Raw genomic sequence first — 72,089 nt, 5'->3', positions numbered from 1 at the left:
ATGGTGAACGTGTTGGCCAGCTTGTTGGTGGCAATGTGGATTTGCAGGGGCGCTTCAGTGGAGTCTGCCGATACCGACTCGGGTTCTGTGAGTCGCACATAACGCAGCTTCTCAAGGGCATCACTTGCATTTGATACCAGCTCACGCACAAACACCTCTTTTTCTGAGTACAGCGACCTGGCCACAATGTCCAGCAACATGCGCGTCTCTGCCCGGAACTCACGCATTTCACTTGGCCCACTTCCACGTTCATCATTCTGGAAAGGAAAACCACAGAAAGCAAAATTTATCGCTTCCACCATATTGTTTCCATTACAAAACTTGTATTTCTGTTACGCAACTTCAGTCACTGCACCAGAACAACGTGTTTTCATCGCTACGATGTACATTCAACCGCTGAGATTTGTGGACTAGAGGATCTGGGAAAATGTTGAATTTTAACGCAGTCTGTGATCCTAGCCAGTAAAACCTTGTAAGAATAAGTCATTCACGTACACTTGAAATCTCAACACCAGGTGTAGTAAGTATGCTGATACTCACATGGTTCGTACAGGGTTCCAAGAAAAAAATTCAAGGACTTTTCAAGGACCTTTAAAAAATTTTTAATATTTAATACGGTAGTTCACACGTTACATTTTATTGGACAGAACAAAGGAAAGTGATTTTACTTAGTGCACGTACAGTTTTATTCGACTAGATGAAATTCTAAAGCTTGTGGGGATCAAGGTGCCTTTCCGCGCCTCGTCCCCCAGCTGGCGCGTGGCACTTAGCTCGATCTCCGGGAACCGCCACCATAACGGCAACATGGCCGACATGGCGAGCGCGCTGGACCTACTTTTCCGCACAAACCGTGCTTCTCCCTCCCGAAATTGGACTTGCCCCAGGAGAACACGTCACCGGGACACGCCCTGATTGGCCTCCCGCGCGGCGGCCACCGGGCACCCTCTCCACCCAAGCTCTCGTCCGCTGAGCACTTCTTCGCCGCGGCAGATGCTCACAGGCCCGCAACGAGGTGGTTACATGAGACCTTTGTTCTCGCGACTCCTCGTTCTCGCGCGGAGGACCGCTACCCGGTTAGCCCTAGCGCAGCGGGCGCGCGTACTCGATCGGTCTTGCATGGAGCCTTGGCTCATAAGCGCCGTGACAGTCGCACTGTGCTGTATCTTGGATGAATAAACCCATGTTTGTTGGCGATCTGACTCCGGAGCCTTTTCTGTGCCGTGTTGGAGAGTCGACGAACCCTGCCGTAGCGCCTTTGTGAGTTGCAGAGTGGAGGAGCATCGTGCCCTTTCCTAACCGTCGCACGAAGGGTAAGCCTTGTGCAAACCCATCTCCACATAACTGGCGCCAAATGTGGGGCACGAACCCATGACCAACGCGGTTTCAGCATGGCACCAGAGCAGGCCCCTTCATGACCCTCGTTCCTGCTTGACCCCCTGGCTGCGAACTTATCGTCCTTTGGAGCGAACGACACCGACAGCACAAGTTAGGTTCGCCTTCGCGACCCTCTGCTTTCGGCCACCAGGAGCGATTCCTTCCTTGGAGTGCCCTAGGTGATGTTGACAGCTCGAATGTGTACGGCAGTCCTATATAGCCACGCCAGTTACGGGTTTTCTCAACTGTTTGAGACGCGCGGGGAGCAGCCCCTCTGGCGTGCTGTCTCCAATCGCTGGCCTTTGTTCCGAGCGCAGTTGTGCCCAACGTGTCGCATCGGAGCCACCCTGCTTAGATGCTGGCACGAATACGCTCGCCGGCCTCCCTTTGTCCCGAGCGTCGTTCACTGCGCCATGTGCTGCATCGGAGCCACCCTGCTTAGATGCTGGCACGAATACGCTCGCCGGCCTCCCTTCGTCCCGAGCGTCGTTCGTCACGTCGGAGCCACACCGCTCTGCCGGTGCATTCGCGGTCCTTTCCCTGCCCCGAGCACAGGCTGGTGTCACACCGAAGCCACCCTGCTTATGTGCTGGCACAAACTCGCCCGCTGGCCTTTGTCCCGAGCGCAGTTTAGTTAGTGCCCAAAGTGCCGCATCGGAGCCACCCCGCTTAGATGCTCGCACGCTTGCTGGCCTACCTTTGTCCCGAGCGCCTTTCTCAGACGAATACACCACGGTGCGGCCTTCCCACTCCGCTGTAGGCGCGAGCTCGCTCACTGCCCTTCCTTTTTCCCGAGCGCAGTTCGGTGTCCCGTGCACCACAGTGGAGCCTCCCTGCCTCGCTGTTTGTGCAAAACCGCTCGCTGGCCTCTCCTTGTCCCGAGCGCAGCTGGGAAGCAAAGTCGAGCGCGAGCCGCCCCGCTCAGTCGACAAAGTCGCCGCATTTTCCGACTACCGCTTGCCTCATGCGCATTCGAGCGACATTTTCGACGTGCGTGAGCCATCCCGCTCCGCCGTCGATCCGTCTGCCGGTCATGTGCCTCATGCGCCTGTCGAAGCGGCAACCCAGTTCTTCTCTTTGCTGTTTACGGGCCCCATTGGGTCGGTCACGCATTGAGCGGACCACCTGACCGTTGGTCCTTTTTGCTCTCCGGAAGTTTGCGTTATCGTACGTGCCGTTTGCTGTGGAGACTTACAATCCGGCTTAAGCGCTTGTGCGAGCCATCGGGCCGCCTCGCGCGCTGGGCGTTGACATGGCAGCGGTACCTTGTTATGCGCTACCGGAAAGGGAGTTCAAACGTGGTGGCGGACGCTTGTCGTGAGCCCCCGTTTCGCCGTTTGATCCTTTGGTCCGCCACTCCCGTGAGCATTTGCACCAAGCAGAAGCCAGAGCCTCAGTCTCCAATGGCTCAAAAGGCGCAAACCTCACGCACTCAGTAGAGACCGGAGCCTGTGTCTCCAATGGCTCGAAAGGCGCAACCCCCCAACGGCGAAGCGATCCCCGGATTGCCAGCCTCGGGAGAGGACGTATATACCCGGTGTGTATATATCCAGTGTGCGGAACTTTGGTGACCAAGGCAAACCCTTGGCTTCGTACCAAGTGAAGACAACGACATTTCTCTTGGTCTTTAGGAGGAGGCAATGTGGGGATCGAGGTGCCTTCCCGCGACTCGTCCCCCAGCTTGTGCATGGCACTTAGCTCGATCTCCGGGAACCGCCTCCATAATGGCAACATAGCGGACATGGCGAGCGCACCGGACCTACTTTCCCGCGCAAACCGTGCTTCTCCCTCCCGAGATTGGACTTGGCTCGCGAGAACACGTCACCGGGACGCGCCCTGATTGGCTTCCCGCGCAGCGGCCACCGGGTACCCTCTCCACCCGAGCTCTCGTCCGCTGAGCGCTTCCTCGCCGCGGCAGATGCTCACAGGCCCGCAACGAGGTGGTTACACGAGACCTTTGTTCTCGCAACTCCTCGATCTCGCGCTTGGCGGACCGCTACCCGGTTAGCCCTAGCGCAGCGGGTGCGTGTACTCGATCGGTCTTGCGGTGAGCCTTGGCCCATAAGCGCCGTGACAGTCGCACTGTGCTGTATCTTGGGTGAATAAACCCGTGTTTGTTGGCGATCTGACTCCGGAGCCTTCTCTGTGCCGTGTCGGAGAGTCGACGAACCCTGCCATAGCGCCTTTGTGAGCCGCGGAGTGGAGGAGCGTCGTGCCCTTTCCTGACCATCGCTCATAGGGTAAGCCTTGTGCAAACCACAAGCTCCAGGGCAGGTCTTTCAGTTTCTTTTCTATTTGCGTCTTAATGCTGCCGAGTTCTCTCAGCCTTCGCTTTTGCGGTCTTTCTCAAGCTGTTTGATTTCACCACGTGCGTGATGTCACCAGTTCTCTCAGCCTTTTCTGCATATCCATCTGCAGAGGCCTTTAAATAGGCAACAACTACCTCAATCTTCTTTTTCTTTCTCTGCTACCCTTCAACTTCCATGATTGTGCGCCTTTTTGCCTGCTTTGAGTTTTCCTGGTACAGTTTCTTTTCCGATTCCAAGTGTGCACCGTAGTGATTCCTCGCTGCAGACACAGCTATTCTGGGTTCTTTTGTTATGGGAACATTCATAATTCCACCTGCCCGGTCCACTGCATCACATATGATACACTGTGAAATGTACGACAAACCTTTCAAATTCTCTACGGAGATCTGGTGGTTCTCCTTCCTCGTACAACGAAATTACTAAGCACTTTTACTTGGCTCAGAGGATCTACCCCCTCCCTCATTGTAAACGCAATAGACCTCAGATTTTAACACTAAGGCTTCTACAGACGGGGCATACCCAAACTCCCTACTTCTTCACAAAATGTACCCCAAAATTCAGACAACAAATGCATGTGCACTATGTAATGACTTTGCGAGCTTACCTCACATGCTCTGGCGGTGTCCCACGTTACGCGGCAGTGAAAGCAACACTTTTAAACGTTGGGATGTGGTTCTACACAGCCCCAACCTCGAAGAACAGTTATGGGCTATCCAACGGGCCCGCGACGCAGCGGAGAGGCTCGGCCTCTCTGTCCCGACGTGGGAGCGGCCCGCTGCGCTCTCGCGCGCGCCCTAAAGGACCCTGATAAAGTTTTTCATCCATCCATCCATCCATCCATCCATCCATCCATCCATCCATCCATCTGGCGGTTGACGCTGAACCCCCGTTCGACAGTTGCTTGCCCATGGCTCAACATAAGCAACAGCCTGACTGCTTTCCACAGCTCTTTGTAGGAGGGACTGACACTCAGGAAGTCATGAAAAAAACTTATCCAGCCTGCTAAGGCTCGTCTCAAACAGGCGAAGCTCGTGCTTTACCTCTTGCAGTAGCTCAGTGTATTCTGCCATTACACATTCTCGTTGGCAGTCACTCAGTCTTCCTGCCACGGTCAAGACGTCCAACACCTTCCTTAGGCCCACAAGGCACTGATCCGGCTTCGAGCACATGAGCCGGGGGTCTAGAGATGCCAGGCTTCTAACCATTGATGACTTATGGGGAGGGGACTTCGTTCCAGTATTTTCTTGGTCACAGCTGCCAAAAATAGTTTACACTCCGTTCCGAATTAAAATGTATCCTTTGCACTTGCCCTTGAATCTTTCAGTGTTTGTTCACATTTGGGGCCGATATCCACCTCGCCGAGATAGAGACCAACCGGGATGCACCCATAACGTACAATGAAATCACAAAACACTTCTACCTTGGACCTAGGTAGAACTTGGACCTTTCCGCCCCCACACCCCAAACTTAACAGACCGCAGGCGCTAACCCTACGCTTATTACAAACAGACACATACCCAAACCCCGCAAAACTCCACGTTCTCTATCCTGACGCGCACCCCAGCAACATGTGCCCCTCGTGCGGATACACGGCGACACTCGCACACATGCTCTGGGAGTGTAGAAACGCTAATCCCGACTCTACCTCGGACAAGTGGGAGAAGTCCCTCAGAAGCACGCTTCTCGCCGACCAGCAATGGGCCGTCTAGCAGGCCCACGAAGCGGCCGCCAGGTATTCCCTGTCGGTCCCTACGTGGGAGACGCCCGCTACGCCCTAAGCGCGTCCTGCAGGACCCAAATAAAGTTTGCCCAGTCCAGTCCAATCCACTTTTTCAAGCGAAGTGTGGTTATCAGGGTTATCAATGTCTACCCTCAGCAAACCACCAATCCCTGTAAATGAAGACAACACTGAAGCCTTCATGAATTTCACAAGGAGCTTCCGCACAACACTCTCAAGGTCTCTAGCAAGAAAGATCATTAGCTTGTCGGACTGGTAGTCTTTCAAGAATGGCTGAAGAATGGAAGCAACACTGAGAGCGAAGTTCAGTTTTGCCAGCGTCAAGGAATCACGACAAAAGCTGTACACATTTTCAAACGATTAACACTTTGGTAAGCTCACCTGCTTACTCCTTGCAGACTCCACATATTTCTTTATGTCATTCCAAAGAAGCAAAGCTCTTTCAATGACAATTGTGTTTTCCACCCATCGATGAGACACAAACTGTAGTGGAAATGTTTCCTGGTTAGTCACAGTTGAAAAATCTTCCCTTCGTGGTGGTAAGTCTCGGAAGAGTGCACTCAAGCTTGACAGCAATGCCCCACTTGCTGGCTCCTACCCCTTGTAGGCATTGGGGATGGTATGAAGGCCACAAGTCAACACATTGGACCTGATGGTTTTCCTGCAAGTGCACTTGCATATTTCTAAAGAACTTGAGGTTAACGTTCGGCCCATCCATCGAGATCGAGAACCTTGCCGAATGGCAAAGGCTCCAAAGCCCTTAGAAGTATTTTCTGAATGTCCCCTGCCGTGGAATGCCCAATAAAAGCGGATGTGTAATACTGGTGGCGATGTTGTGTGACGAGTCCCAATTGTGCACATGCACGTCCATTTGCTTCTCTTTCAGGAAGTTATTCGCTGACTCGTGATGGTGATGAATGGTGTTTAATGGCGCAAGGGCCAGGTATGGCCAAAGAGCGCCAGGCCAGTGTTAATAGGTTGACAATGGAGCAATGAATTGCGAAAGATAGATGTGTCGTGGCTGTAAAAGGGCCTAAAAACAATCGCTGTAAAATGCGTAAAATATATATGTAATAAAATTATGGCAATGGCTAATGAGGTGCACTATGAGACGAAAGAACAATTTGCAAGATAATCATGATAAATGAAAATTTATCACTGATAAGTCTTTTCAAACAGCACTACTGCCTTGACAGGCCCTTTGAAATGCAAGGGCCTGGAGACTCGTGCTATACAAAACTACTATCGCAGCGGCATCCTCTGGAGAGAGGATGCGCTATGAAACTATTGGGCAAATAACATGCAATATAACATCGCTAAGAAAGCCCAGGACAGCTTTGGTGTTAAAGAGGGGTTTGTCACCCAGAAACATAGCGGGATGGAGAGGGAGACAGTACCGGTACGCTAGAGGAAAGTGCCTTTTTCTCTCTGTTTCGGCTTCTCTGCACTCCACGAGGGCGTGAAGCACGGTAAGCCTCTCTCCACATCTACCACAGGTTGGTGGGTCATTTCCAGTTAAAAGAAAATTGTGGGTGCCGTATGTATGTCCTATTCTCAAACGAGAGAATAGGACATTAGTTCTTCGTATTTTCGTAACGGGATGCCAGGGACCTATCTGTGGCTTAACTAAGTGGAGCTTATTGTTGGTTTCGGCATCCCACAAGCGCTGCCAATGGCTTCGAAGTTTCTTTCTCAAGTAGGGCTTGAGGTCTGCGGCAGGGATAGAAGCGGTAGGGTTAAGGGCTCGCGATGTAGTTGATGAGGCCATTTGATCAGCCAGAACATTGCCCTCGATGCCTCTATGGCCAGGCACCCAGCACAAAATAATATGCTGGTTAGACATGTATGCTTTGCACAGAGCAGAATACAGTTCAATGAGTACAGGGTTTTTGTGTCTATGTAGAGTCATGATAGCTTTCACAACGCTTAGGGAGTCTGTAAATATTATTGATCGTTTGAGTTTTGACTTGCCTATATTCTTCACGGCTGATAAAAGTGCATAGGCTTCAGCCGTAAAAATGCTTGTTTCCGGGTGCAGTACATCGGACTCGGAGAACGATGGGCCGACTACTGCATAAGAAACTCCTGCATGTGACTTGGAAGCGTCAGTGTAAAACTGAGTGCAGGACGAGTACTTGAACTGGATTTCTAGAAAATGCATCTGGATATGTACCTCTGGAGCGTCTTTTGTGACCTCTACAAACGAAGTATCACACTCTATGAGTTGCCACTGCCACGGTGGCACTGGATTTGCTGGGGCCATCAAATTATTTTCAAGTAGTGGGATATCCATTTCTGCGCTAATTTTTCTTATACGTAGTGAGAAGGGTTCTCTTACTGTCGGCCGGTTATTAAAGAGTGTGGCACTGGTCATATCATTTATGATTGAGAAGGACGGATGTTCCGAGTTCGAATTTACTTTCAGGAAATAGGTAAGGCTTAAGTATGAACGTTGCATGTCAAGCGACCACACGTCCGCTTCTACGTACAAGCTTGACACAGGACTTGTCCTGAAGGCACCAGTGGCTAGGCGGATGCCTAGATGGTGTACAGGATCCAGCATCTTTAGGGCGCTTGGCGTAGCGGAATGGTACACTATGGCGCCGTAATCTAGTCGTGTGAGTATGAGGCTCTTATACAGATTTAAAAGGCACTTTGTGTCACTACCCCAAACGGTGCGTGACAACACTTTTAGAATATTCATTGTTTTCATGCACTTGTTCCTTATATACTGTATGTGTGCCACAAATGTAAGTTTCGTATCTAGAATCACACCTAAAAATTTGTGTTCTGTTTTTACGGCCACACGTTGTCCCTGCAACTCAATGTCAGGATCGGGGTGCAGACCCCTCTTCCTGGAGAACAGGACGCAGGTGGTCTTTTGTGGGTTAAGGCTAAATCCATTCTCGTCTGCCCACTTAGACACTTTGTTCAGACCAAGTTGAATCTGCCGCTCACAGACTGCAAGATTGCACGAGGCGAAACCTAACTGTACATCATCCACGTATGCAGAGTAAAACATGTTTCTTGGGATATACAGACGCAAAGAACTCATTTTTACGATAAAGAGAGTGCAACTCAGCACCCCGCCCTGTGGCACTCCAGTTTCCTGCACAAATGGTCTTGATACAGCATTTCCCACACGAACACGGAATGTGCGATTAGATAAATAACTTTCTATGACATTTAACATGTTACCACGTATACCAACGTGTGAGAGGTCTCTTAGTATTCCAAACCGCCACGTGGTGTCGTAGGCTTTTTCCATATCAAGGAATACAGACAGAAAGAACTGCTTATGGACAAAAGCTTCACGAATTTGCGTTTCAATACGTATCAAGTGGTCGGCGGTGGATCGACCCTCTCGAAACCCGCATTGGTACGGGTCAAGCAGTTTGTTTGATTCGAGGAAATGTATTAGTCGGCGGTTTATCAATTTTTCGAACAGTTTGCAGAGACAGCTTGTTAGTGCTATAGGCCGGTAACTCGAAACAGACGATGGGTCCTTGCCCTGCTTCAGTATAGGGACGACAATGGCCTCTTTCCAGGCGGCGGGGATCTTGCCGGAGGACCATATAGCATTGTAAAGGCAGAGGAGAGTTTTCTTTGTTTCATGGGGAAGGTGTTTTAGCATTTGATAAACTATGCGATCAGTGCCTGGGGCAGACTTGTTGCAACAACTAAGCGACGCATAGAGCTCAGCGATGCAGAATGGCTGGTTGTATGCCTCGTCTCCGGTGCATTTTCTTTCTATTTTCTGTTTTTCTATGGTAGCCTTGTGTCTTTTAAATGTTGGCGAATAATGGGATGAGCTTGCCACATGTTCAAAATGTGCTCCCAGGCAGTTAGCTTGGTCTTCCAGACTGTCGCCTTGTGTGTTTACCAACGGGAGTGAATAAGTTTGTAGCCCTTTTATCTTATTAACTTTCTTCCAGACTCTGCCCTCGTCTGTATACGAGTTGATGCCTGATAAAAACTTCTCCCAACTCTCTCTCCTGGCCTGTCAACGTGTTCTTCTCCCCTGCGATTTTATCTTCTTAAAATTGACAAGATTCTCCGCAGTTGGGGAGTCGCGTAGCAACCCCCACGCTTTGTTCTGTTTCCTACGAGCGTTCCGACATTCCTCGTTCCACCATGGGAGACGGCGTTTGCATGTCTCACCACTTATTTCAGGTATACATTCAGAAGCGGCATCAATGATAAAACATGTAAAATACTCGACAGCAGCATCAATTCCCAGCGAAGATATTTCAGACCACGAGATACTACTTGTAAGACTTTGGAATTTCTCCCAATCTGCCATATCCAACTTCCAGCGGGGTGCCTGTGGTGGAGGTTCGTTTTGTAGTGGTGATCTCAGCAGTATCGGGAAGTGGTCACTCCCGTAAGGATTTTTTATAACTTCCCATTTAAGTTCAGCAAATATAGACGGGGAAGCTACACTGAGATCAATGGAAGAAAACGTTTTGTTTGCGAGATTGTAGTAGGTGGGTTCCTTCTTATTCAGGAGACACGCACCAGAGGAGAAAAGAAATTGTTCGATTAGGCGTCCTCGCGCATCGATACGCGTGTCGCCCCACAAGCTGCTGTGTGCATTGAAATCGCCAAGAACTAGGTAAGGTTCTGGTAATTCATCTATTAGTGACTGAAATTCATGTTTGTGTAAAGGATAATGTGGGGGTATGTAGAGCGAGCAAATAGTAACGAGTTTACCCAGAAGTACAGCACGAACGGCTACCGCCTCAAGTGCCGTATTAAGTGGAAGTTGCTGACAGGCTACACTTCTGTCGAGTATGATGGCCACACCACCAGATGATGCGGCAGAATCCTCGCGATCTTTTCGGAAAACAATATTCTGACGTAGGAAGTTGGTGTTTCTGGAGTTTAGATGTGTTTCTTGAACACACAGCACCTTTGGATTAAATTTACTGAGAAGTTCTTGGATATCGTCTAGGTTGTGGATTAATCCCCTAACATTCCACTGCATTATTTTATTCATGTTGGAGGAAAATAAAAGGTGCTGTGTGTTTCAAGGGGTGTGTACAGCCTATTTTACAGAGCCTTTTACAGGCGCTGTAACTGGTGTCTTGTCTTTTTTGGAGCGTTCTTGGGAGAGTCGCCGCTCCCTAGGCACTCCATGTGCCGTCTGAGAAGTTGTGTCCATTGCCTCTTGCGAGGCGTTGGACACTCGCTCTAACGAGCGATGTGTGCGTCGGTTTGGCTTCGCCTCGGAAGACGAAGCCTTTGTGGTGCGGAGGTTGACGGTACCAGTGCGGAGGTTGACGGTACCTCCTTAGCCTCCGTGCTATCCTGGCTGCTGCCAGAGCTAGCAGGGGCCACTGGTGTGGCCAAGTTCGGTGATGGCAAGGCAGCCTTGGCTGCTCCCACCATAGGGGCGGCTGCCACAGCCGGCGGCTCGCTGCGCGCGGGCCGGGCAGGTGGCGGAAGCCGGGGTGCGACGTTGCCCCCTGACGCGTCGCCTCGGCATATGTTGTGCTGTGGAATGGCAAGCACCTTTTACGTGCTTCCTTGAAGGAGATGTTCTCACGAACTTTGAGAGTGATAATTTCTTTTTCTTTTTTCCAATTCGGACAAGACCGGGAGTAAGCTGGATGCTCACCATCACAGTTTACACAGTGAGGTGCCGCTTCACAGTTGTCTGAGGAATGACCTTGCGTTCCACATTTCGCACATGTTAGTCTACCACGGCAGCTCTGCGAGCCGTGGCCAAATCTTTGACATTGGAAGCATCTTCTGGGATTGGGGATGTATGGCCTGACAGCTAACTTTGTGTATCCGGTTTCTATGGTTTCTGGCAGATCGCAAGTGGCAAAAGTCAGGATCAGGTGTTTAGTGGGAATTTCCTTATTTTCTCTTCTGATAATGATGCGCTGTACGTTTGTTACGTTTTGTTCTTTCCAGCCTTCCAATAGTTCGGTTTCGGACAAGTCGATTAGATCTGCATCAGACACTACTCCACGTGCTGTGTTCATAGACCAATGAGGTGAGACGGTAACAGGTATGTCTCCAAATGCCACAAGGTTGTTCAATTTATTGTGCTGCGCTTTGTCACGGATCTCAAGCAGGAGGTCCCCGCTCGCCATTTTGGTGACCTTGTAACCTGGGCCAAGGGCGTCAGTCAAGCCTTTCGCAACAAGAAAAGGGGATACGGTTCGAGCTGGTTTTTCAGTTTTCTCACTGTGCACAACTTGGTATCGGGGAAAAATTTCTTTCGGTCTGAATAGGTTTAATATTTCATCGGTGCGCCCCCTCTTGTGAGGGTGACGATCAAGTAGACGGGGAAATGCAGGTGTTCCCATATTAGTTCGGTTTATTTCGGCGGCAATGGCGGCCACCCACCACGGAGCCCAACTAGGGGACGCTGCAGCACTTAAGGTGTAAGGCTGCAGACGCCAGCCGTGCATTGCTGCTATAACCCAATATAAGATACCCAAGAGAGGGCACATACACAAGGTTAACCCGAGCCGCCTATGAAAACGTGGAAGTAACAGAAGAGAATAGGAGACAGGACAGTAAAGAAAGGAGATAGGAAAGAAAAAGGGCAGAGAGGGGGATAGGAAAAGGCGACCACCGATTTCCCCCGGGTGGGTCAGTCCGGGGGTGCCGTCTACGTGAAGCAGAGGCCAAAGGAGTGTGTTGCCTCTGCCGAGGGGCCATAAAGGTCCAAACACCCGGCTTCGGCTCAACCCCCAGGATCCCCTTTTCCCCGGACACGGCTAAGCCGCGCACGGTTAGACGCGGGAGGGTCCGACCCTCATGTGCTCGGGTACGTGGTGTCGCAACACACCAAACGCCTGCTTACGCAGACGCCCCTGCGGGGATTCGCTGACTTGTCAAAAAGCACGATGTAATAGTCAGACTTCTGTACCTCTTGTTGCAAGGACGCCAAAAAAAAAAATGGCCTGAGCCCATGGCACGCAACATACGCCCATTTTTTTTCTCCACAGGAAAACGATTTAGCCACATTACTGTCGGGAAACATCCGCTTCAACAAGTCGCCGGTTTGTGCGGATTATCTGTACGAGTAGTGGGAGGTAATCACTTTCATTGTCCACAGAATTTCAGCATTGGTAACCACCTCGTGTGAATTGCAGGTCCTGTTTAGATGAGTCGCCTGCGATGGAGCCAACCCAGTGGACCGCTCGCTTGTGCTTGGTGCCAGGTGGTTCTGTATAGAGTTTTCAGCTGCCACAGTTCCTTGCACTTTTCACGCAGCTTCTGGGAGCCTATAGAAGCGATGTCGAAGGTTTTTCTGCAGGATGTGCATTTCGCGCGGTGGGGGTCTGATGTATCCCGCACAACCCAAAGTTTGTAATCGTCGTTGCCGAGCCCCCGCTTTTGAATTTACATTTCCCAGGCATTCTCCTGAACTATGCGCACCACAACCAAAACGAGAGAAAAAGCAAACAAAGCATCGAAGGCACCAGAGTGAGCATGCACAGATAAACACAGCACAATGTGGCCAGCAGACAACGCTCAGGCTATGAGGCTGTACCTGTCTTTAGTGGGTTGCCAATAAATCCAGCCCAAGGCGAACCCCCTAAAAAAAGTAAAATACTACCAAATTCAACTGTTAAGAGTCATGTAACTGCTTTTTCATTACAAATAAGCATGATAGCACAACTTGCATTTTTTCCGAGGAGGTCGAGACACTCTAGCCTCATTGTGGCCAGCAACTTATGGCTTTTGGCCAACCCCAAAGTCGAAGCAAGCCAGAGGGAGAAAAAAATTTCGCAACGGACGCGCACTCGCCTCTTTCTCGCGCAGGAACTTTGACTTCACGGTCCCGGCGTTGCAGAAAGCAATAAAGTTTGCCGGGACCACCCTCAACCACCATATAATGCGAGTCGCACTATTGGACCCCGTGAAAAACCACTACGGGTTCTCAAGGACGGAAAAGAAATTCCAGGACTTTCAAGACCTTGAAAACGGAACTTTCAACTTCAAGGGTTTTCAAGGATTTCAAGGACCTGTGTGCACCCTGACGCAGCAAGGACAAACAAGAGGGTGTGCAGTGCAGTGGCGAAGAGGAAAATGGTGGCTTATGACACAAGCAGTGGCGTAGCCAGAAATTTTGTTCGGGGGGGGGGGGGGCTCAGGTTGCAGCGCAGCCTCCTCCTTATAGAATTTGTCGAGGGATCAAATGCATGAATAATAACTGCATTGCCAATTTCATTGTATATTAGATGCTGCAAACGAATTATTGAACGCTATGCACTGTACATTAAAATATGTATGTTGTCATAAAATAATAAATTCGTATGCCCCAAAAATTGTGGCAGAAATAATTGATATCAAAGCTTCCGCGTTTTTTTTTGTCTAATTAATAAGTAAAGAAAACATCACATGAACTTTAGAACTATTGACCCTTTTCGCGGAGCAGTTTGTTTTAGAGAAACGAGATAGCACTCACGGCGGCGCACCATACCTCTCCTCAGCGACCGTGCACGAATACGAAACCATTACCGTTTCTACCTTGCTTCTGTGCGATCAGCTGTCGGAAATGCAACTGAGTTTTCGCTAACACACTGTGCTCCAATCATGCTAGATTGAATAATGTGGATTGAAGACGTGTGCTGTATAGTTGGCTGCAAAAATAGTGACTGGCATGTTAAGGAATAGAATGAATCTGTGTGGTGAAGTTCGCGGACCGCTGCTGCAACTGTCCGAACGTGTTACCGTGTTACATGTACGGCTTTCCTAGAGGATACAGAAATTTGCTCATCCGCAGCCTTGTATCGCTAACCTTCAAAGAAAGGGCTTCATCCCCAGAACGTCGGCAAGAATGAGTACCACTCAAACAATGACAAAGGGAGTAGCGCCGCTTCCTGTCATAGTAAGTTTCGCGCACGTTATCTATACACATCTGTCCAAATGGCAGGAAAACTTACGCCCACTCTATCGCCGACGTATCAAGAATAAGTGAATGGACTCACACTTGAATATATGCGCACTGTATACACACAATAAAGGACGGAATACACCTATGGCGCACCAATGGTCGAAGCTGAATGTTTCGTGATGGTCCACAAGAGTAAGCAAGTTACTAGCTGTAATATATATTTGCTACAAGGTATTACAATGTACAAAACAGCGACGTTTCAAGCCTTGTGCGCTGCAAGAGCAAATCTATCGGATTCGGAACTGAGCACACCCGCGAATGATTAGGCAGAAAATAATCAGAAAGTGGCCGCACCGAGGAACTTCACTGAGTCAGAAACTGACAAGCCACTGCTTCAAAATATTTGCCAAATAAAGAACAAAGAGCAAAACACACTAATCCTGACTGAATTCATAATCGGACAGCTTGGAATACATATTTAGCCCCGCTTTTAGAACAAGCACCATATACGCTGCTTATGCCATTTGGACATAGCTTAATCAGCTCAGAAAGCGCTTTTGCATGCTCTCTGAAGCTGTGATGAAAGCTTCGGGTCGTCCATCTAGTCACTGTCTATGATATCTCCGAAAACAGAGGTTTTCTAAGCCGCGCGGGCGTCATACACTTCCATTGTAAACAAGGAGGCAACGGAGGCAGTTGAGGCAAGCAATGGACGCGTCATCACGTGATCATATATGGCAGCGCCCACACGATTGCCGCGAAAAGGGTCAATATCAGTTCGAAACCAGCAAAGCAGTGCAGAGAGAGAGAGAAAGCACTTTATTTGCACCCGTCAGAGAGTATGGGTGATCGGGGTGAGACTCAGCTCCCCCTTTCACCGTCTACCTCCCCTCTAGACGTCGGCCGGAATCAGTTGGCTTCCGGCGGCGGCCTGGGTGCATGCAGCTTATATGAAAAACGTAAGGCCATGAAATGAATAAGTTGAGGACAAATATTTTGATGAATCTTTGTCATTCAATAACCTTGTTTACATTTTTCTACATATGCAACGGCCAGGAAGAAACCTCAATGATGCTATCCCTCGTTGCAATCGATTGCGCAGGAGCAGCTGTAACTCGTCGTGTATTGTAATTACACCGAGATAATACTCGCAGCAGTGAGTACAAATAAAAAGTGGGAGTTCTGCAAAATACATATTAGAAATTGCGAAGATAGAATGGAATATACAAATGCGAAGATACAACTCGTTAAAGGGCAAAAAAAGAGTCGCTGGAAACAAAGTTCACTGCTTGTATACACAAAACCTCGCAATAAGATATTTAAAAATACGTATGAATCTCCAATAAATCTACGTATTTAAGCAAACGTCAGTGTATATAATGCGTCAAATAAGACAAATAAACATGTTGCTCAGTCACACATAGTAAACTATGGGCACAGAAAGACAGATGATCTAGGCAAGGACATAATTATGATCGCAGAAATTGTGATATGTACTTGGGCTATGCAGCGGTCGCGACAGCGCCATGTGGGTAGAATAATAGAGGAATAATGCATAAATCAGTACGAAAATGTGTAATTTAACTGCGTGCACAACGCCAACAATTATTCTGCACCCAAAATTAAAGGAGGGTATTCCTTCGTTTCAAAAAAGAAATAAAAGCAGGTAGCTGAAAATGAAAGAAAAGGACAAGCGAAGGCCACAAATGATGTGGCAAGTTGAAGTACCCAATATCCGAGTGTGTTTTTGGTGAACGCCACGTGGGCCGGGCTTTCGATGAGCAAGGTCGGTGAAAATTGGTTATTGGTATTCTCGTAATTTTTGTATTCGCGTGATAATTATGATCATGATGCTAGCTGCTAGAATTAACGGCGAAAATTTCTGCGGTTTTAAAAGCTAATCAACGGTCATATGTTTTCATAATTAAGAACTTATGGACCTGAAGGAACAGTGCTTTTTACTTGCATTGATTTTTGCTTCTTCGCTATCTAAAGGACAAACTCCTCGCGGCGGGAAAGTTGAGCAAAACGGTCACGTTGATGCCGACGACTCTGTGGCTGTATAGAAGCGCCAGCCTAACCATGCGTTCCACAGACATTGTAGAGCGCAAGTAGTTTTTTAGTAAACTCTTGTTAAAAAAATATTCTGTCTGCGCTGGCAGTGGCCACTGGAAGGGTGACTAGAAGCTGCAGCAGTATTTACACATTTACGTAGAACCTGCTGTCGCAATGAGAGATGGGCATCTATTCCGGTGCTAAAACCTAAAACACTCCCTTGATGTCGTTGGCATACTTGTTTAGGTACCTTGCAGAAACAGTAGGCTGTTCGATTCCAGCGATGTCCGTCGTTTCGTCAGGAAGTATGGAGAAGCAGCCTGCTTTTGAATCTAAGCTTTCTTTGGTAATGTCACCACAAATTTCTATAATTTGGTTTTGTGCGTCTGGGCTTAAATACGAGGCATTACTGGGGCAACTTTCCAAATGGTTCTTCAGATATGTATCTCCACAATCAGCTCGCATGCGAAGAAGCACTCTGAAAATGCCTGTATTTTCAGCAGGGGCATTGCTTAAATCCATAGGGCCCCTGTCCCTGTGGCCACGGAGAGCCAGACCTTGTCGCCCGTAAAAAAAAATTATCAATAATAGGCCGTTTACGTTCTTCTGTTTTCTCATATTTTACTTTGCCTGCCCTGGTCCAGCTGATCAATCACATTCTGCACGCTTCCTGAAAATGTTTGGAGAAAATTATCAGCTGCTAGCTGACAGTCACGGTGATATTTAGTATTTTCGTGTGTGTGGGAGATTGCGAGCGCGCGCTTCCATTTATGGAATGGCTTGGACACGAGCGTTCCAGTATGCACATGTTGGCCCAAGTTTATAAGAACATTAACCCCATAAAGTTCTAGAATTGAAAATCTTTTAAAGAATGCCTTTGGAAATGTCAGCGCACCTTCCGCGTCAAAAATTTATGAGAACTTTATACCCATAAAGTTTCGTAAATGAAATCCATGCGCTCTGTATATTCCGCGGCCGCTGCGAGATGCCGCAACGCGCCCGCTCGCTATCGAAAAGCCGTTGAAAGTTTGTGCTCGGATGGGGCTCCTTTCGTTACGTGACTGTAGGTGCAAGGGCGTTGTCGCGAAATCCACCCCGAGTTCGCAATGTTCGTGCCGAATTGTCTTTTCGAGTGTGAAAAAGACATTGTAGACAAAATCCAGAATGATTGCCGGCGTCGGTGGTAGTTTTGGTCGGTGGTGCATGCCCGCACGAAAAAATTTCGGGGGGGCTGAAGCCCCATCAGCCCCCCCCCCCCTGGCTACGCGCCTGGACACAAGCAGTGCTCAACGCTCAGAGTTCAACAGCCAGCTATTCCTCACTGGACGTCCTGTCCAGAGGAACCGATACTGCCACTTGGCCTGCACCAGAAAATTGCTCCTACCAGGACAGCTGGTACTCGCAGCTGACATGAAGACCCACGTTGGCTAGGGGACCACCTTGGCCTTCCCTTTGGCTGGACACCTGTACTGTGAGGGCTAGAGTGGTGGTACCTGGTCTACACACCCAAGTAGGCATCCAAGAAAGCTGACAAGGTTGATTGATTGGCGCATGGGTACAACCTGTCCTGTTGGACACCCGGTCCAGAAGCCAAGCATGTGGAAGCACTGGTTCTTCGACCATGGTGTACAGCTACCCGAGCTCTCCCTGGCTCACCCTTCAGCTCGACTGCTGTCCTTGGGACCGTCTGTACGACTGTAGTCCTCGTCCTCTTCGATGTAGACAAACGAAGCTGCCATTTCTTCGTTTGACGCTAGCGTGGAGCCCATTCATCTGAGCTGCATCAAGAGGAATGTGCTGATACCGCATTGCATGCTGTCAGTTGTTCATGGATGCACTAGCTTATGGACTGTAAACTGTTCCAGTGAACCTGCAATACTACCACAGGGCCTGAAACTTGCCGCCTACCATGATGATAAAGTCCTGTCACTCGCCATTCTTACAGAGGCCCCTGATTCTGCGGATGAATGCCATTTTGTTAACGCATGCCGTGCTGTGGACTTCTCCATTCTAGCTATGGTGAACAAGTCGCTCAGCACTAAACAGCGTCATCAAGTTGCGAATATTCTCCTAAAACATGCCGGACTGTTTTTACTTTTCCCAGCAAGAGGGGCCACCATCATTTCCTCCTTCTCGTGTACACCATCGCATAGATACGGGATCTTAACTCAAATTATGCTCGTCTCGCACCCCAGACCTCCGGGGTGCGAGATGAGCACGTTTCCCTGACGCCGCAACGGCTCCATGGTTCTGGCTGACTAAGGTGTGGCCTAGTGCGCGCGTCATTGGGCACGTGACAGCGCAACCAATGGGGAGGTGGTGCCACGTCATGAGTGTATAAACTGAGCGTGCTGGTCAGATTTCATCAGTGATGTGTCTACTGTGATGGACTCTGAAGCATCAGCTGAAACGTGAAGATAACGATGAAGATGACATAATTATGACAGACCTAACATCAGACAGAGGATCGCATAGCTTGAAATAAGCTTGATCATATTGCAGCAAAATGGTCCGAATGTTTCTGGTCTGTGGCCAACGTATACGATAACACGTACTGAATCAGCAGAAAGAACTTCAATGCATGCCGCAACCATCAATTGAAAACATTTCACCAAAGAGACTGCAATGCTTTTGCATTCCCAAATGTAAGCAGTCTCAATTTTTTTCAATGCCAGCTCAGTGACGCTAAACCGGGGGTCACTCCCAAAGTAGTAGTATAAGGCGTGGTTGGGGATGTTAACTATCTTTCATCGCACGTCATGTAGAGCGGGCATTAAGCGACAGCAACGGCCAGATGCTCTAGCAGCAACGGGTTAAAATGACTGGGAATGTGGTACCATTTTCTCTCATGCACTGCAGAGCGACAAGGAAGGCAATTTATAAATGCAGGAGGTTGTGTACAGGTATAGACATTATATACCGGTGTAAACAAACCCGATGGTGTCGTGCAGAACATCTCCACGCCCTTACCTTAATGATAGTGTGTTCCTTGGACTCCGGCTGTGTCGAGTAGGGCCGTAAAGCCCACAATACAGGACGCCACCGTTGCTGCCCCCCTTCCAACAGCAACCGAGCAGTCGCCGTGCTGCTGAAGCGACGCGGCGCGCTCCAGAGCAGCCGTTGCTGGAAGCCGGCAGCACCTCCAGTGGAACGACCAGCCGCAGCTAGTAGCGCACGCAAGCAAACTGCTCTGTGCACCATCGCTAAAATCGCCAGCGAAAGCTCGTTTTACACCGGCTACAATGGCACGGATGTCTCCGCGCCGGCGCTACTGTGCGGGAATGGCACGTCACGTGCTTCTACTACCAGTGGTGTGCGCCATGTTGTCCCATTCTGGATTGGCTTGGACCACGACCTACTGAACTCCATAAAAGGCTTTCATTCACCCATATTACATCTCTCAATAAAGTTTACTCACCACCTACAATCCAGGATCAAGTGAAGAAAAGCAAGAACAGACGACAAGTTGTTCCAAAGCGAGCGATAATCTTATCGTCTGCCCTCCAACTTTAGCGGCCAGCTGATACTTTTTACGTTTCATATAATTGTGCATCCAATAGCTGTGTCGTCAAAATTAAACAAAACATGTTTTTATGTAATTTTGTGTGCTTGAGTGTTTCTGTTGCTGGAGGACACTCACACTCACAGACCCAAAACACAACTTTCAAGCTTACACACCACCAGTGCCTCCTCTAGAGGAGGCACTGACACCACACTCCAAAGTCAGCGAAATCAGATTTTTACGTGCTGTCTTAGCAGGAAATGAATCATTCTGACAGACAGAACGGTGCTAGCCATGTGCTAGCCAGCCGCGTCTTCAAGGCGTTCTGGTAGAGTGCCCTAGAATATGGGAGAGCATTAAAGGCCCAACCACAAAGAACGGATTTCCGACGGATTTTCGGCGTCGGCGCCGGCCGGCGGCACGCGACGGCGGCCGGCGGCGTGGAGAACAATGCGCCGCCGGTCGGCGCCGCAAGTAGAGTGACCTAGAATATGGGAGAGTGTCCAAAGCGCCGGCTCCGGCGAGGGCCTTTTTCTGTGAACTGCCGCGCCGCGCCGCTGCTGCTCCGGACCCGAGCTGCACAGCAGAAATGCAGCTGTGATGAAAAATAGAGCACTGTGGAATTACAATAGGTACGAAGTGGTGAGAGGGATTTGGAAAGGGGTGATGGTCCCTAGTTTGACTTTCGGCAATGCGGTCCTGTGCATGAGATCAGAGGTTCGAGCAAGGTTGGAAGTTAAGCAGCGAGGGGTAGGTAGACTGGCTCTGGGAGCACACGGAAATACACCAAATCAGGGGGTACAGGGTGACATGGGATGGACGTCATTCGAGTGCAGGGAAGCCAGCAGCAAGATAGAATTTGAGGAGCGATTGAGAGAGATGGCAGAAAAGCGGTGGGCAAGGAGAGTTTTCAGTTATTTGTACATGAGGAATGTTGATACAAAATGGAGGAAGCTGACCAGAAAACTGTCAATCAAATATTTGGACTGCAGGAGGGGTGCAAACCAGGAAACAGCGGTTAAGAAAAAGGTTAAGGAAACAGAGAGGGGTCTGTGGAAAACAGGGATGCAGACGAAATCAGCACTGGGCCCATACCGAACTTTCAAGCAAGAAATTGCCAAAGAAAATATCTACGATAATTCTAGGGGAAGCTCTTTGTTGTTTGAAGCCAGGACGGGAGTATTGCGGACTAAGATGTACCGAGTCAAGTACCAAGGTATAGACACGTTGTGCTGTGCGTGTGGAGAAGAAGAGGAAACGGCTGAACACCTCATACTTTTCTGTAAGGGCCGGGCTTAACCCTACAGTGCAAGGCAACGAGGCTGATTTTTTCAAAGCATTGGGGTTTAGGGACAGTGAAGGCAAAATAGACTTTAAGCGGGTAGAAATAACCAAACAGAGGTTATCTGATTGGTGGATAAAATTAAGGCAGGGGTGAAATTTCACCCACCACAAAGTACAAATTATGTTAATAGCCATGGCTAGGTGACGTATGCCACCGCCCGATTTAAAGGGTTCAGCCTCATCCATCCATCCATCCATCCGTGGGCTTTTCGCGCTCGCGAAGCGCGCGGGAAGCGAGGGTCGTCTGCTACGCGCTGTAGTTTTTTGCGTTGGTTTTCCACGCAAAGCACTTAAACTCTATTTAACTTCAACAGTGTGGCACTGCATGGAGCTTACGCATCTTTGAGCGTTTCTTTGTGCTTGGGCAGCAAGATAATGCAAAAACTAACGCATCAAACTCATCAGCGCGGCCTAGCTGCGGTGCTAGAGTTCAGGAACGGTATTACGGTAACTGTGCGTGCGTAGAAACACGCTAAATGAGCTCGTGCGAGGAAAGAACGTAAAAAAGAAACGTTCGCATAGGTACGCGGGCAATAGCATCATGCTTGCAAGAATAAGAGTAACGAAAAAAGTAAATTACTCGCGCAGTCAAGTGAAGTACTTACGTGCGTGCAGTGACCGCACTCGCGCAGTCAAGTGAAGTACTTACGTGCGTGCAGTGACCGCTTCGCTCACCACTACGCGCATTTCGCTCACGGTCAGTAGTGGTTTAGAGCCATATGCATATGTATTTATTCATTATTTCTTTAGCCTCGACAATACTTTATTATGAGCAGAGCGCCATGAGAAGGTGTAAGGGAAACAAGAGAAGGAGCGGAGACGGCCCTAACGCCGCAATTGTTGGCCTATTTCGCTTCATAAATAGCGTACACGAACAATTCTTGCTGTACGCTGACTCTTCAATACAAACTTCGCGCACGATGTACCTTAAGGTTCACCGTGAGCGAAGCTGGTTTCAAATTCAGACATTCGAAAGAAAAGCCATTCCAGCCAATAGGTTAATAAACATAAAAAAAGGTGAACAAATATATATTTTTCTACTTTGAAATCAATAGATAGCTACTACTGGCCTAGTTATTCACTCATTTCTTATGCAAACGTTATTGCAGCAATATCCTTGTTTTATTAATACGTGAATCCTCTCTGAAATTACCAACATAGCTTCTCATGATATATAATAGTTATTGCTTAACGTGTGATTTTTACATAAACTAACAAGCATTCATGGCGCGTGATGATGTTTGTGCTTGCATTATATTGAGTGGAAAATCGTCTTGAATATTGTAATCTTTGATGCACTACAAATATCGCTATTGATTCTACATATCCCTAAAATAGTTACCTTCAATCAGTAAAACATGAGAAGTTTATGTTCTGGTGATTAGTTGCCTCTTTCATTACGTAACTACAAGTATGTAAATATTTATCAGTAAGTATATTTGCTGTGTACGAACCAGCGAGCATACGCAATAAATATTCCTAAAGTTACTTTCATGTTAAAATTCGTTCATAGTGTTTGCGCTCTTGCAACACAGGAAGGCGAAAGACGAGTTGCACATCCGTAAAGCGTCATGTTTGTTTTCTGACGTTCGCTCGTAATTATGAAATGAGGTGTACGTACACAATGTTGCACTGTTAGCGTTTCATTTATTTTGGTTTGTCTTGTTTTTTGCTGCGTAAATTCCTCACGTACCCTTTACCTACACGCCGTGGTAGCTTAGTGGTTTTGGTAGGTTGGACTGCTAAACTCAAGGACGCGGGTTCGATTCGCGGCCACGGCGGCTTACATTTTGATGGAGGTGAAATGCATAAAACACCCATGTACATAAATATATGTGCACGTTAAAGAACCCCAGGCGGTCGAAATTACCGGAGCCCTCCAATACGGCGTTTCTCATAGCCATATTTTGATTTATGGATGTAAAACCCCAGAAATTATCATTACTATTATTACCCTTTACCTGTGCTCTCAGTTCTACATGATATATGAGCAAGTTCGACACGCTGGGATCGAGATTGGCATTCAACACGTTCTTATCGTCACACCCACACCATCAGAGGGATTTCTGGCCGAAAAAGCGGGTTTGCACCACACGTGATATTGTTGTCGTTAATCGCGACGTGAATGCAAGTATGTCAAGTTACTAATGCCATGACCCATCAGTCATCTTAGTCACGCATCTGTGCCTTTCCACGCTATACTTTGGAATATATACCAAGTGAACGAGACGCGAGAGTTACGTGGTTTGTATTTATTTTTGGTACCGCGGCCCCACCGACGGACACATTCCGCTTCCCAAGAGCCTGTTAAGGATTTCGCCTTAATAAAGAAACAACAGAGCGCTGAAGGCAGTCTTATAAAACAAACCGAATGCACGAAATAAAAGAAAGGGAACGATAGGGTGTAAAAGCGTTAGCATGAGCTAACCATATTTTCCACGTTCTCCTGGTTGTCATCGCGATTTCCAGCTTATTTTCTTCTGCAGCACGTTCACGTTGCTCATTCACGCATAACTAAATGAAGTAAGCGCGTGGAATGCGTTACTCAAACAGCCGCGTAAGCGCGGACCAAGCGAGCTAGAAGGAAATATACAAAATACTCGTATTCACAGCCAGCAAACGCGTTCTCTGTGCGGTGAGTCACTGCGGTATTACGTTGCGGTGACGTGGTACTTAATATATCCCAAATTATTGCGATGTTGGCTAATAGCAACCAAAATATCAGGCTCGTAGCAGACGCCCGCCGCCTTGGCGCGGCTTCCGCAGCGGAGAAAGCCCACGGGTCCGGTACAGCAGCGCCGCGGCGCGGGAGTTCACACAAAAAGGTCCTCGCTCCTCCCATGTATTCGCGCGGCGCTTTGGACACTCTCCCATATTCTAGGTCACTCTACCGCAAGACCGAGGATGGATGGATGGATGGATGGATGGATGAGGCTGAACCCTTTAAATCGGGCGGTGGCATACGCCACCTAGCCATGACCATTAACATAATTTGTACTTTGTGGTGGGTGAAATTTCACCCCTGCCTTAATTTTATCCACCAATCAGATAACCTCTGCTTGGTTATTTCCACCCGCTTAAAGTCTATTTTGCCTTCACTGTCCCTAAACCCCAATGCTTTGAAAAAATCAGCCCCGTTGCCTTGCACTGTAGGGTTAAGCCCCTTACAGAAAAGTATGAGGTGCTCAGCCGTTTCCTCTTCTTCTCCACACGCACAGCACAACGTGTCTATACCTTGGTACTTGACTCGGTACATCTTAGTCCGCAATACTCCCGTCCTGGCTTCAAACAACAAAGAGCTTCCCCTAGAATTATCGTAGATATTTTCTTTGGCAATTTCTTGCTTGAAAGTTCGGTATGTGCCCAGTGCTGATTTCGTCTGCATCCCTGCTTTCCACAGACCCCTCTCTGTTTCCTTAACCTTTTTCTTAACCGCTGTTTCCTGGTCTGCACCCCTCCTGCAGTCCAAATATTTGATTGACAGTTTTCTGGTCAGCTTCCTCCATTTTGTATCAACATTCCTCATGTACAAATAACTGAAAACTCTCCTTGCCCACCGCTTTTCTGCCATCTCTCTCAATCGCTCCTCAAATTCTATCTTGCTGCTGGCTTCCCTGCACTCGAATGACGTCCATCCCATGTCACCCTGTACCCCCTGATTTGGTGTATTTCCGTGTGCTCCCAGAGCCAGTCTACCTAACCCTCGCTGCTTAACTTCCAACCTTGCTCGAACCTCTGATCTCATGCACAGGACCGCATTGCCGAAAGTCAAACTAGGGACCATCACCCCTTTCCAAATCCCTCTCACCACTTCGTACCTATTGTAATTCCACAGTGCCCTATTTTTCATCACAGCTGCATTTCTGCTACCTTTAGCCGTCACATATTTTTCATGTTCCGTTAGGTACTCAGCCCCATTGTTTATCCACACTCCAAGATATTTGTACTTATCCACCACCTCCAGCGTAACCTCCTGTATTCTATGCTCGCTGCCCTGATTATCATTAAAAGTCATGACTGCCGATTTTTCTTTACTAAACTTCAAACCTAAGCTATCTCCCTCTTTACCACAGATGTCCATTAATCTCTGCAAGTCTTCCTTGCTGTCAGCCATAAGTACAATGTCATCTGCATACATCAGTCCTGGTAATGACTGTTTAATCCATTCTCCCTGCTTGAAATAGGAAAGGTTGAAGCCAAGTCCGCTCCTCTCTAATTTTTTCTCTAATCCTTGTAAATACAGCATGAACAACAGAGGTGACAGAGGGCACCCCTGCCTAAGCCCCTGCTGTATCTCTATAGGCCCAGATACCTTGTTTTCCCATTTTATAAGCACCCTGTTACTTTTATAGATATCTTTTAAAAGATTTCTTACTCCATCTTCCACCTCTAGAGTGCCCAGTATGTCCCACAAATCCTTTTGGATTACACTGTCATAGGCTCCCTTGATATCCAGAAAGGCAAGCCATAGGGGCCTGTGTTCCTTTTCTGCTATTTCAATACACTGTGTCAATGAGAACAGATTATCTTCTAACCTTCTTTGTTTTCGGAACCCATTTTGTAGTTCCCCCAGCACCTCCTCGCTCTCCACCCATGCCTGCAGTCTGTCCTTTATAATCTGCATCACCACCCTGTAAACCACTGACGTCACTGTTATGGGATGGTAGTTGTTTATGTCGGCTTTGTCCCCCTTTCCCTTATATATCATGCTCATCCTGCTCAGTCTCCACCCGTCGGGGGCTTTACCGTCCATTATCATTTTGCTCACTGCCTCTCTTAATGCTTTCTTAGATTTTGGGCCCAATGTCTTTATCAACATAATTGGGATGCCATCAGGACCTGTCGACGTGCTACTAGGAACCCTCTTCTCTGCCCTTTCCCACTCGCTTTGTGCCAGTGGAGCCACTGCACTGACTAGTCCATCCTCACCTGATTGAGCACATGCTATGTTTCGGTCTTTAAATTTTTCTGTCATCATTGTTCTTATATGTTCCATTGCCTCATCTCCCTCTAGTCGAACACCTTGAGCTGTAACTATAAACCTCTGCTCTAGGCTAGTCTTATTACTCAAGGAGTTAAGATGTTTCCAAAATTTCTTCGCTGCTTTTCTATCCTTTTTGTTTACTTCTGACAACCATTGGCTCCCCTTTCTTCTGATCTTCTCATTGATCAAGCAGATCGAGCAGGCCAGACTGCAGCGCTGACGGCGGAAGTGGCGGTAGACGCAGGAGACAAACAAAGTATAGCCTCCGAGATGGTGCACCGTGCCATGGAAGGCCCAACAACAAGGAACGGATTTCCGACGGATTTTCGGCGTCAGCGCCGGCCGGCGGCACGCGGCGTGGACGCTCATTGACGGCTCTCAACCACAAGAGACTCTCGGCGTCGACGTATTTCAAGCGTGGCGCAATGTGGCCAGATCCTTGGCCCCGAATTTAGCCGGTCAGTTTTGCAAAATGTTGCGTTAACAGAACAATTGTTTTTACTAAGCAAGGACTTCTTGTACTTTTAAAACTTCATAAAAATTGTCCGTAGCTCTAGTGCAAACGTATACGCTGGTTGTCTGTGCTGAAAAACGTAGCACCAGTCGCATAGCATGGATAGCATCACCAGCAGCTTCTGTTCCTAGCAAAAATACTTTCCGCTTGATAACGTGACACGTAAATTCTACATTGTATGAAAAACTATATCCGCTGTCGAACGTTAAACACGAACGAGAGCTCCGATACTTGTCGAGCTCAGCTACAGTGCACGGCTACCGGCGGCAGACGACCGGCTCGGTTGTGCCCGCATCACAGCCGACGGCGCCGCTAATATCAGCGCATTTTCTTCTTTGTGTATAATTATAGCGAAGAGCGACAACAACGGTGAGAAAATATCGCGGCTGGTGAGCGTCGGTGATTCATTCCGAAGCACCGTCAGCTTAAGCTTTCGAGTGAGCCGGAGAAGGCCTAGCGACGATATCGGCGCCGCCGAACGATCAGCGGCGGTGAGACTGCCGTCGGTGCCAGGGTGACCACCCCTCGGTCACTGATTGGCCACTTCGCTCTACAGCTGCAGCACAAATGGGTCCCGGTCCCATCCTGTCTACGGCAAGGAAATCTCGCCGCTCGCGAGCGAAACCACCGTCAAACGGCGACCTGCGAACGGCGTACGGCGAGTTGGCGTGCCGGTAACGTGGACGGCACTTCAGCGTTCCTTGCATGTCCCTGACTGGAAAGAGTATACATCATTATCTATGATACCGTACAAAGCTGCACCACTTGCAATGGCCGGAGCACGCGCGTGCGATCGGCTGTTTGGGACGCAGACGAGGCACAGGCACTCGCGGACGACAACGCCGGAAGCTCGCTTTGTAAATGGCCTCCGAGCTCACTCACATGGCACGGTGTACCATCTCGGAGGCTATATTTTGTTTGTCTCTTGCGTCTACCGCCACTTCCGCCGTCAACGCTGCAGTCTGGCCTGCTCTAAAGCCCCTATATTTATAAATATAGGGGCTTTAGCCTGCTCGGTCTTGCGGCGCCGACCGGTGGCGCATTGTTCTCCACGCCGCCGGCCGCCGTCGCGTGCCGCCGGCCGGCGCCGACGCCGAAAATCCGTCGGAAATCCGTTCCTTGTGGTTGGGCACAGTGTACTAGAAGAGTTGTTCTAGTACACTGTAGAGAGCATGGAGGAACAGGAGAGGCCCTGACGTCACTTTTTTGAAGCCGGAAGTGCAGCCATGTTGGTGTGCCACTTCTCTTTGCGCCTCCAATCAGGGGTTCTGCAGCTCGCCGGAGCAGATGGGCGCGAACTTTGAACTTGCATTGTTACGAGCCGCCGGAAGTGTGTGCTCCTGACGCGCATTAAAACAAAGCCTACAAAACTTCTGTAGCAGTTTTAGTGAAGCAGACGCGCTCCTGTGTTTTCCCGTGGCACGTTGAAGAACTTCATCAATACTTCTTTTTGGGCGAGTTGGTACATCTTGAGACTTTGGGTAACAGCGCAAACAGACGACCACAAAAAGGGGAGACACGGACACACAGGCGCTGACTAACAACTGGTTTTATTGTGAAGGATAGGACACCTTATATATGCCAGAGTGAAGCAAGGGAAAGGGGAAAACATAACAAGGGTAACATCATGCCAACAACGCAAGCGCAAAAACGCCAACCAAGCGCAACAAGACGCAAACAATTATTTTTCTTTCTAATCTGAACCCCCGATAGCCGCATCCAGAAGATAAAATTCAGCGTCAAAGAGAGCAAGGGAAGGGGTGCTGAAGCACTTGCTACCGAACTTCCTGATGTGGTAGGCACATAGACCTTGCAAATTAAGCCGCTCAGAACTTTGGCGTCAAGTCCGGCTTTTTCAGGACTGGTTGCGTCTTCTGTGTTTGAAGGACCATCCTGAGTGGCTCGCGCTTAAGAAGCTCGCATCTTTGAAGCGCCTAGCGGCACAGCTCACGGAGTGCAGGTGGAAGTGCATCTTGAATGACTTGCTCCGGTGTACCGAAGACAAGAAATTAGCGCAACATGGAAGCAATGTCAGTGTCATGGGGGACGTCCACATACCAGAGAAGATTATGCGTCTTCTGCAGAAAGGACCTAAATTCGGCGTTCAACCTGGTGTTCCCGCGCATGATCTCATTGCTATGAATCGAAAAGTGGCCGATAAGGCTACAGATGATAATCGGGACCGCTGCCTTCTTGAAGGTGTTGACTGCCTGCGAAAGTTTGCTCCTAAAACCACGGACTCGCAGCATAGTATTTTGTTGAACGACGTGGTATCTTTTTTCAAGCGCAACAACCTGATGCTTACGCAAGCTGATAAAGAGGGGGGGTTCGCCGTTTTACCCAAGGGACTTTACAATGAAAAAGCGTTGGCGGCGGTTAATAAGAACTTTGTCCCCGTGAAGAAATGTGAAGTGCGCGTTAAAACGAAGTTTGTCCAGTTTTGTAAGCAGTTAGATCTCGGCAGGCTTGCCAGGGACATTTCCAACAGTAGGGGAAACAGCTTGAGGGTTTTTTTCACAGCCAAGACACATAAGCCCGAAGTTCCGTTTAGGACTATTGTTAGTGAAGAGGGATCGTGGCAGAAGTGTGTCAGCCAGTTTTTGTTAAAGAAACTCAAGACGCTTGTTGTGAACGACCCATTTCTGGTCAAAAATTCAGCCGCAGTAGCACAGTTTCTAGAGGGAAATGATCATGTTGGTTTTGGTTTTTCTGTTGACGTGCAGGACTTGTTTTATTCTGTCCCGCAGAATCAACTGTTAGCGTGTGTCAAAGAGTGCATTGAAGCTAACGGCGACGTATCCTTCCAGAACACCGCCGGCGTGTCCGTTGATAATTTTCTGTCTTTATTGCAGTTTTACTTGAATTCTACTTTTATTGTATTTGACGATCAGCCTTTTTTGCAGCGTGATGGCATCTGCATAGGGTCTTGCGTAGCCCCTATTCTTTGTGACATTTTTCTGGCCAAGGTGGACGACACACTAGAACATGTGTTTAATGGGGGGCTGGTTTTAAAAACTTTTAGGTATGTTGACGATTTTTTAGTGCTTTTAAAAAAGCAGCCTGCCTCCACCTACTCCTCTACTGTAGGTGAAGTTTTATCTTTTTTTAGCAAACATGGACGTGGGTTGCGTTTCACCCATGAACTTCCGGACTCTTCAATTTTACAGTTTTTAGACCTTAAAATCACGTTCTGTGATGGACACGTTTGCTGGGGATACTACCCACGGGCTAAGAAGGAGCTACTGCCCTATGACTCGGCACATTCCAAGACAATTAAGAGAGGAATAGCGGTGATGTGTATGGAATCGGCTCTCCAGAAATCGTGCCCACATCAGATGACGCTCAGTTTTAATAATCAGGTAAGCCGTCTTTTGGCTGCAGGGTTTCCCGTCTCGGTCTTGACTGCTGTTTCTGAAACCCTCCTTCAAAAATTCAAGCGTGGAACGGGAAGTACAACGGCGGAGGATCACCGGAAGGCACATAGACCTGAGGTGGTCCCCTACATCCATAAACTCTCCCACAATCTGAAGAAGGTGGCAAGTAGGCACGGCGTGCCAATATGTTTTTCTGCCCCTAACAAGCTGGGAAAGTTGTGCCCACGTATCTGCAACACCAGTAAACGTGGATGCCAGAAGAACCACCAACCGCCGTTCGTCAAATGTTCCACTGGAGTGGTGTATTGCATTCCCATGTCTTGTGGGATGTTTTACGTCGGCGAAACTGGTCGCTGTGTCAATGACCGTTTAGGGGAACACGCTCTAAAACTGAAAAAACGAGATGACAAATACGCACATATAGTTGCGCACGTTAGCAAGTGCACTGATTGTGTGGCCCGGTTAAAGGAGACGACGATTCTAGGAAAGAGTAGTGACAAGACAGCGCGCATCAGTTTGGAAGCCTACCACATCAGGAAGTTCGGTAGCAAGTGCTTCAGCACCCCTTCCCTTGCTCTCTTTGACGCTGAATTTTATCTTCTGGATGCGGCTATCGGGGGTTCAGATTAGAAAGAAAAATAATTGTTTGCGTCTTGTTGCGCTTGGTTGGCGTTTTTGCGCTTGCGTTGTTGGCATGATGTTACCCTTGTTATGTTTTCCCCTTTCCCTTGCTTCACTCTGGCATATATAAGGTGTCCTATCCTTCACAATAAAACCAGTTGTTAGTCAGCGCCTGTGTGTCCGTGTCTCCCCTTTTTGTGGTCGTCTGTTTGCGCTGTTACCCAAAGTCTCACGTTGAAGAAGACAACGAAGACCCACGCCGTGATTGCTTGAGTGTTTCTCTTGCTGGAGGACACTCACACTCACAGACCCAAAACACGACTTTCAAGCGTACACACCACACTCCAAAGTCAGCTTTTCTTCCGAACAAAAGGTGCTGCGGGAAAGACACCGGCGGAAAAATCTTATCTCACTTTTCAGAGACCGAGAGCAGCAGCGAAAGCTTCAGGAGCGCGGTTGTCATGGCAACGTTAACACTTGGGGTACACATCCCAGTGCTCCTTTGCGAAAAACATCACGTGACTTCCGCCACACCTTCTCCAATACTATAGTGATCTAGATAGTTCTCTATATCCAATACGTTCATGCTGGCTAGAGTGTACTAGAATATGGTCGAGTGGGACGAGCGGCTGGGGCGGCGCATGCTTTGCAGTGAGGCGCCCGACGTGGAAAAATACTGTGGCGGCGCTGCGATCGAACTGGATTTAGGGTGCCTCGATGCCCAGCGCCGCCGTCCAGGGTGGAGACAACCCCGCTGGCGCCGCCATATTGTGTCACACGAGCTGAGACTCAGCTACGCTTGCGTTCATAAAGTGTTACTCGCGGCGCGCTTCCAAGTGCTTTGCCTTGATGAGGATTTTTTTATCGGTGTCCCATCTGCATATCTTTATAACCAATAGCCGTTAACTCGTCGAAGGTCGAAGACGTAAATGTATGGCGCCGGGAACATGCCCCAAATTGCCTAATTCAATCACATTTAATATGCCGTGTGTATGTTTAAAATACGCACTATTTTTTTTTGCGCTTCGATGCTTGGTATATAAGGTTTGCGACCCCCTGTGTGTGGAAGTTTTTCTTTTTCGCTGTTGTATTTTGGTTTACACGTCACGCCTCCTTTACCGTAGCCAGCCACTCGCGCACGGCGGTTAGTTTCCCTTGCGTTGCGCGTGCTCTTCGCGTTCGTTGCAATTATTTGACGATATTGTCACGTAGTAGTGACGATGAAGCAAACAGTCGTAAAACTGGGAATGACGAAACTGATTCTTTATTGGGCGAACCTGTGCCCACAAAAGCAAGTTACACTTGAAGCACAACGATAGCGGCGAACACAGTCGGCGATCGTCGAAATCTGATCAGCGGCGAAACGCGTCGGCTTTTATACCTGAGTCATCGAAGGTTCCAGATTAATCCCTGATGCCCGCGTGTCTTCCAGAAAGTTCTAGACAATTCGCGTCGCTCATACAATCAGATTACATGGGCGTCGGTGACCACAGACGACGGATAGAAGCATTGATATGGTCAGAGAAGCTTCCAATGCAGGCGCGTCCTGCGCCGAGCGATAACGTTTAACATTTGTCAGCCAATGTTGAAAGCGGCCACCGGTGAAAGATAAACATGTGTACGTGTCAATACCCTCCCCTTAAAAAGCATCGTCCCGATGCTACAAACAAACACGAAAGCGAAAACGAAACCATGCGTAATAAACAAAATAACAAAAACAATAACAAAGTAACAAAGTGCCTAAGTTTGTCAGCGGGCGTAGAAAGGCTTAAGACGCACCACGTGGATGACTTCAGGTCGTGCCCGGCGCCGCTGTGATTGCGAAATGCCGTCTGGCACGACCTCATAGTCCAGTGCGCCAATACGTCGGGTGATCTTATATGGTCCGAAATAGCGACGTAACAGCTTCTCGCTAAGTCCTCGTCGGCGTATCGGAGTCCAGACCCAAACACGGTCACCGGGCTGGTACTCGACGTAGCGTCGTCGAAGGTTGTAGTGTCGGCTGTCGGTCCTCTGCTGGTTCTTGATGCGCAGTCGGGCGAGCTGTCGACCTTCTTCGGCACGCTGCAAATAGGTGGTAACGTCGAGATTTTCTTCGTCGGTGACGTCCGGTAGCATGGCGTCAAGCGTCGTTGCCGGGTTCCTTCCGTAGACCAGGTTGAACGGCGCCATGTGCGTCGTTTCTTGCACGGCCGTGTTGTATGCGAAGGTCACGTACGGAAGGATGGCATCCCACGTCTTGTGTTCGACGTCGACGTACATTGACAGCATGTCGGCGATGGTCTTGTTTAGGCGCTCGGTGAGGCCATTCGTCTGCGGGTGGTAGGCGGTGGTCCGGCGATGGCTTGTGTGGCTGTATCGCAGGATGGCTTGAGTTAGTTCTGCCGTAAAGGCAGTACCTCTGTCGGTGATGAGGACTTCTGGGGCACCGTGACGCAGGAGGATGTTCTCAACGAAGAATCGGGCTACCTCGGCAGCACTGCCTTTGGGCAAGGCTTTTGTTTCGGCGTAGCGGGTGAGGTAGTCCGTAGCTACGACGATCCATTTATTCCCGGACGTCGACGTCGGAAAAGGCCCCAGTAAGTCCATCCCAATCTGCTGGAACGGTCGGCGAGGTGGCTCGATCGGCTGTAGAAGTCCGGCTGGCCTTGTCGCGGTGTTTTGCGTCGCTGACAGTCTCGGCATGTCCTTACGTAATGGGCGACGTCGGCAGAGAGGCGAGGCCAGTAGTATTTTTCTTGTATCCTCGCGAGCGTGCGGGAAAAACCGAGGTGTCCAGCCGTTGGGTCGTCATGGAGAGCTTGCAGAACCTCTGGACGCAATGCTGAGGGTACCACGAGGAGGTAGTTGGCTCGGAGAGGCGAGAAGTTCTTCTTTAGGAGAATGTCGTTTTGCAAGAAAAACGACGCCAATCCTCGCCTGAACACCTTCGGCACAGTGACGGTCTTGCCTTCCAGGTAATCTACAACGTTCCTTAGTTCCGGGTCGGCTCGCTGTTGTTCGGCGAATTCGTCGGCACTGATGGGTCCCAAGAAAGTGTCGTCATCCTGGTCATCCTGTGGCGGCGGTTCGACGGGGGCGCGAGACAAGCAGTCGGCGTCAGAGTGCTTTCGCCCGGACTTGTAAACGACGGTGATGTCGAATGCTTGAATTCTCAGACTCCATCGTGCGAGGCAACCTGAAGGATCCTTCAAGTTAGCTAGCCAACACAATGCGTGGTGGTCGCTCACAACTTTGAAGGGCCTGCCATAGAGGTAGGGGCGAAACTTTGATGTAGCCCAGATGATGGCGAGGCACTCCTTTTCTGTTGTGGAATAATTTGCTTCCGCCTTCGATAGCGACCGGCTAGCGTAACTTACAACCCTTTCTAGTCCGTCAGTCCTCTGCACAAGCACGGCGCCGAGTCCTACGCTGCTTGCGTCGGTGTGGACTTCGGTATCGGCGTTTTCGTCGAAATGCGCAAGGATGGGCGGCGATTGTAGGCGTCGCTTCAGTTCTTCAAATGCTTCGATTTGCGGCGTCTCCCACTTGAACTCGACGTCGACCTTCGTGAGGTACGTCAGTGGCTCGGCGATCCGTGAAAAATCCTTGACGAAGCGCCTGTAATAGGCGCACAGGCCAAGAAATCTACGCACTGCCTTCTTGTCGGCGGGCGGAGGAAAGTCAGTGATGGCCGCCGTTTTCTGTGGGTCAGGGCACACTCCAGACTTGTGGATGACATGGCCCAAAAACAAGAGCTCCTCGTATGCGAAGCGGCACTTTTCTGGCTTCAACGTGAGTCCGGAGGTCTTGATAGCTTGAAGAACTGTTTCAAGGCGCCGCAGGTGTTCTTCGAAGCTTGAGGCAAACACAACGACGTCGTCCAAATACACGAGGCAAGTCTGCCACTTCAAGCCTGCCAGTACTGTATCCATGACGCGTTGGAAAGTCGCAGGTGCCGAGCAAAGACCAAACGGCATGACCTTGAACTCGAACAGTCCGTCTGGTGTTATAAAGGCAGTCTTCTCCCGGTCCCTCTCGTCGACTTCGATTTGCCAGTAGCCGGTTTTGAGGTCCATCGACGAAAAATACTTTGCGTTGTAGAGTCGATCCAAGGCGTCGTCAATCCGTGGGAGGGGGTATACGTCCTTCTTCGTGATCTTGTTGAGGCGACGATAATCGACGCAGAAACGTAGGGTTCCATCCTTCTTCTTCACTAACACCACGGGGGACGCCCACGGACTCTTGGACGGCTGGATGATGTCGTCGCGTAGCATTTCGTCGACTTGTTGCCTTATGGCCTCGCGTTCGCGCGCCGAAACTCGGTACGGGCTCTGACGAAGTGGGCGGACATATTCGTCGGTTATAATGCGGTGCTTGGCGACAGGGGTTTGGCGAACTTTTGACGACGACGAGAAGCAGTCCTTGTATTGCAGGAGCAGAGCTTTTAGTTGTTCTTTCCTATGCCTGGGAAGGTTCTGATTGACGTCGAAAGTTAGTTCAGGTACTACAGTCGTCGTTGAAGGTGCACTGGAATCCGTGAAGGCGAAAGCACTGCTGGCTTGTACTATTTCGTCGATGTAGGCGACCGTGGGGCCTTTGTTAATGTGCTTATATTCGTGGCTGAAGTTCGTGAGCATCACTCTTGCTTTCCCTTCGCGTAGGTCATCTATGCCTCTAGCGACGCAAATTTCACGGTCGAGCAGTAAGTGATGATCACCCTCGATGACGCCCTCCATGTCTGCAGACATTCGGTACCGACGGAAATCATTACGCTTGAGCGAGGCGGAACGGTGACTTGTTCTTCAAGCACAGTCAAGGCATGGTAACTGATGCTTGTATCCGGCGGTATCGCTTTGTGTGTTGAAAGCGTTATCGACTTGGACCTTAAGTCGATGACTGCACCATGTTGGTTTAGAAAGTCCATGCCTAGGATGACGTCCCTGGAGCAGTGCGGCAGGATTACGAAGCTCGCCGGGTAAGTGCGGTTGTTTACCGTGACTCGCGCTGTGCAGATTCCAGCCGGCGTTATTAGGTGACCTCCCGCTGTCCGTATATCGGGTCCTTGCCAGGCCGTCTTCACCTTCTTTAACTTGGCGGCGAACGCGCCACTGAAAACTGAATAGTCAGCGCCAGTGTCGACGAGAGCGGTGACGTTATGACTATCGATGAGCACGTCTAGATCGGTAGACCGGCGTCTGGCGTTGCGGTTAATTCGTGGCGTCGGATCACGGCTGCGTCGGCTTGCTCTGCTGCTGCTACGTCGCGTCGGAAGGTCTTCGTTCGGCGGCGATGTGTTGTCAAGGCTGTTGCTAGGCGGCGTGCTGATATCTCGTCGTGATGATTCGCGAATCGTCGTCGTCGTCGGCGGCGGAGGATCTTCGGCATTGCGTCGTACTGCTGTACGATGGAGGTGCGGTAGCAACCGCACCTCCATCGGTTGCTGCTTTTAGTTTCCCGGGTATGGGCTGGGAGATCGGCCCCGGGTTGGGCCGGCATACAGGCGGCGATGCGGCGAGATGTAGCGGCCTGGTGACGGCGAGCGTGAGGGTCGTCGTGGTTGCCACTGGGCTCCGGCAAGGTAGTCGGCGATGTCACGTGGTCGCTCGCCAAGCTGTGGACGTGGCGCGTTGACGGCGCACCCTCGTAGGCCCATCTCGCGGTATGGGCATCGGCGGTAGACATGGCCGGCTTCCCCGCAGTGATAGCAGAGCGGGCGGTGGTCGGGGGCGCGCCAAATGTCCGTCTTCCGCTGGTAGCTGCGCAGGGCGACGGGCGGGCGGGCGTGCTGGCGGCGGCGGCGGTGGACGACGGAACTGCGGCGTTACGGGGCCCTGGCGCGAGCGCGGAGGGGGTGTTGTGTGGTTTTGCGCTTTTAACAATGGTTCCTATGTCTAAACACCAACTAGCCCAACAGTCAACTCTTTTAGAACAGCTAAAAGCTCTGCTCCTGCAATACAAGGACAGCTTCTCGTCGTCGTCAAAAGTTCGACAAACCCCTGTCGCCAAGCACCGCATTATAACCGACGAATATGTCCGCCCACTCCGTCAGAGCCCGTACCGAGTTTCGGCGCGTGAACGCAACAAGTCGAGGAAATGCTACGCGACGACATCATCCAGCCGTCCAAGAGTCCGTGGGCGTCCCCCGTGGTGTTAGTGAAGAAGAAGCATGGAACCCTACGTTTCTGCGTCGATTATCGTCGGCTCAACAAGATCACGAAGAAGGACGTATACCCCCTCCCACGGATTGACGACGCCTTGGATCGACTCTACAACGCAAAGTATTTTTCGTCGATGGACCTCAAAACCGGCTACTGGCAAATCGAAGTCGACGAGAGGGACCGGGAGAAGACTGCCTTTATAACACCAGACGGACTGTTCGAGTTCAAGGTCATGCCGTTTGGTCTTTGCTCGGCACCTGCGACTTTTCAACGCGTCACGGATACAGTACTGGCAGGCTTGAAGTGGCAGACTTGCCTCGTCTATTTGGACGACGTCGTTGTGTTTGCCTCAAGCTTCGAAGAATACCTGCGGCGCCTTGAAACAGTTCTTCAACCAATCAAAACCTCCGGACTCACGTTAAAGCCCGAAAAGTGCCGCTTCGCATATGAGGAGCTCTTGTTTTTGGGTCACGTCATCAACAAATCTGGAGTGCGCCCCGACCCTCAGAAAACTGCGGCCATCTCCAACTTTCCTCCACCCGCTGACAAGAAGGCAGTGCGTAGATTTCTTGGACTGTGCGCCTATTACAGGCGCTTCGTCAAGAATTTTTCACGGATCGCTGAGCCACTGACGTATCTCAACGTCGAGTTCAAGTGGGAGACGCCGCAAGTCGAAGCATTCGAAGAACTGAAGCGACGCCTGCAATCGCCGCCAATACTTGCGCATTTCGACGAAAACGCCGATACCGAAGTCCACACCGACGCAAGCAGCGTAGGACTCGGCGCCGTGCTTGTGCAGAGGACTGACGGACTAGAAAGGGTTGTAAGTTGCGCTAGCCGGTCGCTATCGAAGGCGGAAGCAAATTATTCCACAGCAGAAAAGGAGTGCCTCGCCATCATCTGGGCTACATCAAAGTTTCGCCCCTACCTCTATGGCAGGCCCTTTAAAGTTGTGAGCGACCACCACGCCTTGTGTTGGCTAGCTAACTTGAAGGATCCTTCAGGTCGCCTCGCACGCTGGAGCCTGAGACTTCAAGCATTCGACATCACCGTCGTTTACAAGTCCGGGTGAAAGCACTCTGAGGCCGATTGTTTGTCTCCCGCCCCCGTCGAACCGCCGCCACAAGACGACCAGGATGACGACACTTTCTTGGGACCCATCAGTGCCGACGAATTCGCCGAACAACGAGCCGACCCGGAACTAAGGAGCCTTGTAGACTACCTGGAAGGCAAGACCGTCATTGTGCCGAAGGTGTTCAGGCGAGGATTGGCGTCGTTTTTCTTGCAAAACGACATTCTCCTAAAGAAGAACTTCTCGCCTCTCCGAGCCAACTACCTCATCGTGGTACCCTCAGCATTGCGTCCAGAGGTTCTGCAAGCTCTCCATGGCGACCCAACGGCTGGACATCTCGGTTTTTCACGCACTCTCGCGAGGATACAAGAAAAATACTACTGGCCTCGCCTCTCTGCCGACGTCGCCCATTACGTAAGAACATGCCGAGACTGTCAGCGACGCAAAACACCGCCGACAAGGCCAGCCGGACTTCTACAGCCAATCGAGCCACCTCGCCGACCGTTCCAGCAGATCGGGATGGACTTACTGGGGCCTTTTCCGACGTCGACGTCCGGGAATAAATGGATCGTCGTCGCTACGGACTAGCTCACCCGCTACGCCGAAACAAAAGCCTTGCCCAAAGGCAGTGATGAATCGGCTACCGCCGAGGTAGCCCGATTCTTCGTTGAGAACATCCTCCTGCGTCACGGTGCCCCAGAAGTCCTCATCACCGACAGAGGCACGGCCTTTACGGCAGAACTAACTCAAGCCATCCTGCGGTACAGCCAGACAAGCCATCGCTGCACCACCGCCTACCACCCGCAGACGAATGGCCTCACCAAGCGCCTAAATAAGACCATCGCCGACATGCTGGCAATGTACGTCGACGTCGAACACAAGACGTGGGATGCCATCCTTCCGTACGTGACCTTCGCATACAACACGGCCGTGCAAGAAACGACGCACATGGCGCCATTCAACCTGGTCTACGGAAGGAACCCGGCAACGACGCTTGACGCCATGCTACCAGACGTCGCTGACGAAGAAAATCTCGACGTTGCCACTTATTTGCAGCGTGCCGAAGAAGGTCGACAGCTCGCCCGCCTGCGCATCAAGAACCAGCAGAGGACCGACAGCCGACACTACAATCTACGACGACGCTACGTCGACTACCAGCCCGGCGACCGTGTTTGGGTCTGGACTCCGATACGCCGACGAGGACTTAGCGAGAAACTCTTGCGTCGCTATTTCGGACCATATAAGATAATCCGACGTATTGGCGCACTGGACTATGAGGTCGTGCCAGACGGTATTTCGCAATCACAGGGGCGCCGGGCACGACCTGAAGTCATCCACGTGGTGCGTCTTAAGCCTTTCTACGCCCGCTGACGAGCTTATAGGTACTTTGTTACTTAGTTATTTTCTTTCTTTATTACGTGTCGTTTTGTTTTCGCTTTCGCGTTTGTTTGTAACATCGGGACGATGTTTTTTAAGGGGAGGGTATTGACACGTATACATGTTTATCTTTCGCCGATGGCCGCTTTCCACCGGCTAACAAATGTTAAACGTTATCGCTAGGCACAGGACGCGCCTGCATGTATCGGAAGTTTCTCGAACGTTATCGATGCTTCTTTCCGTTGCCTGTTTTCACCGACGCCTATGTTATCTCATTGTATGACCGACGCGAATTGTCTAGAACTTTCTGGAAGACACGCGGGCATCAGGGATTATTCTGGAACCTTCGATGACTTAGGTATAAAAGCCGACGCGTTTTGCCGCTGATCAGATTTTCGACGATCGCCGACTGTGTTCGTCGCTATCGTTGTGCTTTGAGTGTACCTTGCTTTTGTGGGCACAGGTTCGCCCAATAAACAACCAGTTTCGTCGTACACAGTTTTACGACTGTTTTCTTCAGCGTCACTACTACGTGACACTATATTTCATACATAAATGTAATGCCATTCCCAAATGTCTGTCCGCTCAACTAAGCAGCTTGTATATTATAAACGGCTGCTTTCAGTTATTCGACGCACTATCATAACGACAATAATGAAGCAATTAGAGAAACGGCATACCTCACATACACGTACAGATATGTGTAGATCTGCTGCGTTCGTTCAAGGAGATAAGTGTGGTACCACATGGGGCACCCAGTTTTAATGGGTTGCAAAGATGGTGAGACGTGAGACTGTCAAAAAAAAAAAGTTTTCCTTGCCCGAATCAAGTTGGCAGATTTACAGGCTGCCCCAAAACGGGGCATTTATATTGAATGACAGCTTATTACACTTATTAGCAGGGCTTATTAGCAGCTTATTAGCCGGACTTATTAACACTCCTGCGTTAATTTTCTCAGGAACTGCGCCTCTGCGCAACAGCCACAACTCTCCGGCAGCACAATCATTCGGAATAACAGTCCGCACTTGCATCGGTCTCTCACCTTTGAGACTGCAATAGTGCGGTTATGCGTTACATTCGTACGGAAACGACTGTTCGGCGTCGTATACAGCATATCAATAACACTTTCATATATATATATATATATATATATATATATATATATATATATATTATTGTCACCTGTAGTAGTGGGAATAGGGCAAGCGCAGAGGCGCAAGAAGAACGAAGTGCGCGTGCTAACCGCCCCGCTCGATGGTTAGCTCTCGCCGCCATTTTCTCCAGAGCCCAGCTGCTCATAAATAAACGTCGTTAGCCCCCTTTGAAGGCGCGTGGCAATATATATATATATATATATATATATATATATATATATATATATATATATATAGTATATATAGAGTTTTAATTGCCTGCTATGAATAATATTTCTGCGAATGAGAGTTTTATGTGCAGTATTCACTAATACGTGTGTTTCGTATGCAAACGTGCACGGTCGGGAGTCCTCACTGTACCATTTGTACCATTCTCCATGTACCCTTTGATTTAATTACGTAGAAATACATCGGTCATTCTTCGCGCCACGCAGCTAATAAACCTGGTTTATTTCACTTTAATATTGTTTTCTTCGATCATTGTTCCTGATCAATATCCACCGACAAGAAGCGCGCGTAAAATGACACGCTATCAATAATAAAATTTTCGTACGTAGCTTCATGTTGCAGAGATGCCAGTTGCTTTTAGAAGACAGTGTTAAAAACAATGGTTCACTTGACTGAAACTACCTTTGGTACCCGCCGTGAAGAGTCATGAGCGCACCAAAGCAACTAAAACATAAAAACAAATGTACTACAAAGACGTTCTGCGAGAAAAACTGGGCGCCGCCAGCGTCCGCGTAGCGAACGCGCGCTCGCTAGCAGACGACGCGCTTGACAACGACAGCAAAACTGAAGACGACGCGCTGTATAATCCATGCCTCAAATATATATGTTTGGCAAGATGGTGTAAACATAAACTTGCAGTTGAAATAGAGCACTATTTTAAGAGCGTACTATGCGCAATCGGCCTCGGCGCCCGCAGCGAAAGTGCGTTGAATATGCCGCGGAGCGCGTCTCCGCCCCGATCCAGTTCGCTCGCAGCGCCCTCGCAAAATTTTTCCACACGCGGCGCCTCAGCGGGAGAGCGCCATTCGGCCCACTCGACCATTATCTAGTACACTCTAATGCTGGCCAGGGCCTCTCCTGGGGAGAGAGAGGCCTCTCCTGGCCAGGGCATCTCCTGGGGAGGGCCTCTCCTGGGGAGAGTTCCAGGGCCTCTCCATGTGGGAGAGTGTCCAAAGCGCCGCGCGAATGCACGGGAGGAGCGAGGACCTTTTTGTGTGAACTTCCGCGCCGCGGCGCTGCTGTATCTGATTGAGGTTATCTGATTGGTGGAGAAAATCAAGGTAGGGGTGAAATTTCACCCACCACAAAGTACAAAATATGTTAATAGTCATGGCTAGGTGGCGTATGCCACCGCCCGGTTTAAAGGGTTCAGCCTCATCCATCCATCCATCCATCCATCCATCGTGAAAAGCGTAGACACAGAATGGAGGAAGAGGTCAAGGAAGTTGGCAACCAAGTACAGGATAATCGAAACTGCAAATAGACAACCAGGAGTCATCAGAAAGAAAGTAAGAGAAATAGAGACCCTTAATTGGATGCAAAGAATGGAAACAAAAAGGACAATGGATATTTACAAGAATGAGAAGAAAGAAATTAGAAGGGAAAGTCTGTACGATAACACAAAGGGCAGTGCCTTGCTATTTGAGGCTCGAGCCGGTTGCCTAAGGATGAAAACATATCGGAACAAATATTCGGAACTAGATGATACATGTGCATGCTGCAGTAAAGATACAGAAACCACTCAGCACATCCTGATGGAATGCGACGGGATCCACCCAGCTAGAACCGTAGGTAACGTGCAACTCCCAGAAGCGCTTGGTTTCAAAGTGGAAGGAAACATAAACAGATCAGCCGTAGAGACAGCAAGAGACGATTGGAGTACTGGTGGAAAAAAAGCAGGGAAAAGATGGATACGACCTGATCTCTGAAAATCATAGGCAGCGGCACAAGGTAAATTTTTGAGAATGAAAAAATAATGAGAGGTATACAAAAATGCTAGATAAAGAACATGTATAGTATACCTGATTAAATCAAGCAGGCTAGGTGACTATTTGTCGCCGCCCGTTTCAAAGGGGATGCCAATAAATCATCGTCATCATCATCGTGAGCTTTCTCCGCTGCGGAAGCCGCGCCAATGCAGCGGGCGTCTGCTACGAGCCTGATATTTTGGTTGATAGTAGCCAAAATCGCGTTAATTTGGGATATATTAAGTACCACGTCACCGCATGGTAATACCGCAGTGACTCACCGCACAGAGAACGTGTTTGCCGGCTGTGAATACGGGTATTTTGTCTATTTCCTTCTCGCTCGCTTGGTCCGCGCTTACGCGGCTGTTTGAGTAACGCATTCCGCGCGCTTACTTCATTTAGTTATGCGTGGAATGAGCAACGTGAACGTGCTGCAGAAGAAAATAAGCTGGAGATCGCGATGACAACCAGGAGAAAGTGGAAGATATGGCTAGCTCATGCTAACGCTTTTACACCCTATCGTTCCCTTTCTTTTATATCATACATTCGATTTGTTCTATAAGACTGCCTGCCACGCTCTGCTGTTTTTTGTTTTTATTATTAAGGCGAAATCCTTAACAGGCTCTTGGGAAGCGTAATGTGTCCGTCGGTGGAGCCGCGGTACCAAAAATAAATACAAACCGCGTGACTCTCGCGGCTCGTTCACTTGGTATATATTCCAAAGTATAGCGTGGAAAGGCACAAATGTGTGACTAAGATGACTGATGGGTCATGGCATTAGTAACTTGACATACTTGCATTCACGTTGCGATTAACGACAACAATATCACGTGTGGTGCAAACCCGCATTTTTCGGCCAGAAATCCCTCTGATGGTGTCGGTGTGACGATAAGACCGCGTTGAATGCCAATCTCGATCTCAGTGTGTCGAACTTGCTCATATATCATGAAGAACTGAGAGAACAGGTAAAGGGTAATAATAGTAATGATAATTTCTGGGGTTTTACATCCAAAAATTACAATACATTGGCTATGAGAAACGCCGTATTGGAGGGCCAGTACTTTCAACCGTCAGGGGTTCTTTAACGTGCACCTATATCTATGTACACGGGTGTTTTATGCATTTCGCCTCCATCGAAATGTAAGCCGCCGTGGCCGGGAATCGAACCCACCTCTTCGAGTTTAGCAGTCCAACCTACCAAAGCCACTAAGCTAACACGTACGGCGTGTACGTAAACGGTACGCTAGAAAGATACGGCTGCAAAAAAAAACAAGACAAACCAAAATTAATGAAATGCTGACAGTGCAACATTGTGTACGTACGTCTCATTTCATAATTACGAGCGAACGTCAGAAAACGGAAATGTGATGCTTTACGGATGTGCAAATCGTCTTTCGCCTTCTTGTATTGCAAGAGCGCGAACACTAAGCGAATTTTAACGTGAAAGTAACTTTATAGGAATATTTATTGCGTATGCTCGCTAGTTCGTACACAGCAAATATACTTACTGATAAATAATTACGTACTTGTAGTTACGTAATGAAAAAGGCAGCTAATCACCAGAACATAAACTTCTCATGTTTTACTGATTGAAGGTAACTATTTTAGGAATATGTAGAATCAATAGTGATATTTGTAGTGCATAAAAGATTGTAGTTTTCAAGACGATTTTCCACTCAATATAATGCAAGCACAAAAATCATCACGCGTCATGAATGCTTGTTAGTTTATGTAAAAAATCACACGTTAAGCAATAACTATTATATCATGAGGAGTTATATGTTGGTAATTTCAGAGAGGATTCATAGGCTATTGCTGCAATAGCTTTTGCATAAGGAATGAGTAAATAGCTAGGTCAGTAGTAGCTATCTATTCATTTCAATGTAGAAAAATATGTATTTGTTCACATTTTTTTATGTTTGCTTACCTATTGGCTGGAATGACTTTTCTTTCGAATGTCAGAATTTGAAACCAGCTTCGCTCACTGTGAACCTTAAGGTACATCGTGCGCGAAGTTTGTATTGAAGACATAGCATACAGCAAGAATTGTTCGTGTAGGCTATCTCTGAAGCGAAATTGGCCAACAATATTGCCACGAGCAGTAGTGGGTACAGTGCTAAGAGGCAGGCACGGACAAGAAGGAAGAAGTGCGCGTGCTTCTCCGCCCGCTCCATAGCCAGCCCCCAGCGCCGTGTTTTTCAGGAGCCGCTACCCTCAATAAACGTCGCGTCGCCAGTTCTCTCACAAGGCACGTGACAAAGTGGTGGAGGTGCTGGGTATTCCTCGCCCATGTCGCAGACCCCTTCTGGCAGTGGAACCACTACCCCCGTGCCAATCGATACGCCGGTCCACCGGGCCAGCCGCAGGATCCGGGGACTGCCTCCTGAAGACCCCGCAGCGCTTCAGACCATCTCAACCGGTATGGAAGGCGCCGCAGTGACGAACCGGTACACGCTTCAAAATCCACGGGTTCCAAAGTCGTTCCATGGCAAGGCTTTCGAAGACGTCGAAGACTGGATGGCCGACTTCGAGCGCGTGGCCGAATACAATGACTGGGACGACAGAAATAAATTTCGAAGTGTCTACTTTTGCCTGGAAGACGGCGCGCTCACATGGTTCCAAAACCGTGAGCAGCAACTGACGTCGTGGCCTGAGTTCCGCCGTCAGTTACTAGATGCCTACGCCAGTGCTGATCGCCGCGAACGAGCCGAACGAGCAATCCAGGTCCGCGTTCAGCTTCCCAACGAAAGTGTTACCACGTTCGTGGAAGATATGACGCGCCTCTTCAGACGAGCAGACTCGGGAATGACCGAGGACAAGAAGTTGCGTCACCTGATGCGAGGAGTGAAGGAGAGCTCTTCGCTGGTCTTGTGCGGAGCCCTCCGAAGACTGTCGCCGAGTTTTTATCTGAAGCTGTAAGTATGGAGAAGATGCTGCAGCAACGATCGAATTTCTATGAGCGGCAAGTGAACGTGACATCCACCACCGATATTTTCACGGCCACCAGAAGCAACGATGACCACCTTCGCGAACTAATCCGCACTGTCGTGCGCGAAGAAATACAGAAGGCTTTCGGCACGTCACAAGCGGTGGTGAGCTCTATTGAGAGTGTCGTCAAAGATGAAGTTCATCAAGCGCTCCGGTCGACCTGTCCTCTTCCTTACATCGCGCCTGCACCTACTGACCATCGCCGTGCGACCTACGCGGAAGCCCTGAGACTCCCTGCACCAACCCCGCTGTTAGTTCACGCGGCTCATCCGGTTACGCTTTCATCTGCACAACCAGTACCATACATAGCAGAACGACGCGCGCCTCCAGCGTTTCCTTCCGCTGCTCCTCCCGCTGCGGTTCCGCAGGAGCCACCGGTATATTACGCCGACGATCGCCGCATGACCCCTCGGAAGTCGGATGTTTGGCGCACACCGGACCGTCGACCTCTGTGCTTCCACTGCGGTGAGGCAGATCATTTGTACCGCCAGTGCCCATACCGACGTCTCGGGTTGCGGGGCTTTTCCACCTACTCACCGCCACCCCGACTTGGCCAACGACCTCGGGAGATAGAGATTACCTTGCTCAACAACGCATGCCACCGTCTACCGGGCGACAGTCCCGCTCGCCGTCACCACGGCGATTTTCACCACCGCCCCAGCGATATTCCGGCACACGATCACCAAGTCCCCGCCGGGAAAACTAACCACAGCGACCTTTGGGGGCGAGGCCGCTGACAGTCGACACGCTGAAGACCTCCGATCGACGCGAACGAGCGAGGACACCGATCCGACGTCAACTGCAGATGAACGGAATGACCGGCTTTCGCTCGACATACCGGTGGTGATCGACGGTTACGCGGTTAGCGCTTTAGTAGATACCGGTGCGGACTATTCCATCTTAAGCGGGAAGCTGGCGACGTTGCTGAAGAAAGTAATTACCCCTTGGAATGGCTCGCAGATTCGTACGGCTGGCGGTCACGTCGTTACTCCACTGGGAACCTGCACGACAAGAGTTCGGATTCGAGGATCGACATTCGTGGCGAGCTGCCTTGTCCTACGCGTATGCTCCCGTGACGTCATTCTCGGGGTTGATTTTCTCCAAGAATACGGCGCTGTTATTGACCTACGGGGAGGTGTAGTCACCTTCTCAGCAGACCGAGCACTCGACGGGTACGACCACAAGCGTCGAGACGACGCCCTTCGTGTCTCCACCGAATGTGTTACGCTTCCTCCGCGAACCAGTGTCCTAGTCGAAGTGTTGTGCGGTGGAATGCGCGAAGGTGAAGTGGTCGCTGAAAGTAACTTATCGCATCTACTGATGCAAGGTGTTTGTGCTGCTAGAAGTGTGCTACAGCTTAGTGATGGCCGTTCTCAGTTGCTTGTCACCAACTTCAGTAACGAGCATCGACACCTGTTCCGCGGTACTTCGATAGCGTTTGCCGAGGAAATAGAGCACGTTGCTGAATGTTTTACCCCTGAACCAGTGAGGATGGCTGACAAGTCACTAGGCAACGTCGACATTAATTCAGAGTTATCTCCAGACAAACAGGCGGCACTGCACGAGCTCTTGCTTGAATTCAGGGAATGCTTCGCAAGCTCGTCTAAGGTACGCCAGACTTCAGTTACAAGGCACAGGATCATCACCTGCGACGACGCACGCCCGATACGCCAGCAGCCCTACCGCGTGTCGGCAAAGGAACGTGAAGCGATTCGTACGCAAGTACAAGAGATGCTTGAAGATGGCGTAATCGAACCTTCTAACAGCTCATGGTCGTCCCCGGTCGTTCTTGTGAAAAAGAAAGACGGAACGCTACGCTTTTGCGTCGACTACCGGAAGCTCAACAACGTAACTAAAAAGGACGTGTACCCACTGCCGCGTATCGACGACTCGTTGGATAGACTGCGGCGTGCCCAGTACTTTTCGTCGCTCGATTTGAAAAGTGGATACTGGCAGATCGAGGTCGACGAACGAGACCGCGAGAAAACTGCCTTTGTGACTCCCGACGGCCTTTACGAATTCCGAGTGCTCCCTTTCGGTTTGTGTTCTGCCCCAGCAACCTTCCAGCGAATGATGGATACTGTCCTCGCTGGATTGAAGTGGCAGACTTGCCTTGTGTATCTTGACGACGTAGTTGTCTTTTCTGAAACATTTGAGCAACATCTTCATCGCCTGCGGCATGTGCTAGAAGCGCTCCGATCGGCTAATCTCACGCTTAAACCAGAAAAGTGTCACTTCGGTTATGAAGAGCTCAAGTTTCTCGGACACGTCGTCAGCGCCAAAGGAGTTCGACCCGATCCCGACAAACTTGCCGCTGTAGCAGCTTTTCCTCCTCCTGCCGACAAGAAGGCCGTCCGACGCTTCCTGGGCTTGTGTGCGTATTATCGCCGCTTCATCGACAACTTTTCGAAGATTGCGGAACCCCTGACTCGCCTTACCAGGGATGACACGCCATTTGCCTGGACGCATGAGCAACAGGCGGCCTTCGCTGAACTACGACAACGCATGCAGTCAGCACCCGTCCTGGCTCATTTTGACGAAGAGGCTGACACCGAGGTGCATACTGACGCCAGTAACATCGGCCTTGGCGCAGTACTCGTCCAACGTCAAGACGGCCTTGAAAGAGTAATAGCTTATGCTAGCCGCTCGCTGTCCCGTGCCGAGGCGAACTACTCTACCACAGAAAAAGAGTGTCTCGCGGTCGTCTGGGCGATCACGAAGTTTCGCCCTTATCTCTACGGCCGTGCCTTTAAAGTGGTGACAGACCACCATGCTCTATGTTGGCTGGCGAACATACGCGACCCTTCAGGCCGACTGGCACGATGGAGCTTGCGGCTACAGGAATTTGACGTCACTGTAGTTTATAAGTCTGGCCGCAAGCACGAAGACGCCGACACGTTGTCGCGTGCTCCCGCCGAATCTGTCAGTCGACAGCCAGAGGACGACGACGGCTTCCTGGGCGCCCTTACTACGTCGGACTTGGTCAAATGGCAGCGTGACGACGCTGAAATTCGACCTCTCATCGACCACTTCGAGGGCCGTCACACATCCATACCACGCCATCTACGTCGCGTCTTGACGTCCTTCTGTCTACGAGACAATTTGCTCTACAAGAAGAACTCCCGCCCGAATGACCGAGCCTACCTTCTAGTAGTTCCCAAAGACTTGCGGGACGATATTCTTTTCGCTTGCCACGACGAGCCTACATCTGGCCACCTCGGCTCCTCACGAACGCTTGCTAGAGTGCGCGAGATGTATTACTGGCCCGGGCTTGCGGCAAGCGTAAAACAGTATGTTAAAGGCTGCCGTGAATGTCAGCGACGAAAGTCACCACCCCTGAAGCCCGCCGGGTTATTGCAACCCATCGAACCACCTCATAAGCCATTCGACCAAGTCGGCTTGGACATCCTTGGGCCTTTTCCCCTGTCAACCGACGGCAACAAGTGGGTGATCGTCGCCACTGACTATTTAACCCGCTATGCCGAGACGGAGGCGCTCCCACGAGCCACGGCTTCTGAGGTAGCACAGTTCTTCATGTGCCACATTGTATTGCGTCATGGTGCCCCATCCACTGTAATCACAGACAGAGGAACGGCATTCACGGCACAGCTCATGGACGAAATTTTTCAATTGAGCAACACCAGGCATCGCAAGACGACTGCTTACCATCCGCAGTCCAATGGACTTACGGAGCGATTAAACAAAACCATCACAGATATGATCTCGATGTACATCGACGTCCAGCACAAAACATGGGATCGCATCTTGCCTTACGTGACCTTCGCGTATAATACCGCCGTACAAGAAACGACACGGTTCGCACCATTTCGCCTCGTTTACGGCCGCGAAGTACAGACGATGCTGGACGCTATGCTTCCGTGTCACGACACCGAGCACCTAACGACTGACGCCGAAGAATTTGCTGAGCGCGCTGAGGAAGCCCGCCAGCTCGCGCGGTTGCACATCGGTGAGCAGCAACATGCAGATGCACGGCGCTATAACATCCGTCACCGGCAAGTGCGCTACAGTCCCGGAGACCAAGTGTGGGTGTGGACCCCTGTTCGCCGCCGTGGCCTTTGTGAAAAGTTGATTAGCCGGTATTTTGGCCCATACAAAGTGCTGCGCCGCATTAGTGACGTGAACTACGAAGTCGTTCCAGACAGTGCGGCGCCAACACGGCGTAGACAACAACCTCGCCCTGACGTAGTTCACGTTGTGCGCATGAAGCCATATGTTGCGCGTTCGTGATTATTATTTTTTTATTCATCTTTCTACTTACGCTACTGTTTGCAACCTCTCTGTTTCTTGAGACTGTACCCGTCGCGCTTCCCCGCTGCTGTGCTTTTGTTTTTCCTCTAGCTGTGATTGTGTCCTTTGCACGAGCACCTGCCTTGCCCATGCTGTTTCCCCCTCCTTTTCTAAAACCCCTTCTTGAGCATCGAGTCGATGCTCTTTCCGAGGAAGGGGGGAAATGCCACCAGCAGTAGTGGGTACAGTGCTAAGAGGCAGGCACGGACAAGAAGGAAGAAGTGCGCGTGCTTCTCCGCCCGCTCCATAGCCAGCCCCCAGCGCCGTGTTTTTCAGGAGCCGCTACCCTCAATAAACGTCGCGTCGCCAGTTCTCTCACAAGGCACGTGACAATATTGCGGCGTTAAGACCGTCTCTGCTCCTTCTCTTGTTGCCCTTACACCTTCTCACTGTGCTCTGTTCATGATAAAGTATTGTCGAGGCTAAAAAATTAATGAGTAAATACATATGCATATGGCTCTAAACTACTACCGACCGTGAGTCAAAAGCACGTAGTGATGAGCGAAGCGGTCACTGCACGCACTTAAGTATTTCACTTGACTTCGCGAGTAATTTACTTTTTTCGTTACTCTTATTCTTGCAAGCATGGTGATATTGCCCACGTGCCCATCTTTTTTTACGTTCTTTCCTTGCACGGTCTCATTTAGCGCGCTTCTACGCACGCACAGTTACCGTAATACCGTTCCCGAACTCTAGCACCGGAGCTAGGCCGCGCTGATGAGGTTGATACGTTAGTTTTTGCATTCTCTTGCTGCCCAAGCACAAAGAAACGCTCAGAGATAGATAAGCTCCATGCAGCGCCACACTGTTGAAGTTAAATAGGGTTTAAGTGCTTTGCGTGGAAAATGAACGCAAAAACCTACAACGCGTAGCAGACGACCCTCGCTTCCCGCGCGCTTCGCGAGCGCGAAAAGCCCACGGGTCCGGAGCAGCAGCGGCGCGGCGCGGCAGTTCACAGAAAAAGGCCCTCGCTGGAGCCGGCGCTTTGGACACTCTCCCATATTCTAGGTCACTCTAGTACTGGCTCTCCAAGGACGATGCCAATCCGAAGTCACAATTAGAGTGTCCATGGTTTAGTGGGCCGAACGGCGCTCTGCCGCTGAGGCGCCGCGTGTGGAAAAATAGTGCGAGGGCGCTGCGAGCGAACTGGATTGGGGCGGAGACGCGCTCCGCGGCATATTCAACGTACTTTCGCTGCGGGCGCCGAGGCCGATTGCGCATAGTACGCTCTTAAAATAGTGCTTTATTTCAACTACAACTTTATGTTTACACCATTTTGTCAAACGTATATATTTGAGGCAGGGATTATACAAGGCGACGTCTTCAATTTTGCTGTCGTTGTCAAGCACGTCGTCTGCTAGCGAGCGCGCGTTCGCTACGCGGACGCTGGCGCACGCCCAGTTTGTCTCGCAGAACCTCTGTGCAGTACATTTTTTAAATGTTTTAGTTGCTTTGGTGCGGCCATGACTCTTGACGGAATGTGCCAAATGTAGTTTAGCCAGGTGAACTGCTGTTTTTACCACTGTCCTCTAAAAGTAACTGGTATCTCCGCACCATGAAGGCTACGTAAGAAAATTTTATTATTGATATCGTGTCATTTTACACGCGCTTCTTGTTGGTGGATATTGATCAGGGACAATGATCGAAGAAAACAATATTAGAGTGAAATAAACCAGGTTTATTAAATGCGTGGCGCGAAGAATGACCAATGTATTTCTAGGTAATTAAATCAAACGGTACATAGACATATATATTTACGATATATATATATATATATATATATATATATATATGTAAGGGAAAAAACAAATATTCTAAATGCAATAATTGAAAAAGTGAGAACTCCCGCCCGGAATAAGCGCCCGTGTTTGCAGTAACAAACACACTTATTAGTGAATACTGGAAATAAAACTCTCATCCGCAGAAATAATGTTCACAGCAAGCAAAACCATATATATATATATATATATATATATATATATATATATATATATATATATATATACATGCGTGTGTGTGTGTGTGTGTGTGTGTGTGTGTGTGTGCAAGTGTTATTATTATACTCTACCACGCCGAATAGTCATTTCCGTTCGAATGTAACTCAAAACAGCACTATTGAAATCTCAAAGGAGATTGACTGCATGCAAGTGAGGACTGTTATTCCGAATGATTTTGCTGCCGGGGAGTCGTGGCTGTTGCGCAGAGGCGCAGTTCCTGAGAGAATTAACGGACGGCCGGGTGTTAATAAGTCCTGATTATACAAGTTTGTAGCTCTCATTCAATATAAACGCGCCGTTTTGGGGCAGCCTGTAAATCTGCTAACTTGACTCGGACAAGAATTTTTGACAGTCTCACCATGTTTGCAACCCATTAAAACTGAGTGCCCCATGGGGCACCACACTTATCTTCTTCAACGAACGCAACAGATCTGCACGTATCTCTACGTGTATGTGAGACATGTCGTTCCTTTAATTGTTTCATTATAGTCGTTATGATAGTGCACCGGATAACTGAACGCAGCCGTTTGTAATATACAAGCTGCAGAGTTGAGCGGTCATACATTTGGGAACGGCATTACGTTTACGCATGAAATATAGGATAAGCGTAACATGTTTTTCTCGGAAATCAGACTCGAGAATAATTTATGTTGTTTACACCCCCAGAAATAAGCCGAAGAACGCAGCCACATTCTTTTTTTCTTTTTTTAATATGAGCAAATTCTTGGGTTTTACGTGGAAGAACCACGATATGATTATGAGGCACCCGGTTTAGTTTTTGCCACCTGGGGTTCTTTAACGCGCACCTAAATAGAAGTACACGAGTCTTTTTCCATTTCGTTCCCATCGAATTCCGCGACCTGGATTGAACCCGCGAGCTCCAGAATTAGCAGCGCAACGCCATATCCACGATATAGGCACTAATTAGGCTACCGCGCAGGCCTGCTTTCTTTCTTTTTTTTTTTTGAAGTATCAACTGAAAAAAAATTCAACGTATGGCTTACGACAAAAGATTAGCATATAGAATGGCTAACTAAAACCGTTTTCGGCGCTCGAGGTCCGACTGCAATAAATGACCCCGTACCAATTACTCCGAACTTATGTTACGCGAGAAAGGCGGAAACCTGAATGGAATGTTGCACTGCAGTTTACTCTTTTTTTTAAATCTATACCAATGCTTCCCGTAAATCTAAGTACAAGGCGCCGGTTGGGGCAGGTATGCTTTACTTGTTTGAAGCGGCAAGCAGGAAGGTTACATATGTTGGTTCGTCTGCGTTTCGCAAGACCTACTGATAGAAAACTATATGCGCAACAATACACACGAGACATACATGTTGCTTGAAGAACGAGAAAAATATTTTTTCTCCAAAGGGAACCGTACAATAACATAGTAGAATGAAAGCCGACACTGCGGCCGCAATGCACGGGCAATCACCAAGCGGCATTAAAAATAAAATGAAGAGAAAGAAAGGCATTTGTTGTTAAGACATATATACATGTCATATTCGATTATGAACACCGTTTGATCGGTCTGAACGCAAATATCAGCGCGCGAAGTAGTACGAATGACCCTGCCGAGCAGTATCGCCAGCAGTTTCCAACGGCGCGACCTTGATGCGGCCCAATCCACTTCGACCGCAGCGCCGCCCCAGTATTTTTCCACGTCGGGCGCCTCAGTGCAAAGCATGCGCCGTCCCAGCCGCTCGTCCCACTCGACCATATTCTAGTACACTCTAGCCGTAGCTACAGTGTACTAGAAGGGGGCAGTGGGCTTACTCTGCCGCTGCTCTGACGCAGTCAGCGTCGCATTCAAGAGGTGGCGCCACTGGCAACTTCAATGGAAGCTTTGCTTGCAGAAGCTTTGATTTTCCTTGCGTTTCTGACGGTTTCAGTTCGAAGCAGTCCACACTCTTATTTGTTTTTAATTTTGGCATACTTGACAGTCCTTACATATCTTTAGCAAGCACTATATTTGTTTAGGCCACATGATATTTGCCATAATAGTACCTTGTGGAAAAGGAAGACGGCTACTCTTGGGCTTATGTGGAAGGGGCCTTCAAATTTTCCGAATTATCGGGCAATCGTAAAAAAAATTGAAAGAAAATTTTGAATGAAAGGGACGGTGACCAAATATACGGTTTCATGCCGTGTCGACCTAATGTAAAATTTTGTCAGACAGAAAACAGTGCGCACATACTACCCAGCTGGGCTTTAAAAAAAAAAAAAAAAAAAAAAAAAAACATCAGGCATGCTAACCAGGTTTGTGCCTTTGCTTAGCCAAAATGAATTTGTATATATGGCTTAAATATTTCATTGTTGCACTTTAGTTGTTCCTTGCTTCACAGTAGCCTTCTGCGTTTATTATTAACCATCATTACGCTGGCACACATTTATTAAGTCAAATCAGGTTGATGTTTTCCATAAAGAAATGGAGGGAGGCCTGAACAAAAAGTGAAAACTAGTTCACTTGACAATTAGGCTCAGGCCTGTGTTTATGTACAGCTATATGTGGCTCACTCTGACAGAAGCATTCTGTGAAAAGATCCTCTAGCTTTTTCACGAAGCCGTACAGCTGACTGAAGGGATAAAGGAGGCCTCCTCAGTCACAGAAGTTTGTTAGCCGGGCATGAAAACTTTCGCCTGGTGGCGTCATAGTAAGCAGCTTTAGGCATTCTTGGCATTTTGTGCTGGAATTGGCAATATACTCCCGCGCAACATAGCCCGCAGTGTGTTAAGTGAGTCTCGAGTCGCTTCTGGCCACGTGCTGGTTATGGTCGTTTGAAACCCGCAGGCCCGTGCAATGCTGGGGCACCACGTTTTGTGTGGCCTCTGTGGCAGTAGCGCTAGCATCATGTGACTCATTTCGGTCACATGATGCTTCGAGATAGTAAACTTCCAGTAAGGAGCCCAGTGTACCTTCCTCGCAGTTGCGCTCGTGTCGTCCAGGGGCTTGTCAGCTCTGTGGAGGTTTTTTCCCCACTCTTCCCGCCTATTTTTATCCTTCGGGACGCCAAACAAGGACAACTTCGGCCCATCCTTCACATAAGCATAGCCTGTTTGGCACCCAGGCGCGTAACAGTGATTTTGTCGATGCCGCGGCATGGCTCAGTTACTGCAAGGCATACTAATCTCTTGAAGGCTATGTGCGAAAAAAAGACGTCCACAAAAAAAAAAACAAATAAACAAAAAAACAAAAACAACGCAGCTCTGCAAATCCAACGAATATGATCGGGCACTGGGCAGCTGCGCCGTCGCACCCACGCTCCATTGAAACTGACGCCAGCGCCGCCGCTCGGGCTATCGGAGAAGCTGATATCTGTGACATTCGTGGAGCCGCCGCATCGCATAGCTAAGCCCACTGCCCCCTTCTAGTACACTGTACCGTAGCAACCCCGCCGCGCGCGCCGATCCAGTCGAGCCGGCCGTGGCGTGGCTGCCTAGTGCTCCGGGCTGCCGCCGCGGCGCACCCGTAGAGGAGCCTCTGGGGAGACGAAAGCGAGATTAGACCGATCTCACCACGAGTTGCACTACGCCACCGCAGCCTGCCGGTGCATGCCGGTAACTAGAGTTCTCGGCCGCGACTGCATCGTTGCGGCTGCCTTGGTGCTGCATCCGAGAGCTGTTTATGAGGTCTCATGCGTTGTATAGTTCACCGCATGGGTGGATTCACGTGTTGCGTGCCAGGATGCTACAAGAACAGCCTGAAGCACAAGGGCACCAGTTTTCATGTGTTCCCGAAGGATTACGAAGCTCCGACAGAAATGGGTGCGACAAATAAACAGAGTCGGACAGCGCGGCAAGTACGGCAAGTTTCTTGTTTACGTGTTTGAGATTTTCTTGTATGTAATCCATGACATGTTATTGCGCTAGTGCGTAATTACAGGATTGCTAAAGCACGACTGATGGGCTGATCAGTGACCGCGAAGCGGCATAGCGTGTGCTCGACCCCCTTGCCGAGTGATCGCTGCAAGCGGCAGCTGATACAACCTGTTTTACGCGCGAAACAGTGTTCGCCAAAACGTAGTAATATCCAAGCAGGTTGCTAATACCTAAACTGACCTCTTACGAAAGTGATTACGAATTATTTACGAATTTACGAATTTATACAAGTCAAGAGAACACATAAATTAACAACTCAAGAATTTGGCAGGCTCTTTTAGGGAAACATTATTCCATAGTCCGATACGCGTAGGAGTGCAGAATTATTGAATGAATGAATTGTAGGGCTGAAAATGTGGCAAAACTGATGTGATTAGTCAACTACAAGTACGTGAAGGAACTTCAGGCGAGAGACGACTGGTCCTTGAGTTATAGTATTACTTATGACGAGATACAGAAAGGTAACAGAGCGCCAGGAATGCAAGTTAGTAATGGCAATATCGCGTTAATTTGGGTAATGCTAGAGGCATGATATACATAGAAGTTATGAAGTGGGCAGAACGATTTTGGATGTATTGCAGTTTATCTATTAGGTATTGTTAATGAGGAGACCAGATCGATGAAGCATATTCCAATTGTGTTCTGTAGACTACACAATCACCCAAGAAAAGCCATATTGAGGAAGAAATGTTGTTATTATATCATTAATATTAATTAAGAAAAGAAGAGGGCCTAATACACTACCCTGGGGCACACCCGACATAAGAAATGATGTAAAGGAGTTAAAGTTATTCACAACATATAAACTTCTATCGATTAGATAAGAAATTATGAAGCCAAGATTATGTTAAGGAGTCAATCCAAAGTGCAGTTAGTTTAGCTATTAGGTGACAGTGAGCAACTCGCATAGTCGAGAAAGATGCAGTCAATAATGTTTGTTATTATCATGCCATTATGTAAACCAGACATATTCGAATAGTTGGCTTGACAGGATTTTTGAATGTGGCACTAAATCCTGCTTCGAAACGCCTTGTTTTTTTTGTTTATTTCTACTATTCCCACTCATTATGCTGCAAGTAAAAGTATAGGAAGCCTCATAAGGCGTAATGAAATAATGCATGCGCAATGTCATTGTGTATCTACTTTGTGCTGCTTCATTGCAATTTTTCAGTAACTGTGAAGCTCACAATAATCCCCCGTGCACTCCTCACTGTTCTCAGACAAGCTTTCAGACAGGTCCCAAATGCCAATGCTACAAATATTTCTCTGGCAACGTCCAAATGTCATGCTGCAAGTAACAAGCAGAATGGAAGCTACGAGACAACTTGTGGCAAAATATGCTCTATGGTTTAACCCCTTTAAAGAGACACTAATGTAACCGACAAATGTGTATAAGACGGAGGGTTCCTGCATCGGGATACAGGCATGATCAGAAAATTGAGAACATGGTACCCTGCTTATAAGACACACCTCATGCAAGGGACAAGAAATGCTCCCTGGTGCACGCCTATAGAGGGGTTCAACTGTATTACACTTTTTTATGAAACACACAGCACATGTAACGACCAGGACACAGAAAGGGAACTCAGGACAGTATGACACACAATTTATTATATTAGAGCATTTTTTCTCACATATATACAGGGAATCGGCCACTTCACTGCGCATGTAAAAGCAGATAATGCTTCCCATCAACGTGGAAACATTGGTCACTAGGTGATGGGAAGTGTTTAACATTTCTCAAGCTGTGGTGTCTGTTTTTACCCAGAACCTGAATATTTCAGGCACTGCTCACACATATTAAGGCATTGATCACGCTTATGTAAACTGCAGTGGTAGGCAAAGTGCCCCCATCTTTACCTTTCGCCAACCCACTGCAGTTCACATAAGTATGAGTCGTGCTTGAAATAGATTCGGATTCTGGGTAAAAACAAACACCACGCTTCGAGAATTGTTGGAGGCATTCCATGTAAAAGCACGAGGTTCTTTATGCATCAGTGATGCCTCTCACAGGCAGAAAGTTCCCAGATCACAGGTTATGATTTGGGTGGTGCACGCTGGATGTTTGCTCAGCTTGCAGCGCATGGCCATGCCTATACATTTCATTGCACTATATGTTGAATAAACAGTCGAAAGTTTGCGCTCCCTTTGACCCCTTTCCTCATTATTTCTTTGAAAAAAAATAACAGCCATACTTAAATCACTAGGATATGCATATGGGAAGCGATCACGAATGTTACTGTATACACACTAAAACTCGCAAAGATGTCAATTTATTCCTTTGTATTCCATCTTGTGACTGCTTTCGAGGACAAGGTTCACAGAGTATATAGCACAAACTTATGTTTTCAAATTTGATGCAGGTGCCAATATGGATGCCGTCCCAGCTGTGCGACAAATACCGACCTCAGGTGTTCCTCGCGAAAGGCTACGACACTGTAGATGGAATAATGCACTGCGCAGAGATTTTCATCGAGACACCGTCGTCATTTCGGGTCCAAAGTGAGACGTTTTCCAACTACAAAAAACACAACACAGCGAAGGGTCTCATAGTATGCAGCCCCAATGGTTTTGTTGTGTTTGTATCAGACCTAGCACCTGGACGTCTGTCTGACAAGGCCCTCACCAACTCCTGTAATGTTTTAGATAAGTTTTCTCCAGGACGGAGCATAATGGCAGACCGTGGCTTCACAATCCAAGACGAGTGCAAGGCACGATCGCTGCATCTGAACATTCCACCTTTCATAGGATGGAAGGCCGCAACTCTCCGAGAAAGATGAGGAAGAAACAAGACGCATAGCAAGTGTGCGGATACATGTTGAGAGGGTCATTAGGAGGGTGAAGACATTCAAAATTTTGTCGCATGTATTTCCAAACAGCATGGCAGATCAGCTGAACAACATATGGCACATATGCGCTCGTTTGACTAACTTTGTAGATACGCCTTTGCTGTAGAGTTTTGACGGTTCATATTTTTAACCATCCCGTTACCAAGGGAGGGAAAGCGCACTCAGGGAAGGCAGAGAGTTAGACGGAGTGACGAAATTAAGAAGTTCGCAGGGATAAAATGAAATCAGCTCGCACAGGATAGGGTAAATTGGAGATCATTGGGAGGAGCCTTCATCCTGCAGTGGCAGGCAGAGAGTGATGATGATTATAATCCCACAATGCCATAACTATAACTCGTATGTAAAGACACGCCGACTAATATCAGCTTTATTGAAGCAATAAACATTGCACATCCCCCATCAAACATACACACTCAGTGAAACTCAAAATACATGTACAGCATTCCCTCTATCACAGTGAAAAACAAGCACTATCACAGCAATGCACTAACAGAATCGGGATATTACCCATCATGAGGTTGCATTGTGTCTATAAACCTTGTGAAGAAAGAACACAAGTATTCACTGCATGTTTTCGTAAAATAAATAGATTCATTTGCTCAAATCAGCTGCCGATGGTTTTATGCAGCTTCATGGTGTTCATTTCAAAACAGAATTTTTAGCACACTTCACCTTGACGAGAAGTCGTACTGTTCAAAAAGCTCCGCATCTCCCATCAAACATACAATACACACAGTGAAATTCAGAATACATTGTACAGCATTCCCTCTATCACAGTGAAAAACTAGCACTATCACAGCAAAGAACTAACAGAAACAGGATATTACCCATCATGAGGTTGCATTGTGTTTATAAACCTTCTGAAGAAAGAGCACAAGTATTCATTGCATGTTCTCGTAAAATAAAAAAAATATTGCCACAACATTCACTTCCATATATTAAAGAAACAGCCACTATATCGATTCATTTGCTCAAATCAGCTGCTGATGGTTTTATGCAGCTTCATGGTGTTCATTTCAAAACAGAATTTTTAGCACACTTCACCTTGTCGAGAACTGGTACTGTTCTGAAAGCTCCGCATCTTGGCAAAAAAATATCTACCAGACTAGATTCATGAAGGGTCCTTCTAAAAGTGCACCTCAAAATGACAAAAGCTCAACAGTTGTTCTAGGTATAAGGATCATCCACCCTTAACTACCTGCATTTAGGATGGTGAGTTTCAAAGGAGCCATTAGTGATTGGATAATTCGCACTGCTCAGTTACCATGTTTTGGTAATACCTTGTTTGTTGTGTTTCTCATTTTCTCTATTCGATTGTAATTGTTAAGTGCTAGGTCTGTAACTTTCTGTTTCCTGTTATTGTTTTGTTTGTTCTATCTAATATCTGACATATTCATGTCCTTCCCTTTGTAAAGCCCTGTATACTTTTTATATTGTCAATAAATGTCTGCTGGCAATGTTTCCTGCAGGATCACCTGCATCTACATTAGTGGCTGTCTGTTAGCACCACTTATTAGGTTAGATACAGGTGTGCCATGCGTAGTCAACCAGCAAAACTTAGTGACACCACAATTATGTTTTTGAATAACCACCATTCTTACTCTAAATGTATTCTCAGCATGCCAAAGCAAAGCAGGAAGAAATGACAGAATAAATACCATGTTTCAGGATCTACTACTACCATAGGTCGGCAAAAAAATTAGAGCTCACTCAGACTCACTCAAGAAATATATATTGCTCTGAGGGCTCACTCGGACTCAGTCTCACCAAAATTTTCCTCAACCGGACTCACTCAGACTCGGGCTCACCAAACTGTTTCTGAACCGAGCTCACTTGGACTCAAACTCACCGACATATTACTCAGCCGGACTCACTCATGGCTTGACATGAGTGCGTGAGTTGACTCATGAGTCCGTATTAGCCTAAAATTAGCTTTTGATCGAGGTGTCAATGCTCGTTAACGCCAATATCTCACATAATCGGTGCTCTACGATACGCCTTTTGATCCTGTACTTTCAAGTACGAGTTATCAGTGATTTCAATCCAGTAAGGACATTGTTATGAAATGTGCGACTCACACGAGATATTTTTATCAAGAACGTTCATGAAAGAGTTTGCGGGGGAGGTCATGTATCCCCCACCCCCTAACTCACGCCTCTGATAAATAAATATTGAGGTGGCACATGAACGCTAGTGTGTTGAGATATGTGTAAATAGACTTGAGTATAAACGTAAGCCGATAGAAGGCTGATAGTAATGCTTAAGTTGACTAGATAGGACCATAGGTTGGTAATAAAAGGTGGAGCTCACTCAGACTCACTCAAGAAATACATTTTGCGCTTAGGGCTCACTCAGACTCGCCAATATCTTCCTCACTCAGACTCACTAAAATTTTCCTCAGCTGGACACACTCGGACTCAAGCTCACCAAAATATTACTCACTCACACTCACGGACCGATCTGAGTCTGAGTGAGTCGACTCATGAGTGAGTTTGCCGACCTATGACTACTACTACTACAAAATGCCTAATAGAAATTTGAAGTGCTAACTGTCAAGAAAGGAAGGCACCAAGTACTTCTCACAAAAAATTTGCACCGCTTCACCAGTTCATCGAAAAAACTCTGATCAAAATTCACAGAAACTTGCACGCACTTTTGTTCACTGTAAACGAAGAGGATGCAAGATTGTAAGCAGCTCACCCCCATTTGCATTTGTACTTGGGTGAAGTATCTGCTGCTTCTCTTCAGATACCCATCACGTAGCTCACTCTTACAAAATGTGTCAAGGTTCATTGGACTCTTAATTTCCAGAACACTAGGCTCACAACAAAGGCATTTAACAATGCCATCGGGGCTTGCTCCTAGAAAAGAATTGCTCCGGCACAAAAGCAGACCGCACTGTTCGACCTGTATGTCCAAGTGCCCTTTGTTTTGCTCTATGAATTCCTTCCTTGCATTATCCTCACACAACAGCCTTCGTTTCATGGCGTATGTGGCTCGACACTTCTTCCCCATTATGGCACTCAGAAGTGACCGGGCATCATGAGGCCCCATTTTTGTTTCGCACGTTTTGACCCACGTGTACACTCTATGTGCTACTGAGGCCGTTATCAATCCCTTTCTGTAATGGTGCCACAGTGTTGAGCCACTCTGCAGCCTTGTCGCACTCTCAACAGCAGCAACATCATCAGCTGAGTACACTAGCGTCTGTGACTTTTTTACGGCGTCAAGCCAGCGCAGAGGCATGCTTTCACGCACATTGTTGTCTTTTGTTGACTCGGTGCTTTTGTCACACAAGAAATCATTAGCCTCTAAAATGTCAGCGAAGCACTGCAGTCCATTTTCTTTTAGTTTTCCATGTAAGCCAATTAAGGTTCGTGTCGTCATGACCTCTCTTTCTGGCTTTGGTGATGAATATTTCATTCGTTTGTTGTGATGCTCAGGTGCACTGCTGAGTCTCTCCCAAGTATCCTTCGAAAAGACAAGGTCTTCAAAGCTATGTGGTACATTTCTCGGATCTCTCGGTTTGTACCATTGCCTTTCTGTCTCAGTACACGCCAGCAAGGTTGGCACAGTTGCAAGGTCATGCTGAGCTATATACATCAACCCATAGAAAACACAACACAGGTGCTTACATGCAGACCCTTTGCCAGCAACACAGGTGCAGGTGCCTGAAACAATTTCTCCATCACTTCTTAGTAGCCGGGCTGACACCTTATATATAGTCCTTGTTGTCATTGATGCCAGAACGTCTGCACGCACAACAGTCTCTGAGCTTTCTATCTTCAAAAACTCAAGTTTCTGCAGGTGCCCAGAGGTGAAGAGGCGCAAACCTGCATCTCTGTGCTTTTGTGCACCCTTGCCTTCAATGTACCTGCGTAGAAATGACACATTATGTGAATATTTCATACAGTATATTGTGTGAATATCTCTCTGATGATAAGTCCTTAACTACTGAGCATTACTGTTTGATAGTTCAACTAAATGGTAACACTGTCAAGCTTCTACTTTCACATATACTCTGAAAATCAACCTATGTATTGTGCTTGTAAATGAGCAAATAAATGATACTACAGCATCTCATTAATTGCTGTCGTTTCTGCTGTCAATCCTTTTGTTTTCTTCTATATGAACCCACAATCTCCTGTTACCAAGCTTTACATGGCACACGCTTGAACTATGTATTCGCGATGTAATTTCAGAGCGCATTCACTAAGGTCCTGGCATGTCACTTAGGTGCTGCTAACATGTAACTGGAGAGATGCGCAGTAGCCTGTTGCAATACGTTTCCTTTCATTCAACTTACCTATAAATGTGCTCCTTTCCAAAGAATTGATTCAGGGTCCTTGTTTCCCTGGTCCATTCTTGCTTGTTAATGTTGCTTGGAACTAATGTCATGATGTTTTTGTTTATTCCTGCCAGAATAAAGAAATGGTGAAAACATTTTCAGTTTTTTTTAATTTCCCATGGCATTATGGAGCATATTGCACTAGTTCAATTTCTCATTTAACCGAAATTTGGACTAATGTTTACAGCTTGGAATGACTGTTCCCATGTTTCCTTGTATTTTTGAATTCAACACTGCACAATGATCCTTTTAAAAGCTCTCAACGATAGCTCTGCTGCCTGGAGCCTCAACATGCTTCTTCCTAGTTGTCATTGTTGTAGAAAAAGCAGTATACCGCGTCATGGGGCCACATTCTAAAGCAGAAACAGAAAACGGTTTCTGGTTATTTGGGCGCGCGAAGACAGCTGACACTCGGACCAGTATACTACATGGGCTCTTCATACCACTTCCCAAGAAGCACACAAGTTGGGAAGCACATGCGCTAAATTAGTCACCCGTACGAAACACGCCGCAAGGCATTCCAATACTTTCCGTCCGTCATATGCTCAGTGTATGCGCACTATGCTAAAGAAGCGCGGCGGGTGGTCAACACAACAAATGTTCTCGTAAACAAGTCTAAACTTGCCGTCTTCCAATGCCGTCCGCGGCAGTGTTTCACAAATCTTCACAGAACTAACGCTAAGTTTCAACAGCAAAAACTTTGCAAGGTACTACGTTTGACGTTCCGACAGCAAGCCGTAAAGATCGAAACAACGAAAAGCCTGCCTCGCTTCGTTTCTTCGTAAATGTGCGTGAAAATTGGTAGTAATAAATAAAAACCGAACTCCTTCGGTTTTGTCCCGTTCATAGCGCAGCTTCGCAAGTCGCGGAGAGCTCTGCGCAGTATGGTCAAGCTGTGTTCTGCAGATACTATACCCTCGCTTGCGCGCCGCGATCCACCGAAGTATTTTGCTCGCATGACAACAGGACCATGCTTTCTCGTTCGTTTTTTTTTTTTATTATTCATTCAGCGAACACGGGTAGCGGCACTGCGAAGCGACGTATGCGCATCAACAGTGAGACGGCGTGGTAGTATGTTGACATCGGCACTGTCGACCGTTCATTTTTCGCAGGCAGCGCTAAAGCACCGGATGGATAAATTGAAATGAAACACTTACATTGAAGGTCCGGGCACAGTCTTCTACTGCGTTCCGTTGTCGTACACGTCGAGGATTCGTGCAAAACGCCGATGTATCCAAAGCGCGAAGCTTGCAGCCGCGCCAACAACACTCAGGCGTGCGCAGAGTACTCCAGTTAAGATGGCGGCAGCTCCACTTCCGGAAACTCGCGCATGCGCAGATCGTGCGGTGAGATCGGTCTATTCGCTGGCAATGAAGAACGTTGATGAAGCCTCTAGTACACTGGCGACGAGCCTCGTGTGACGAATTTCTGGATCCCGGGCCCTGGAGAACGTACGTCAAACAAACGAAACAACATAGCGCTGCACCACGTGCAAGCGCAGGCTCTTCACCCCTGACTCGCCAGGCTATTACCCTGTCAAAATCAAGCCAGTGTTCTTTTTTTTCCCCCAATTTTGATACAGTCGTTCCAACCACCTTTCCAAACAGCTTTCCATATCTCCTCGAATTCCGACAAGCCCAGAATGCTATTGTCGTCGCAAAAGAATCGGGAAGAAACGGAACAACCAATGCTTCAGAACATCTTAGGCGGCCTCACTTCACAAACAGCCTGTTCATAAACTGTCACGATGGGCGACTTTTCGCACCTACTGATGACAATGAACAGCCTCGCCAACCTAAGGATGCCTAATTAAAATCGCTTGAATTTTGCGGGCACTATTCTTAATGCCTTCTTTCGTCTCAAGCAGACGTTTTCTAACGCTTAGTCAGGTTTCTTCCTTTCGTCCACACCGTACCTATCTTAAGGGAACAACAAAATTAAAGTTGCGTAATTTACGCACTCACAAGAACCTTTACAAGAAACCGCTTCTGCTTTTAACTAATCGTACGCACGCTTAATAGAACACTCAGAACAGTGCCGCCCTCAACACACACGAGCGACCCAGTCACAAAAGTTCTGGTTCCTTCTGTCCGCACAGGACATGTGCTAAGTGGTATCGTACCAACGCTTCTCCATGCAAATTATGCAATACGGAAAGTCAACGCGCCTAACCCGAAAAGGTAACTTGGAAAACATTTCTAACAAAAGTGTTAACTAACACAAACGCGCGTTACAATAGGCTTTTAACGAATGACCTAGACGCTTCAGGTCGCTCACACAAAAAAAAGCCTAAACACTAATTGAATTATTATTTCGCGAAACTAACGCTTAACTCAAAGCGCATCTTTCAAACTACGGAGCTTTTCAAACTAAAATATAAACAAAACTCATAACTTACTTATTGAAAGAAACTCCAGTCTAAAATCGCGAAAACTATCAAATGCTCAAAAATAAACAAACAAAACAGAATGTTTGCTTCTACGGGACCGTTATTTTTGTCTATCGTTCCGACTGTTTATGACGAACTCGTTTTTTGAGCCGTACACGAGGTGGTCGCGCGCTGAAAGCTATTCTAGCTAACCAGGGACAACAAAAGGCCTGACCGCCCATCAGCTCTTTAGAGACGTCGCGGTCCCCTGTCGATTTGCGTCCCAGCGACACGCTTTGGCCATGACCTCGTCTGACCGCGTCGCGTCTCCTTACAACCTCCTCTCGTCCTGCCACCTTGCGCTTTCTTGGAATGCGTGCTGCACCCCGAAAAGATCGACGGAATGACTGGGACACTACTTGCCCCTTGCCCTTTTTCCGCACCGAACACGCTTCTCTGACTCGTTTTCTCCGGTGGCCCGGATGCGCTTGAATGCAAAACGTTGTCAACGGCGATCGCACCTTTCTTTTATTTGCGCACCGCTGATGCTGTTTGACTAGCTTGACACTACTCACTTTCTTAGGCTGTGTCAAACTCTCTGCCGCATTCCGATTTTGACAACGCTTCTTCCTACGGCGCCTTTTCCTAGTGCTCTTTTCAGAGCCATCTGCTCGCGCCTCGTGCTGGCCGTTACACATCTCGTCGGCCCGGATCACTGTCTCATCCGCACAGTCAGAGTGATTATCCATTAAATCATCTCTCTCTTTGCCTTGACTGGCGGACAGCTCGACCGACTCTGGAACAATGCAGCAGGCTTTACTCGAGCTACGCAACTCGCACTCCTGCGAACTGCGCGCTACTACACTGTCCAGTTCCCGCTGTGCATCGACACACAATACTGCGGTCTCGATCGCTGCCTCACTCGCACAGTCTGAATGATTATCTAAATCATCCCTCTCTTGGCTACCTAGACTGGCTGACAGCTTCCCTGATCCCTGAACAATGCAGTTGTCTGACCTTGAGCTACTCAGCTCGCACTCTTGCGGTCTACCCTCAACTACATCGTCCATCCTGCACTGCGCTACGGCACTCAGTCCTGACTCGACATGGGTGCTCGTGACTGTCGGGTCAGCAGCATTCACTATTTCGTTAACGACCTTGTTAACATTACTTGCGACGTACGCACACGGTGACTGTGCCAATTCATTCACAGCTGGCCTCGCTGTCTCTACAGTGCTCTGTTGGCACAGCACCTCGTCGCTCTTACTACGGTCTTCAACGGCCTCCATTGCCACTAAGGCATTGCTAGCAGATAACACTTTTGGTTCACTTATGAACATGCTGCTAATCTCACATGAGTTACTCTTCTCTTCGGCTTTTGACGAAAATCTGCTAGCGAGTTCCTCATACTTTCGCTGTGCATTACCTACAGATTTTGTTGGCTGCGGTTGTCTTTGTTCGATCAACGCTTGAAACTTTTTGTTCAAGGCTGCCATTACCCTTTCGTGCTCTTGCCGTTCTCGCTCGCGTTCACTGTCAAGCTCTCGTTCTCGACGTTCACGTTCTTTTTCACGTTCTTGGCGCTCACGTTCCTCCTCACGTTCTTGACGCTCACGCTGTACTACCTCCCAAGCAATCTCAATGCTTTCATCATCAAAGCCACTATCTATTATTGCATTTTCGATAGCTGGCCTTTCCATTGTTTCTTCCGCCTCAACTCCCAAATCCTCGCACACCAACAGCAAGTCTGCCCTCGTCAACCTTCTAATGAGATCCATGGTAGCTGCCCCGACTGGTGGTTAGAACTGTTTCCTTAATTTTTGCAAACTCAAAATATGCTACAAATGCCCGATTCCCAGAATAATATTTTGAAGTCTGGCGAATCAAAGGAAAAAACCACGCGCTCACCCATGGATGCAGCACCACGCCATCTCGTTCATCCGTCCGCTGTTCCCAGTTCCTCGGGACTCCCTGGGTCGAAGGCTCATTCTTCTTCGATGTTCCCAGTTTCTCCGGACTTTGGTCGAAGGTTCGTCGCTGTCGTTGTTCCGAGTTGTTCAGCTGGAATCCCTGGGTCGAAGGCTCATACTTCTTCGTTGCTCCCAGTTCCTTCGCTGTTCGCTCTCAGGACTCCTTTTGTCGAAGGCTCATTCTTCTTCGGTCGAAGGTTCATCCCTATCGCTGCCACCAGTTATTGCATCTCTGCTTCGGTCGAAGGTGCATCCTTTTCGCTGACACCAGTTATTAGATCTGGTAGGCGTTGGTTGCGGGAGTTGGGGGACGTTGAGGCGGACTTGCGAGAAACAGGAGGGATTTATTTACATTATGTAGAGTGATAAAAATACAAAATAAGGAACAGTCATACAGTGATCGATGGCCGGCAGCATCTCGGACGCTGCGGCCCGTGGCAAGAAGAGCTCTCTCTTCTCCTTGATTTGTCGCTCTTTTAACCCCTTCGGTCTCTCGGGGTCTCGTCATTTTTGGCCAATCGTCGAGCCAGCTCAGGTGTCGTCATTTTCCTCCCCTGGTATTGGCCCGTGCAAGTGCCGTCATATTCGGCCAATGGGGACGCTCCGAGGGCTTCATTGTCCGATGGCTGATTTACCTCCGGCTTTGCCTCCTCGCCTGGAAGCGCTCGGCTGAAGGAGACGGGATGTTCTCGGAACGGCCCAACAGAGCCGCAAAACCGCTTTGCACTTGACCAAGGCTTCCTTCCTGGAACCGTGCCAGCCTCCCGTTCCACTTTTGGGAAGAGTCAAGCAGGGGGAGAGACAATAGCTCGACGGGCGGTGCGTGAGGTAGGAGTTGCCAACCTGTCTGACGGGTCCGGTAGCGTGGTTGACACGCCTCGGTGCACCATAATTGGAAGGCGACGACCTTTTTAAGGTGGTGGGGAAACTTGGGTGATTCCTGGAAAGGGTCCGTATCTAACAGGGGTGATCTTGCGCAAAACGTGGCCGAGGTCAACAGGAGGTCAAGCGCATACACCGTGCTACTGTTGCTTTAAGATATTAACTATCATAATTACTCTTGTACAGGAGGTCCCGATACAGTCTTTGAATATGGGACCCCCTTCTGTATACTAAATACTTGTAATACGTCCAAACCTTTCATAATAAATACTGATTCAGATTCAGAGTATCGAAGCATAACCTCCCAAAAACTTGTCCGAATCGATATAAAGCTAGGTGGGATCGCCAGCTTCGCTGTTTGCCCAGTATTCGCACCACTAGTGTGAAGCTACCCCTAATTTTTTTTTTTTTTTGTAACGCTGCCGCACGACAATGGAAGACCACAGCTATAACAGGGCTAGGAACAGATACTTTGACATTGTATCATTATACTGATACAACATACAGAGGCAATAAGTATTTGAGATACCGACACAAGATTCAAGCGAATTAATTTTATCCGATCGGTGCATACTGTCCATTCGTATCTTAACGTACTTCGTTACATTCATAAATTACTTCTTATGTAAGCTCCCTACTGGGACCGATGCAAGTTTATGATATTCGTTTGCAAATTTCTTTACTCTTTCAAGCAGCCCTCGTTGTTTTCGATTCTCTTGTAATAATTGCTTGTAGGAATGTTTCCGACATTCCAAGTAGTATATCGCAACTCCGCGATAGTCGATAAGGCTCTGGGTACCTCAATCGGATCAATACAGATAAGTTGCGCCTTTAGGGGCTTTTTTTTTCTATGTCGCCTAAATGATCGGCACGACGCAGTGCACTGGCGGCCAATCCTGAAGTGTGTCTCAGCCTTACTTTTGTACACTTACATAGTTTCGTACTCGTTCGACGTCGTTTCTATTTACAAGCCGAATATGTTGGCACGTTTTACATGTATATGGCGATGTGTTTATGAGCAAATATTAAAAGTTTATTTTAAAGTAGGCAGACCCTACACTTAAGTGGAAAACTTTGTTAAGCAAAGCTTTCTTTGATGTTTGGACAAATAAACGTTAAAGTAAACCTGCTGTAAGTACGACGCCCCCAAAGATGCAAGCACTTGCGGCTATGCAACTCAATTTTCAGACCCCTTATTATTTGAGCTGCAGGCTATACACGATGCGATAGAAACCGTTGCCAACTTGCGCAACACCAACGAAACCCACATCTATACTGACCGCCTCGGCGCATTTAAGCATCTCAAACAAGTAACGAAAACATTGCATATTTATCAGCAGATACACACAATTCACAATTCTACGCGTGTGAACGTTACTGTCCATTGGGTGCAGCCACGTGGTCATGACCGCAACAATGACCTCGTGGATCGTATTGCTCAATCTTTCTCGACAGCCTTACGTAACTCCTCCTCTTTCCCTTCCCTCTGACCCCCGCTTTGTTTTCTTTGCCCAAAATCCATCCTACGGCGTGACACGCGTGCCCTCATGCCCCCCGCGTGTCTGCTCCCTTCCCCACAATCTTTCTCGGGTGGAGGAAGTCTATCTCCGGAAACTTCGGTCGGGGCGTCCCTTACGCCAGCCGTCACGTGTTCTTGGGGTCAACAATACGAAAACATTGTCCAGTTTCAGAAGTTCTCTGGTCCTGCATCAGCAGAGGATGCCCACCATCTACTTTGGACGTGTCCCGGGACAAAGACAATTCAGAAAAGTGTTCTTAAAGGTGCGAAATTGAAGAGGAAACAAGTAGGAGACTATGAAAGATGGATGAAAGATGGACAACGCATTTTATAGGTCGCTGTTGCAGTATCTTTATGAAACGGGCCTGCATACTTATATTTAAATCCATTAGGACGTTATGCCGCGTGGTAATCCAAGCGAAACAAGAACATAATGCCAATATAATGTCAATCAGGCATGGGCTAAATGGCGCATATGGATTGTAATTTCAGGTGCTTCTTTATAGCCGGCTTCTTTATTTTGTGTAGCCGACTTCATCTTCACTTCTCTGTACTTTAATGCTAGCTCAATGTACGCTTTGATCCCACATTGTTCATTTCACTTTTTTGTCCACACTCGACTGCTTCTGTGATCAAATTCTTGATTTTCCTGCGGTCGGCTTGGTCAATTATCTCGTACCTACTTCTTCACTATATTCCTCTTCTTCTGCCACCTTAATCGGGCAAGTACTCATTGGCACATACTCTTCAGCCCTAGTTGTCTACTTGGTAAAAAGCACCGGCAATTTTGTGGAAAGCCAGACAGCTTCACTTTAAAGGGACACTAAAAAATATACTAGGTAAACGTGCACTGTTAAAATACTATTACAGTGGCGTCGCGGCGCTTGTTTTGTGGCAAGAAAATACTTAGTTTAAGAGAAAACCGCGTCTAAAGTGTCCGGATAACTTTAACGCAATTCATATCGCCCGCGTCCAAGCGGAGAGTGAAGACGTTGCATACACCATCACCGTACTTTACAGCCGTCAGTGTGTAAGTAAGTCAATCAGTATGGAAGGAGAATTTCTAGTTCCTTTTAACCCGGGGTTGGCGTTTTTGGCGCCACAGGTTTGCTGCCACACACAGTTCACTTTGATTTTTTGTTAAAACGGCTCCCGACAGAGGCCGCTACTGTTTTATGCGCAAAACTCAAACGCGCGTCTAAGAAGAAACCTAGCCAAGACAGCGTTGAATTCACCTATGCTGGTCAAGTGGCTATGACAGTTCGGGCATCCAGTGACATAACATGGACATGGGATTCTCTGCAACTCGCAGTTAGGGTCAGTTTCGCGTGCCAGCAATACCGATGCAGCCCTACGCGACAACGATACTACTAAACCGTGAAAGCGTGGGCGGCGCCGGTATCGACCGCAAACCAAACCTTTTGACCACTCACGTCGTTGTCGAAGGCAAGGTCAAAGACTTTGTTTACAGCGATATAAATTATATGGAATCTCTAGGCGAATTTCCGCCGTTCTCGTCGCCGTCGCCGGGAGGTTCCGTATAAAGTCCACGGGCGATAAAATTGTCACCGCGAGCCGTACGCTGTATGTGCCAGTGAAAGCATGCGACAGTGAGCCGGGAATCGCGGCTCACGCACACAAGGGCATGAAGCGGGAAGGAAGCGCAGCCTTCCAGTTGCGTACACCACTCCGGAGGGAGATAAGGGAGGTGGAGGAGCCGCGCCTTACTGCGGCCGCACGCTCCCGCGCCCCAGAAGGCTCCGGGGGAGGGTGGCCAGGTGGAAGGGCCACGCTTTACTGTGGCCGCGCCCTACCGCTGCCAGGCAAGGAGGCTTCGGGGAAAGGGGGGGGGGGGGGGGAGCTCGCGGTACTTTGCGCCATGCATGCCAGCCTGCGCGGCTGTATCTTGAAAGCCATCAGAGTCCGCCCTCCCACAGGGAGGGCCGAGTCCGCTCTCCCTGTGTTTTCGCGGCTAAGGTCGCGTCGATGCGAGCACCAGCACGAAGCTGACTCCAGCGTTTTTACAGCGAATTTCCGCGGTCATCTAGTGAGATGCGTTCATAGTGCGTGTGGCCGCGTGGCACCATGCTCGTCAATTTAGTTAGTATGCCTATGTTTACAAGCTTATACAGCCGATGAAACTACTATCCTTACTTTGTATACATGTCCACTAATTTGCTATCGCAATCGATGCTTCGCCTTTCGGGCGAAAGAGCGACTTTTTTTTATACATATCGAATAGAGCTGGACAAGCAGAATTTTCTTCCGTTTTATTATGCAGTGCAATTATCTTGTTATTACGAATGATTGAGTACTAGAGACCAAATTTAAATGAGGACTGCCTTCGTCATCGGGCTAGTAACCTAATGTCGTGAGGGAGTCGCAAATCGTATGCTGCATTTACCTGGATTTCTCGATTACTAAATCTTTGTTCGTGATAATATTGACACCTTAGACGTTCACCAGCCTTAATCTATCAATTTTGCTCTACTCAACATTTCAATTTAGTGCCCCTTTGGACAACGCATCGTGCTCAATTTTTAGGTGGTAGTAAATGCGCCTGAATAACAATGGCATGAAAGAT

General features: G+C 48.5%; 2 protein-coding genes across 2 annotated transcripts in view; both read right to left on the bottom strand.

Moving 5' to 3' along the window:
• The window catches only part of LOC119435299 (heat shock protein 75 kDa, mitochondrial), a 22,423-nt gene extending 2,760 nt beyond the window's left edge, over positions 1-19,663 (bottom strand). Inside the window, exons 1-2 of the mRNA XM_037702207.2 lie at positions 19,310-19,663; positions 1-257 (exon numbers count right to left, since the gene is read on the bottom strand). The exon at positions 1-257 is cut by the window's left edge and continues 34 nt beyond it. Of these exons, the coding sequence (XP_037558135.2) occupies positions 1-257; positions 19,310-19,540 (488 nt within the window). The 5' untranslated portion in view covers positions 19,541-19,663. The remainder of the gene's footprint in view (positions 258-19,309) is intronic.
• Positions 19,664-58,673: 39,010 nt separating this feature from the next.
• On the bottom strand, positions 58,674-64,123 carry LOC125941908 (uncharacterized). Its single transcript, XM_049659784.1, has 4 exons — positions 63,924-64,123; positions 62,725-62,833; positions 61,002-62,292; positions 58,674-58,694 (listed from the first exon to the last, which is right to left on the bottom strand). Exons 2-4 carry the CDS (start codon positions 62,814-62,816, stop codon positions 58,674-58,676), a joined length of 1,404 nt encoding a protein of 467 aa, XP_049515741.1. The 5' UTR covers positions 62,817-62,833; positions 63,924-64,123.
• Between the last annotated feature and the right edge of the window lie 7,966 nt (positions 64,124-72,089).

This window comes from Dermacentor silvarum, unplaced genomic scaffold (assembly GCF_013339745.2).
Source record: "Dermacentor silvarum isolate Dsil-2018 unplaced genomic scaffold, BIME_Dsil_1.4 Seq601, whole genome shotgun sequence".
Classification (NCBI taxonomy): Eukaryota; Metazoa; Arthropoda; class Arachnida; order Ixodida; family Ixodidae; genus Dermacentor; species Dermacentor silvarum.
The sequence above is the reverse complement of the archived record's forward strand: the minus strand, read 5'-3'. Positions and strand labels throughout refer to the sequence as shown.

Bases quoted from the DNA above. Each gene is read 5' to 3' on its own strand.
- LOC125941908 (XM_049659784.1), bottom strand. From the start codon at position 62,816: ATGACATTAGTTCCAAGCAACATTAACAAGCAAGAATGGACCAGGGAA. The intron at 62,293-62,724 runs GTAAGTTGAATG...ATTTCTACGCAG, and splicing joins GGAAAGGAGCACATTTATAG to GTACATTGAAGGCAAGGGTG. The intron at 58,695-61,001 runs GTGAGAAGTACT...CTGCCACTGCAG, and splicing joins TGAAGCGGTGCAAATTTTTT to GATGAAGGCTCCTCCCAATG.